Below are 72,089 nucleotides of genomic sequence, written 5' to 3'. Positions count from 1 at the left end.
CTGACCTCTGTGCCTGCTCAGGGCCCGGTGAGGAACCCCTGTGGGTTCAGCGGCTGATATGGCATGCGTTCTGCAATCTGGAAGCTCCTATATCTGGTGCTGAAAGATCGTGTCCTGAGTCATGTCAACTCCACATCTACTTTCCTTACAGACTTTGGGACACAATTCTATGACCACCTACTGACTTTGAGGTTTCTCAGCCACAAGTGGGATAAAAAAAGGCATGTAAGACATGAATTAGCGTGGTGTGAAAAGAAAAGTCAGTACAAGAGTCCAGGGTGTGAGGAAGTAGGAAAACGTGTTCTGCAGGGAAAGGGATCTTGATATGCTGAGAGACAAGTGCTGGGCAAATGGACATTCCCGTCTTTTTCCAAACAGCTACCACCATTTTCATTGCACTTGGCTGTTTACAGAATCCCACAGGCCTCTCTCATTTCACTCTGGCAATCTTTAGCCGAGATGAGGTGAACTTGCAGCAGTTAGCAGCAACGAATTATGTTTTCAAGTACAAACGTTAATATTAAAATTTTCAGGAAAGTGCTTCCAATCGTGCTGACATTCCAATCCGTCTTCCCTTCGGCCCTGGATGCTGCCAGCAATGATCACTCATCCCTAGTGCAGGACAAGGAAAGATTCTACCCAGTCTCCATTGGGAAGCTTTTCTTTGGGTCCAGCTTTACAATATCCAGCTGCAAACATTCTTCTGGAGATGCCCTCCTGAGCCAGGAGGCCCCTGGCAGCATTGCCCGGCCAGTGCCTGTCTCTGCTCTGACCACCTGGCCCGAGAACCGCCAACCTTCCCCCACAACTGCAGAATGTGGTGAGGGGGAAAGGGACCCTCCCACTTCACACTACACTTGGACTTGCAAATGACACACTTACAAAGGGAAGTGGGATGGCTTCTGTGTAATTTAAACCAGAGACACAAATGTGTGAAATGGCTTGTCCACACGTGCAGTAAAATAACACACAAAAATCTGCTTGCAGGAAGCTGGGAAGCGGAACTGTGTTGAGATTTGTATTTACATGAGCACATTGTTTATTTTTTTCTTACTAGAAAAATGAGATAATATATGTTAGATTTTGAAAGTATAACAATTAGTAAAAAAGAAATAGAAAATTGCCTATAACACTTCCTTTCAGATAATTATTATGATTTTTTGGATATATTTACTTCTACATACAGGTAAAGAAGCAAAAATTACAATCATATTTAATATGCAATTTTGAATTTAGCTTTGTTTTTATTTTTTTCTCCTTTTCTAATTATAAATGTGGTTTGTTTTCATGATACAAAAGTAAAATCTTGCAGGAATCAAAAGCATAAAAGTAAGAATCTCTTGTTATCCCACCCCCTCCCATCACCATCTTTGGAGGTTTAGTTCATAATCTGACAATTATTTTTCCCTTTTCCAGACATACATATGCTCTTAAACTTTGGTGTTGAGAGCCTCGCATGTCATTAAATGTTATTTGAAAATACTGTGCTGATGGTGACACATAACTCATACAGATGCACCAGAATTAGTTAATCCCTTCTCCTATTGAGTTTATTCCTCCAGCTAGATTATTTCATGCCTTTGGCTATTACAAAGTTTGCTGCGGGAAAGACCTTTTCATCTTTGGCCTCATTGCTGATGGTTGTCTTAGGAGTAAAGTCTGTCAACAAGAATTAGGGAAACATAGGACAAGAAATTTTGATCATCTGAAATCTGTTAATAGGCTCCCTTCACAAAATATGAGCACTTTCTATGTTAAGCATATACATTTTATTGCAAGTTTAACTAATTTATGATGTTTTAATTTGGTTAAAATCTTTTTGACATTTTGGAAAATTAAATCTTCCCATTGCTTTTCCCTTGTGATTTCTTTCATGTGTAGAAAGCCGCCCTCCCACATGAGAGCAGCTAGACCTTCACATATTTTTCTGTATTGTAAATTTTTTTATTTTAGTTTTCACTTTTTTCATATAGCTTCCTAATCCAGGTGAAATTTACTTTAGATCACATAATGTGAGGATGTTTTGTTTTATTTTTCCAAAATAGATAATTGTTCTGCAGAATCTTTGAAGAATCTTGTATTCCATGATAGGTAGTGTTTCCTTCAGCACACACTCAATCCAGGGTGCTCATTTCTGGTCCATTGGCCCATCACTGATATTGCACCCATGGGACCTGGTTTGGCTTTTTGTAGCTCATGGCATAGTGGTTAAGCAGGTGGACACTCAAATTAGATGGTGCTGTGCAAAACCTGCCAGTAATTGTGTGACTCTGTGAAGAGATACTCAGACTCTCTAGCCTCTGCCAACAGGGAGTAGTTGTGGTCCCTTCTGCATAAGGTTGTTGGAAGAAGGGAAATGGGGCAGCTCAGGAAAGACAGGCATAGTGTCCACCACAGGTCGATTACGAAGAGTAGCTACTGTTGCTGCTTCCACTCCTGGTGCACTTTGTAGCTGCCAGGACAGCCACTCCCAGTGTTCTTCTTATTGTTCTAAAAAAAAAAAAAAAAAAAGAATAAAAAGAATCCTGGCTGTTTTTGCTGGCCGTCTTTCCAGAAAAATTTCTTTGACACTTTCAAAAGAAATTCCATCCAGATTTTGACAAAAGGTGTTAAGCTGACACATTTGTTAGAGAAAAACTGACCTTGTGCCATAATCCGCTACCCTCTGTACCACGTGATATGTCTTTCCAACTACTAAGATTGTACGATCTGCAGGTAAATATTGTGGTGTTTATGTTTTGCCTTTGCTCATTTATTCTTTTTTTTATTGCAGTCACATTGGTTTGTAATATTGTATAAATTTCAGGTGTACATCATTTTACTTCTATTTCTGCATAGATTACATCATGTTCACCACCCAAAGACTAATCACAATCCATCACCACACGCATTGAACATTTATTCTTAAAGTCATTCCTTTGTGGGTTTTTTGGTCTTTTTTTTTTATCTTTGCTCATGTGATTCTTTTATTTTCTCATTATGTTTTTGAATAAATTATTGCTTATACTTGGAAAGATACTTACTTTTAGTATATTTATTTTATATTTAGCAACATTATCCTATTTTGGTGTTAGTTCTAAAATTTTAACTGATTTTTCAGGCTTTCTAAAAATTCAGTTACATCACCTTCAAATAACAATAACTGTGCCATCCCTTCTCTAAATTCTATAGCTCTCCTCTAGGTTATGGATCTTGTGGAATTGACTACAATGTGCAGAACGATGCTGAAAACAGCAGTGTAAGAACTCATCCTGGATAGCAGGGTATCAAGGTAGCACTTTTTTTACCTTCTGTCTCTGCCACATGCTGAGTAGTCTTGCCTCTATGCTCCCCTGTGCCTCAGTTTCTTCATCGGTTTAAGGCAAATATTACAGCACTTACCTGAGAGGTAGCTCATTGCTGAGTCACTTATTAATCATCCTGTAATTCCCCGCTGCATCTGCCTGCACCTGCTCTCCTGCCTGCTCACATTTACCGACTTGACATTTTCCTTCCACCCAGAATTCTTCCATCTGTTTTATAGCTGGTCTCTCAGGTGGCCTTATTCTTGGGGCCAGTTTTTACTATCTCCCTGAAGCTGCTCGCTTTTTCCTCTCTCATCAAAGGACAGATGTAGCCTCCTTAAGCAGGGAACTGCCCCCTGAGATTTAGTTTGAGGTTGGCAGTTGAGAGAAAGATTTGAAATCTCTTTGTGGCCTGAGAAATTCAGAATTGCAGCATCTTGTAAAGGTCTTCAATACAGGAAATTCTCGAAGGGCTTGGCCTGGCTTTGGACCCAGTGATTTTAGGCAACTCAGGTATATGCTGTGATGAATTAGCAGAGGAATTTCACTCATAATACTGCCACATATTAATATTCTAGACCCCGAACAAAGGCTATGATCACTGTATTATTCATAAATGTTTCTCCTCTTTACCCCTTTCGATTAATTTCTCTCTAGAAACAAGAGAAATCAGAATGTATTAGAACACTTTGGTCTTGGTCTGTGGCCATATACGGACATAGTCATGGTTTATCTTCGTGATTCTCATCTCATGGGAAACAAGAGTTATGTAGCATCGGCTGCAAGATTAATTCAACCCTGATCTCGCTTCACTTCAATTTAGCAATTCCTCAATGATATGTCAGTCCATCCATTAAGAATATGAGAAAGAGAGATGACAGCAAATTGGATGAAGCTGAGAGATGGATATAATGATATCCGTATTACCAGATTTTATGCTTGAGTCTTAAACTGCATTCTTAGATAAAAAGACTCAAAACTTGCAAGAATTCCTCCAGATGACATGGTTTGAAGAGGGGAGTGAGTGGCAGGTGTTGAGGCTGGGAGGGAGAGGGACTTGGACGTGGAGCCCTTGAGACCAAGCAAATCTCAAGGGCAGCCTGAGGCAGTGGTTAAGTGGGAGCTGGACTCCCTGGCTCCCCCCACTTACTGGCTGTGTGACCCCAGGCAATTGGCTTATCTTCTCTGTGCCTCAGTTTCCACATTTGTAAAATGGTGCTGATAATAGGGTACATAGGGTTTACAAGAATTAAGTATTAAGTAAGTATACACATACTTAAAGCACATACCCTGACACAGGGTAAGTGCTATATAAGTGTTTGTTTAAAACTTCAAAGAGGTTATTGGATACTGTAGGGAGTGCATAGGCTGGGCAGAGCCAGGGCAGGCTTCTGTTTTGCAGAGGTGGTGGTGAGGGTGGAACTGAGGAGGATCCAGGAGGTCTAGGCATTTGCAGTAGCTGCAGGGTGAGGCCTCGCGGCATCTGTACACAGCCCTGGGAGGGGATGTCAGATACAGCTTTGCACCTGAGGAGAGGAGTCTCTGAGAGGTGAGGAGACTTGGCCAAGGCACACACAAGCAAGTGGTCAGCTGAGGGCATGGTGACAGAATTCAATGGGGCAAAGAGGAGCCTGTAGGGTCCTCCATCACACCCAAGGCAGGCTGGGAGGTGTGTTTCCAAAACAAACAGAAAAAATCCTGTTGCCAGTAACACTGCTATTTCACAGCAAGAAGAAATGAGCAAACAGAAGGTAGGAAAGAGGTGGGAGGAGAAATACCACAGGAAAACACATTTCTTGACTTTGTTCTCTAATTGTGGAAGTCCAAAAGAAATACCTGTGAAAAGGGAGAATTCCACTGAATGTGGAAGTACATGATTGGTATAGAGTGAGTTACATGAAAAATAAATCTCCCTTCGCTGACTAAAAATGTCTTATATTTATTCAACAATGAAGTAAAATATGACCCATTACAATATTTGTCTGTGTTTTTTTTTACCATTTTTGAGGTGACAATTAAATTCATCATTATTAAGCTATGAATCTAAATTTTGCTAACTCAATGACAACAACAAAATCCAAAAAACCCAATTTAAAAATGAGTGAAGGACTTGAATAGACATTTCTCCAAAGAAGATAGACAAATGGTCAATAAGCACATAAAAAGATGCTCAGATCACTAATCATTAGGAAAATGTTGATGGAAACCACAATGAGATACCACTTCACAGCTATTAGGATGGCTATTATTTAAAAAAAAAACAAAATAATAAGTGTTGGTGAGGATGTGGAGAAAATGGAACACTTGTGCATTGCTGGTGGGAATGCAAAATGGTGCAGCTGCTGTGGAAAACAGTATGGCATTCCTTAAAAAATTAAACATAGAATTATCATATAATCCAGCAATTCCACTTCTTGGTATATACACAAAAGAACTGAAAGCAGGGACTCAGACATATTTTTGTACACCAGTATTCATAGCGACAATATTCCCAGTAGCCAAAATGTGGAAGCAACCCACTGTCTATTGACCTATGAATAGATAAACAAAATGTGGTATATTCATACAATGGAATACAGCCTTCAAAAGGAAGAAAATTTTGTTATATGCTGCAACATGGACGAAACTTGAAAACATTATGCTAAGTGAGATAAGCCAAATACAAAAAGACAAATATTGTATGATATTTGTACCTACTTATTTGACATACCTAGAATGGTCAAATTCATAGAAACAGAAGTGGAATGGTGATTTTCAGGGGCTGGGGGAAGAAGGGAATGGGAGTTGATGTTTAATGGATGTAGAGTTTCATTTTGGGAAGATGAATAAGTTCTGGAGATGGATGGTGGTGATGGCAGCACAGCAATGTGAATGTACTTGATACCACTAAACTGTACACTTAAAAATGGTCAAAATGGTCAATTTTACGTTGTGTATATTTTACCACACAAACAAAATTCTCATCCCAGCTGTCACCTGCCAACTGACTTTCTTGTAAAAGTTCACTGTCTTCTTGGGGACCTTGATATTATGGATTTTCCTCCAGTGAGAAAAGTATCAAGGAAACATCAACTGAGGCTATTGAGAAATGTGTTAACAGATCAGCTTTTCATAAGAGTCGGCATTATCCTCATATTGCTACTCATTCCCTTAATAATTTGGCTGATTAATATACCCGCCTTCAAAATTGTCTGCTTTTTAAACTTCTGATTGCTATGTGTAAAATTTATAAAATATACAATGCTATTTGCTCACATTTTGCCTTTAGTGGTTTTTTTTCGGGGGTTGAGATTAGCATTATGCCAAAATATGAGAAGGAATAACTGGAAATTATGGAGAATTTCAGGGTGTGGTAAGCAGAGTTTAAACATATCTAAAATGAATAGATTCACTTAGCTTACTCACCCTGACTCAAAACATCTACATTTAAAAATATAAGCCTCCTTTAACCCATTTTGAAAGTTGTCAAAGCATGTTTATGGATCTCTATATAAGAAAAGCAGCATTTTTACAGGCAAATCTTTCTTCTTAAAAATAAATTAAAATGTTGTGCTTAAATTGAGCTTGAAATCTAGCCTTGACTTAAATATTACCCCAATGAGCAATTGTAGGTACATTTCCTTCTCCAGCACAATGAACAAATCTTGGAAAGTTAGAGCGCTAACAGGGCTCTTTGGGGAAATGCCTTAAAAATCCCCAGCAAAGGCCAGAAGAGACCGTTTGCCCCTTTCGCTTATTCTGCCTTTTAAAAGGTCATTTCCTTCCCAACACTTAAAGCAGAGTAGTCACTGCAGGGGTTAGAGAAGTTCAGCTCCAGACTTTGAACTGCTGGAACTTCCCACGTGATTCTAGAGTCTGACTGTCTTGGATTTTAGTAGGAACAGAAATCGCTCATTTGGGCTGAGCAGGTGTTTGTGGAAATGTGAAGTCCTGAGAACCAGCTGGGGTAGCAGGGACAGGGCAGCTTCTTCCATCCATGTAAATAAATCATACAGAACATCAACGCTCCCTGTCCTTCCCTGCTTCTACTTTGGGGTGAAAGAGTAGAGGGCTGTTGGTGGAGAAAGGTGGAGATCAGGAAAATTTGAATTCAGTAATATGAAAAAGTTATTGGGAAACTGGACAGATGGATTCAGCCAAAAATTACAACAAAAATGATACAGAAGGTATCTTCTCCCAAATAATCTGTTCTTTGATTAAAATCAACTTGTTTTGTGTTCCTTAGCCCTACTATTTTCCTACTTCCAATTTCTCTAAACAGAATTTTATAGAAGTGGACCTTTAAAAAATAATGATATTGGCTACTATTTATTGAGCTCATGCTCTGGGTCAGGCACTGTGCTAAACCTGTTATATATTTCAATTAATTCTCACAACAATTCTGTGATGTGGCTACTATTATGATCCGAAGTTTACCAACGAGGACATTAAGTCTCAGAGAATGTCCATGAACTTCACAGAGTTCCTTAGCTCCTAAGTGGAGGGCTAGGATTTAAATTCAAGGTTCACCTTATTTCAAAGCCGCTGCTCTTGAGCACTAAACTACGTCACTAGTCTGTATTAATGGATGTTCCCACACAGTAAAGCCAGAATTATTATTTAGTGGTGTGAGGATGTGATGTTTGTGACCTTAATCCCTTCTGCTTTTGAAAAGACAACATGGTGTAAAAAAAAAAAAAGAAAACAGCCAGGCTAAAAATTGTATTTTAAGATAGTATTTCCTCAGAACACATAAGTCTATGGCCAATTAATTTTGGAGTCCAGAATGGTCGTTAGCATAATAAATGCCCTGAGAATCTTGTAGTTAAAAGGTGTTTAATGTATGAATTAATCCGCTTTTGCTATGAAGACGTTGAACAACAAAAACCCCCAAATCTCAGTGCTTTACAGGTATCACGTGTTTTGTACAAGTTTGCAGGTCAGCCTTGTTGGTTCAGCTGGTAAATGCGTGTCATATATAGATCTGATGCATATGTTCATCCTGCTGGGACCCAGGCTGAAAGAGCAGTGCCGACCTGGAGAAAGCTCTTCTCATGACAGTGGGCAGAAGTGCAAGAGGCCAAGCCAAACCACACTTGAATTTAAAGTCTCTGCTTGGATGTGGCAAATACCATGTCCTTTCACATCCCATTGGTCAAAGCAAGTCATGAGACAAAGACTGGCAACAGTAGGGTGGGGAAATATCTCCTCTCACAGAGTGAGGAGAGAAGTGAACAGATATTTACTCAATATTAATACATTCTACGTCGATGCTTTATGTGCAGGCACTTCACAGCCTTGTCTGACCACACAATACCCTTCTTTTGTTTTAACTTTGTTTCCTCCAAATCTCAAGATAGTATTGTTCCCTGAGCATAATTTGAAATGATTTTAGGAAACTCATGTAACAAAATCTCCTGTTCGTAAAGTAGTGACTATGCTTTAATTAATAGAAATGTAAAATAACCCCTGATGTGATGCTTTTTTCAGAGAAACTAATTAAAACATCAATAACACTTTGAATTTATAAAGGCTCTTCACTTCTCAAAACAGCCTGTGGATCAGCTATTACAATCCATTTTTGCAAGTAGAAAATCTGAGTCCCATAGATGTTGGGAATTTCTGGCTTAGAGCAGAGTCCAGAACAGCTTAGAACCAAGTCCAGAATGCTGGGTTCCCATCTCCCAGGCAGTTCAGTAAACCACGCCCCGTGGTCATGGGAATGCAATTGTACCATAATGATATAAGCTGCGCTTAGTAGGCTTAGAAGTTACAGGATCAGCCTTTGTGTGGATTTTATTTAAAATGTGTTTCAGACCTATACTAACCAGGAATAGGACTCACTAAGGAAGAACCAAAGAGATATCTAGATAGTTGTTAAGAAAACTAAAACCATTACTCTGAGAACCAATCTATCACACTATATTTGAAGTATAAAAGGTTTTCTTGATCCAGTTTAGTTTGTCCCAAGGGTATTATTGTTGTCCAAAAAATCATGGTAGTCTTTTCTTTTCTTTTTCTTGTTTTGTAATCACTTAGGTAACAGTAGTGGTTCTCACCATCTTTCCTCATTTTCTTCCAAAGGTGACAGAAAAACACAACCTCTTCCTGTATCTTCCATCTACAGCCGAATAGATATACAGACACAGACTTCCAAATATTGAATCTGCAAGTCTCCTCTTGGTTATACTTCTGTAGCAAAGAGGATCTGTGTCCATGATAATTGGCTATAAAGAATAAATAAGAAAAAGAAACCACAAAATGACAATCCTAAAGGTGTGAATAAAACTTGTTGCAGTGTGAATTGGCTGGGAATGTGTGCCAATCTAGCTTGGTCTGTATTGGTTATGTGTGTCTCCTATACCACAACTCACACTCCACTGTAACCCATTGCAAATCCCCTGGGTTAAAGAATCATCGCTGTCTTCCTTGGTTTAATCATTTTATTTTTGGAACCCAAGAGAAAGAATGAAGCTGGAGGTGAGAGGTGTGGGTGAAATGAAGCATAGGAAAAAGAAAACAGCACCAACAGGATAGAACAGTGAGAGAAACTTTGGGACTATTTCTAAATAAGGCAGAAATATGAAGATTAAATGAAGCAGGAAATAATCTGTCGTCTATATTAAGCTTAAAAATGTTGTAAGGGGGGGGCTGGTCTGGTAGCTTAGTGGTTAGGCTCAGTTGTTCCACTTCGGCAGCCCAGGGTTCGACAGTTCGGATTCTGGGCACCAACCTACTCACTGCTCATCAAGCCATGCGGAGGCAGCATCCCACATAGAAGAGCTACAACTCTGCAACTATGATATACAACTATGTACTGGGGCTTTGGGGAAAGAAAAGAAAAGGAGGAAGATTGGCAACAGATGTTAGCTCAGGGTCACTCTTCCTCAAAAAAAAAAAAAATGTGGTATGGTGTAGAGAAAAGCAGATAGATTTTGCTGAGTTCATGTCATGACTGTACTTCTTACTAGCTGTGTCATTTTGGTTTATTCAGTGGTTTGTTCACTGATTCTTGGCTTATCTGGGAAATGAATGTAATAGCAACTACATGGCAGCATTATCATTATGGTGACAATTAATTGAGATACTGTGTAAACTGTGGCCAAAAGGCTGAAAATAACATAAAGATGTTTTAGGTGACTCGCAGAAAGTATTTTAAAATTTGGAATTAGTTGCTAACATTTAAAAGTCAGGAATTTCACTGGAAAATTTAGATTTGAGCTTTTCTTAAAAATTTGGAAGACCTGGTGTTTTGGTTTTCTATTGCTATCTAGCAAACCACTACAAAACCCTTCAACAAATAGTGTTGGGAAGACTGGGCAGCCACATGCAAAAGACTGAAACTAGACTACTATCTTAACCCATACACAAAGATTAATTCAAAATAAATTAAAGACTTGAATGTAAGACCTAAAACAATAAAACTCCAAGAAGAAAACATAGGTGGTAAGCTTCTTGACACGGATCTTGGCGATGATTTTTGGATCTGACTCCAACAGCAAAGGCAATACGAGACAAAACAAACAAGTGGGACTACATCAAACTAGAAAGTTTCTTCATAGCAAAGGAAATCATCAACAAAATGAAAAGGCAACCCACTGAATGGGAGAAAATATTTGCAAATCGTATATCTGAGAAAGGGTTAATATTGAAAATATATGAAAAACTCATACAACTCAATAGCAAAAAAAAACAAACAATCTGATTAAAAAATGGACAGAAGATTGGGGCCAGCCCAGTGGCACAGTGGTTAAGTGCACGTGCTCCACTTTGGTGGCCCAGGGTTCGCAAGTTCAGATCCTGGGCGCACACCAACACACTGCTTGTCAAGCCATGCTGTGGTGGTGTCCCATATAAAGTAGAGGAAGGTGGGCAAGGATGTTAGCCCAGGGCCAGTCTTCCTCAGCAAAAAAGAGGAGGATTGGCATCAGGTGTTAGCTCAAGGCTGATCTTCCTCACACACACACACAAAAATGGACAGAAGATCTGAATAAACATTTTTCCAAAGAAGACATACAGATAGCCAACTGGCACATGAAAAGATGCTTGACATCACTAATCATCAGGGAACTGAAAATCAAAACCACAAAGAGATATTATCTCACACCTGTTAGAATGGCTATTATCCAAAGGACAAGAAAGAATAAGTGTTGGAGAGGATGTGGAGAAAAGGGAACACTTGTGCACTATTGGTGGGAATGTGCACTATTGGTGGGCACAGTCACTATGGAAAACAATATGGAGGTTCCTCAAAAATAAATATAGTACTACCATATGATTCATCAATTCCATTTCTGGGTATTTATCTGAAGAAAATGAAAACACAAACTAGAAAAGATATATGCACCACCATGTTCATTGAAGCATTATTTATGGCAGCCAAGATATGGAAATACCTTAGTGTCTATTGATGGATGAATGGATAAAGAAGATGTGATATATATACAATGGAATACTATTCAGCCATAAAAAAGAAGGAAATCTTGCCATTTGCAACATAGATGGACCTTGAGGGCATTATGCTAAGTGAAATAAGTCAGACAAAGACAGACAAATACCATATGATCTCACTTATATGTGGACTCTAAAAAACAACAACAAAAACCCTAAGGTCATAGATACAGAAAACAGTTGTGTAGTTGCCAGAGGTGGGGGATTGAGGGTGGGCAAAATGGGTGAAGGGGGTTAAAAGGTACAAACTTCCAGTTATAAAATAAACAAACCTTGGGGATGTAATGTACAGCATGGTTACTATAGTCAATAATACTGTATTGCATGTTTGAAATTTGCTAACAGAGTAGATCTTGAAAGTTCTCATCATGAGAAAAAAAATTTTGTAACTATGTATGGATGTTGATTTATTGTGGTGACCATTTCACAATGTATACAAATATCAAACAATTTTGTTGTACGCCCAAAACTAATATAATGTTATATGTCAATTATACCCCAATAAAAAACAAACAAAAAACCTAATGGTTTAAAAAACACAAGCATTTATTTTGCTCACAAATCACAATTTGGGCAGAGCTTGGTGTGGAAGGCTCATCTGCTCAAATGATATCATATTAGCTGGAATAGCTCACTTCAGGCTGGAAGATCCACTTCTAAGATGGCTCTCTCACATGGCTGGCAAGTTGGTGCTGGCTTTGGGCTGGGAGTTCACCCATGACTGAGGGCCTGGGGCCTCAGTCTCTCTCAACATGGGCCCCTCCATGTGTCCTGGGCTTACTTATACCAGGTTTACTCTCTCAAGGGTCAATGTCCCAAGAGAGAGCCAAGCAGAAGTCATATTGCCATTTATGACCTAACCATGGATATCATATAGCATCACTTCTACCACACTCTATTTGTAGAATCCCTCCCCAAGGCTTCAAGAGGAAGGGTCATAGACTCCCCTTCTTAATGGGAAGAGGCAAGATTCTTGAAGAGCATATAGATGGGAAATATTGCTGTGATCATTTCTAGAAAGTATAGCCTATCATACCTGGTACATTTGGGTCTGCTTCTACATGACCATAGTATGTGGGAGCTGAGTAGAGGCTGTGCCTTTAACATCACATCACTCCCTCTTTCTGGCTACTTGACACCGAGTCTGATGACTAGTTTCATTTACTAGGCTAGGCATTCATGCTGTTGTTTCCATATACCAGAGTTCAGAGGAAAATGAAGTATCAGCCTGCTGCACTTATTAGAGTAGATTTGCTTTGCCAAACTGTGAGGAACACCTCGCTAAATAAGTAGGGAGTGGAAGTATGGGAAAGGTTGCTGTGATTCCCGGATATACTTTCAAAACTGTATTTTTGACTCCTGACAAAGCAAAAAGCTAGCCAGCACAATATTCAAGAAGAACAAAATTCTTCAAAGTTGGAGAACTCATATTGTGGACTAGTGGGCTTTGCAAAATCAGATGCTGAAGGTAGAGTTGTAGATGACCTGGCTTAGTGGTAAAGGAATGCCCTGCAAAAACCAGGAGAGAAGTATTTTTTTCTTCTTCTTTTTGGCTGAAGATATTTAAGGAAATTTCTGTCAGGTCACTGGCTAACCACAGAGATAATAAAACAGAGACATCAGGGACAACATACAACCAGAAATACAGTCTTCACAAAAATAGTTTTGAAAAGTTGTTAAACAAATAAATGCAGTCCTCGACAATCAATAACAACAAACTCTGGAGTAAGGGGGAAATCTGACTTCTAGGGTTACCACATTATAATATTCAAAATGCCTAGTTTTCAACAAAAGGTTACGAGGCTTTCAAACAAACAGGAGAGTATGGCCCATTCACAGGAAAAAACATATTAGCAGAAACCATGCCTGAGGAAGCCGAGCTATTGGCCTCACTAAGCAAAGATTTTATATCAACTGTCTTAAATGTAATCAAAGATCTGAAGAAAACCAGAGAAACAATGTAAGAACAAAATGAAAAGATCAATAAAGAGAGGGAAATTATAAAAAGGAGCCAAACGGAAATTCTGGAGTTAAAAAGTACAACAGTTAAAATGAAAAGTTCACTAGAGGAATTCAATAGCAGATTTGAGTAGGCAGAAGAAAGAATTAGAAAACTTGAATATTGCACAATTGAAGCCATCCAGTCTGAGGAGCAGAAAGAAAAAAGAATAAAAAACAATGAACAGAACCTAATGGACATGTGGACCACCATCAAGAGTACCAACATATATATTATGGGAATCCCATAAGGAGAAGAGAGAAAGAGAAAGGAAGAAAGAATATTTGAGAAATAGTGGCCAAAATTGTCCCAGATTTGATGAATCCGAGAACCTCAAAACTCTCAGTAGGATCAACTCTTAGAGATCCACACTGAAACACAACATAATTGAACTACTGAAAGACAAACAAAAAGAATCTTGAGGGAGGAGAAGTCAAAATGGCAGCATAAGCAGATTCTGAACTCACCTCCTCCCGTGGACACAGCCAATTTACAACTACTTGTGGAAAAGTTACCCTTGAGACAGAACTGAAAACTGGATAAGAGGAACTCCTGCAACAAAGGACAATCCTAATTGAGGTGGAAGAGGCAGAGACTCCCTTCTGGAGAGGAAAAACGCTGCCTGCACAAGCGGCCAGCTTCACAGCCGCTGGGAACAGCCCAAAGGTACGCAGCCTTCCCTGGAGGCGCAAGGCCCTGAGCCAGGGAGCGCCCCCACTGTGGGCATTTTGTGGACCCAGCACAATCGAGACGAGTGGCATAATATCTGACTCTGCCTGCTACTAAAACATTGGGGACAACCCCCAGAAAAGCTGGTTCACAAAGAAATTAAAACCGGCTCTTAAAAGGCCCATGCGCAAACTCAACCATTTCAGAAAGCAACCTAGAATCACTAAAAAGAAAGGTGCACAGTGCTTTGGTGAAAAGAGACTCACCTGATAGGCCTTGAGTGCATCTCGGTGAGAGGTGAGACCTCTCCAAGGACTGGGACATTGGTGGCAACCATTGTTGTGGCCTGGTGTGGGCGTACTGACACAGACGCCATTGGAGTTCTCCCTGTGGCCTGCTAGCCCAGGTCTGCCCCACCCACTAGAGCATCGATTTAATCCAGCTTAGCCAGGGCAGGCAGCCCACCCTAGAGACTGGCCCCACCCAACAACAAGCCCTCAGGCAACTTGTGGGCCTGCATAGATTGGTGACTGGATTCTCTGCAGCCTGGCAACTGAGCCGACTCCAGTGGGGCAGGGCACACACAAGGAGGGGGTGGAGAGTGTGGGGCGGTAGTGGAGTGTGTGGGGCTCCCACTGCGGAGAGACTGGGTCCACTTCAGGAGGTCGGGGTGCGCACACGGGGCAGGACTGTGTTGACTGTGTGTGTGGACCTGTGGGCGGCAGGGCTTGTCAGCTGCAGAAGACTTGTGCTTCTCAAAGACCCACATAGGGGGTTTGACCCACCTTCCAAAGCCTGAAACAATTGGGTTCTCCCGTGCCTGAGGCCAGCCCCACCCAGCTGCAATCCTCAGAGAGCTGACAAGAGACCTAAAGGCTGGAGGCTTATAGCAATTGTAAGCCCCTGAGCGTAACAACCTGCCACACTGGGGGCCCACTCACTTAAAAGAAATACTGCAACACAAATGTGGTATTAGAACTTGCAGCCAACTGTGCTAGGGCTCCCCACACCTGATAAAGAGACTGAAGGGCCCACAACAACTACAAGCAGCTGAGCATTACAACAGCTGGCCAGGAGCATAACTCGGCCTCCCTGGGCACCTACAGGGAGAGCAAACAGGCCACAACAGAAGGACACACGTAGCCCACATAGGGGTCACTCCTGGAATGTTGAGAACTGAGGGAAGCACACTGCAGGCCTCCTAAGGCATCACTTATATAAGGTCACCTATCCAAGAGCAGGAGACGTAGCTGACCTACTTAACACATAGACACAAGCACAGGGAAAGAGGCAGAATGAAGAGAGAAAGGAATACATTCCAAGTAAGAGAACAGGACAAAACCCCCAAAAAGGAACTAAGTGAAACAGAAATGAGCAACCTACCCAACAGAGAGTTCAAACTAAGAGTGTTAAAGTTGCTCACTGATCTGGGGAGAAGAATAGATGAACTCAGTGAGAATGTTAACAAAGAAACGGAGATATAAAAAAGAACAAATCGAAATGATGAATACAATACTGGAAATGAAAAATTCACTAGAGGGACTCAAAAGCAGAGTAGAGGATACAGAAGAACGGATCTGTGAGCTGGAAGAAAGACTAGAAGAAATTACCCAAGCTGAACAGGTGAAAGAGAAAAGAATTAAAAAGAGGGAGGACAGTCTAAGGTACCACTGGGACAACATCAAGCACACTAACATCCATGTTACAGGTGTCCTGGAAGGAGAAGAGCAAGACGAAGGGGCAGAGAATCTATTTCAAGAAATAATACATGAAAATTTCCCTAACCAAAGAAGGAAACAGACATCCAGGTACAGGAAGCACAGAGAGCACCAAACAAGATAAACCCAAACAGGCCCAGACCAAGACACATCATAATCAAAATTAAAGATAAAGAGAGAATCCTAAAAGCTGCAAGAGAAAAACAAGTTACATACAAAGGAAACCCCATAAGGCTATCAGCTGACTTCTCAGCAGAAACCTTATTGGCTAGAAGAGAGTGGCATGATATATTAAATGTGCTAAAAGGAAAAAACTTACAGACAATAATACTCTACTCAGCAAGGTTATCATTCAAAATGGAGGGAGAGATCAAAAATTTCCCAGACAAGCAAAAATTAAAGGAGTTTGTCACCACGAAACCAGTGCTACAAGAAATGTTAAAGGGACTAATTTAAGGGGAAAAGAGAAGACCACAAATACAAATAATTATCTATTTCCATGATAAGAGGGTAATGGATACAAATGCACAAAAAAGAAGTTAGATATGATATCAAAAACATAAAATGAGGGAGGAGGGAAGTTAAAGAGTAGAGCTTTCAGACAGAGGCCAAACTAAAGTGACCATCAATTCTGTACAGAAGGAGAAAGGAACAGAGAAGGACTACTAAAACACTGAGAAAAAAAAGTTTAAAAAAGGCAGTAAGTACATACTTATCAATAGCTACTTTAAAAGTCAATGGACTAAATGCTCCAAGTAAAAGGCATAGGGTGGCTGATTGGATAAAACAACAAGACCCATATATATGCTGCATACAAGAGACACACTTGAGATCTAAAGACACTCACAAACTGAAAGTGAAGGGATGGAAAAAGATACTCCAAGCAAATGGCAATGAAAAGAAGGCTGGGGTAGCAGTACTCATATCAGACAAAATACACTTTGAAACAAAAACTGTAAAAAGAGACAAAGAAGGGCATTACATAATGATCAAGGGAACAATCCAACAAGAGGATATAACACTTGTAAATATCTATGCACCCAATGTAGGTGCACCTAAATATATAAAGCAATTATTAACAGACATAAAAACAGAAATAGACTGTAACACAATAATAGTAGGGGACTTTAATACTCCACTTACACCAACGGATAGATCATCCAAACAGAAGATCAATAAGGAAACATTGGCCTTAAATGACACACTAGAACAGATGGACCTAGTAGATATATACAGAGCATTCCATCCAAAAACCAAAGAATGAACATTCTTTTCAAATGCACATGGAACATTCTCCAGGATTGATCGCATATTAGGCCACAAAACAAGTCTCCATAAATTTAAGAAGATTGAAATAATACCAAGCATCTTTTCTGACCACAACAGTATGAAACTAGAAATCAACTATAGAAAGAAAATCAGAAAAGCCACAAATATGTGGAGATTAAACAAAATGCTACTGAACAATGACTGGGTCAACAAAGAAATCAAAGAAGATATCAAAAAATACCTGGAGACAAATGAAAATGAAAATACAACATGCCAGAATTTATGGGATACAGCAAAAGTGGTTCTAAGAGGGAAGTTTATAGTGATACAGGCCTATCTCAACAAACAAGAAAAATCTCAAATAAACAATCTAACAATGCACCTAAAGGAACTGGAAAAAGAAGAACAAACCAAGCCCAAAATCAGTAGAAGAAGGGAAATAATAAAAATCAGAGCAGAAATAAATGAAATAGAGACTAAAAAAACAATAGAAAACATTAAGAAAACCAAGAGCTGGTTCCTTGAAAAGATAAACAAAATTGACAAACCTTTAGCTAGACTCATCAAGAAAAAAAGAGAGAAAGCACAAATAAGTAAAATCAGAAATGAAAGAGGAGAAATTACAACAGACACCTCAGAAATACGAAAGATTATAAGAGAATACTATGAAAAGTTATGTCAACCAATTTGACAATCTGGAAGAAATGGATAAATTCTTAGAATCATACAATCTTTCAAAACTGGATCCAGAAGAAGTAGAGAATTTGAATAGACCAATCACCAGTAAAGAGATCGAAACTGTAATCAAAAACCTCCACAAAAATAAAAGTCCAGGACCAGACGGCTTCCCTGGTGAAATCTACCAAACATTCAAAGAAGACTTAATACCTATCCTTCTCAAACTCTTCCAAAAATTTGAGGAGGGGGGGAAGCTCCCTAACTCATTCTACGAAGCCAACATTACCCTGATACCAAAGCCACAGAAGGACAACACAAAAAAAGAAAATTACAGGCCAATATCACTAATGAACATTGATGCAAAAATCCTCAACAAAATACTAGCAAATTGCATACAACAATACATTAAAAAGATTATACACCATGATCAAGTGGGATTTATTCCAGGTATGCAGGGATGGTTCAACACTCGCAAATCAATCAACGTAATACACCACATTAATAAAATGAAGAATAAAAATCACATGATTATCTCAATAGATGCAGAGAAAGCATTTGACAAGATACCGCATACATTTATGATAAAAACTCTGAATAAAATGGGTATAGAAGGAAAGTACCTCAACATAATAAAGGCCATATATGACAAACCCACAGCGAATATCATCCTCAATGGTGAAAAATTGGAAGCTATCCCTCTAAGAACAGGAACCAGACAAGGATGCCCACTGTCACCACTCCTACGTAACATAGTACTGGAAGTCCTAGCCAGAGCAATCAGGCAAGAAAAAGAAATAAAAGGGATCCAAATTGGAAAGGAAGAAGTGAAACTGTCACTATTTGCAGATGACATGATTTTATATGTAGAAAACCTTAAAGAATGCACCAGAAAACTTTTAGAGTAATAAACGAATATGGTAAAGTTGCAGGATACAAAATCAACATACAAAAACCAGTTGCATTTCTATACACTAACAACGAAGTAGCAGAAAGAGAAATTAAGAATACCATCCCATTTACAATTGCAACTAAAAGAATAAAATACCTAGGAATAAACTTAACCAAAGAGGTGAAAGATCTGTACACAGAAAACTATAAAACATTGCTGAAAGAAATTGAAGGAAACACAAAAAAATGGAAAAATATTCCATGCTCTTGGATTGGAAGAATTAACATAGTTAAGATGAGCATACTTCCTAAAGCCATCTATAGATTCAGTGCAATCCCTATCAAAGTTCCAACAACATTTTTCACAGAAATAGAACAAAGAATCCTAAAATTTATATGGAAAAACAAAAGACCCCAAATAGGTAAAGGAATCCTGAGAAAAAAGAACAAAGCTGGAGGTATCACACTCCCTGATTTCAAAATATACTACAAAGCTATAGTAACCAAAACAGCATGGTACTGGCACAAAAACCGACACACAGGTCAATGGAATGGAATCAAAAGCCCAGAAATAAACCCACACATCTATGGACAGCTAATCTTTGACAAAGGAGTCAAGAACATACAATGGAGAAAAGAAAGTCTCTTCAACAAATGGTGTTGGGAAAACTGGACAGCCACATGCAAAAAAATGAAAGTAGACCCTTACCTTACACCATACACAAAAATTAACTCCAAATGGATTAAAGACTTGAATGTAAGACCTGAAACCATGAAAATTCTAGAAGAAAACATAGGCAGTACGCTCTTCGACATCAGTCTTAGCAACATATTTTCAAGCACCATGTCTGACCAGGCAAGAGAAACAATAGAAAAAATAAACAAATGGGACTATATCAAACTAAAAATCTTCTGCACAGCAAAGGAAACCATCAACAAAACGAAAAGACAACCTAACAATTGGGAGAAGATATTTGCAAACCATATATCTGATAAGGGCTTAATCTCCAAAATATATAAAGAACTCATGCATCTCAACAACAAAAAATCTAACAACCCAATGAAAAAATGGACAAAAGACCTGAACAGACATTTCTCCAAAGAAGATATACAGACGGCCAACAGACACATGAAAAGATGTTCAAAATCATTAACTATCAGGAAAATGCAAATCAAAACTACAATGAGATATCACCTCACGCCCGTCAGAATGGCTATAATTAACAAGACAAGAAACAACAAGTGTTGGAGAGGATGTGGAGAGAAGGGAACTCTCATACACTGCTGGTGGGAGTGCAAACTGGTGCAGCCACTAGGGAAAACAGTATGGAGATTCCTCAGAAAATCAAGGATAGAACTACCATATGATCCAGCTATTCCACTGCTGGGTATTTATCCAAAGAACTTGAAAATAGCAATGCGTAAAGGTACATGCACCCCTTTGTTCATTGCAGCATTATTCAGAATAGCCAAGACTTGGAAGCAACCTAAGTACCCATCAAGGGATGAATGGATAAAGAAGATGTGGTATATATACACAATGGAATACTACTGAGCCAAAAGAAACGATGAAATCCAGCCATTTGTGACAACATGGATGGACATTGAGGGTATAATGCAAAGTGAAATAAGTCAGAGGGAGAAGGTCAAATACCATATGATTTCCTTCATTAAGTAGTAGATAATAACAACAATAAACAAACACATAGAGACAGAGATTGGATTGGTGGTTACCAGAGGGGAAGGGGGCAGGGAGGAGGGTGAAACATTCGGCACATGTGTGTGGTGATGGGTAGTAATTAGTATTTTGGTGGTGAACATGATGTAATCTATGCAGAAATAGAAGTATAATGATGTACACCTGAAATTTATACAATGTTATAAACCAATGTTACTGCAATAAACATAAAATTAAAAAAAAAGGATCTTGAAAGCAACGAGAGAAGCAACTCATTACATGCAAGGAATAAGATCAATAAAATTATTGATTTTTTTATCAATAAGATCAATAAAGTAAACAGCCAATTTCTCTTCAGAAACCATGAAAGACAGAAGAGAATGAGGTGGCATTTTTAAAGGGATGAAAGAAATAAACTGTCAGAAGAGTCACTATCCAGTGGAGAGATCTGGCAAATACTACCTCAGCCAGGGGTTCAAGGTCCAGCTCAACAGTGATGTCATGTTAACAGTACACACCCTTGATATGATGTGGGGAACGTGGCGCTTTACCTCTGTGGTCGTTCTGAAAAAAAAAAAAACAACATATACATATATATATATATATATATATATACCAGATTATATATTTATATATATATATAATCCTAGCCTAATCATGAGAAAAAGATCATATAGATTCCAATTGAGGGACATTCTATAATGCCTGACTCCTCAAATTTGTCAAGGTAATCAGAAACAAAAAAAACAAACTGTCACAGCCAAGAGGAGCTTAAGGAAACATGATTACTAAATATAATGTTGTAACCCGGATGCAATCCTGGAACAGCAAAAGGGCAATAGATAAAAACTAAGGAAATCTGAATAAAGCATGGACTCATGTTAATAATGATAATATCATCATCATCATCATCATCAATGTATCAATACTGGTTCATGAGTTACCATGAACAGAGTCTGGTAACAGAGTACCAGACTAATGTAAGATGTTAGTATTGGTTCCTGAGTTACTATGAACAGAGTCTGGTAACAGAGTATCAGACTAATGTAAGATGTTAGTAATAGGGGAAACCGTACAAAGTATATGAGAATTCTCTATACTGTCTTCATAATTTTTCTGTAAATCCAAAACTGTTCTAAAAAAAAAAGGTTATTTTACAACAGCAAGAGGCAAGAGTAGTGATTGTCAAATTTTATTTTACTTAAAGATTAGCTGAGGAAATTTTGAAAAATGCCCATTCCAAGATCTTACCTCCTAAAGGTCCTGAATCAGCAAGTCTGGGATAGAGTGCATGAATCCCCCTTTTTAACATGCCCCCAAAATGATTCATGTTTTGAAATGGTGTGCCCCAGAGAAAAACCCCCAGTATTACATCTCAGCTTTGGCTTCTCGCATAATCTGTGAAGATGACTGTGACCTTGCCCCCCATGCAGATAGGAGAGCAGAGTTGTGTTTGTGTGAAATTGATGTCTCCAAATAATTTTGGAAAGAGGCTTCCAATTCTCTGGATCCCCATGCTGTGAAAATCAAAGGTGGCTCCCCAAAATGGGGGCTGGGGTGTTGTCCCAGCAGGGCTGTGGGTTGCTGTGGGTGGAAACAGCAGTCATCTGCCTGCATCTCCCCACATGCTGAGATAAGGCCATAGCATTAGTGTGGGGCTCAAGGCCTGTCGTGACCTGGCTCCTATCTATCTTTTCACTCCTGTTTCCCCTTCCCTTGTGCAAACAATACTCAAGCCAGGTGAAATTACTTCCTAAATGCCCAATGCTGTTTCTCACCTCTGCAGCAAAAACATAGCCTTTCCTGTGGATGTTTTTCCTGATCTTTCCAAAAACTGAAGGTGTTCTTGTGGCCAGTTAAACCGTGCTTCTGGTAGCACTCATACCGTTGCCGTGTGGCTGACTTCCCCACTCCCTGTCTATGTTGGAGAGCAGGGCTGATGCTGAATTGACTGAATTCATCTTTAGAATTATAATCCTTGGCATGTCACTTCGTCAACCCAATGTTTAATGAATGCTTATAAATAGATGAATAGAATGCTGAATTCTTGACTCCACTCATTGCTCCTCAGAGGGAAGAGAGGAAATGCTGAAAAAATGCAACCAATAATAATGATGCCAGCCAATGCAACTGGCTTGTGTGTGATATTGTACTTAATTGAGCAAGGGATCTGTGACAAATAAGAGAAGGATAAATAGCCAAGGAGGCCTAAGGAAAAAAATGACCATATGTATATCTCCAGGAGGAATTTGGCACAATAATATCAAAAAAGATGCATCTTGTTATTAGGAAGTATTCACTGGGTGTCCTATGGATATAGAAATAAGTCATAATAGGGTTTAAAAACTCAGAACTCAAGAAAAACTAGAAGCTACTACTGAGGGTTCAACCAATTACACATTTTCTCTATAAGTAAATTAGAAGCTTGTCAGGGGAAAATAACATTATTACAACCTTGTGCCAAATCATGCAGGTACTTTGCACACTTCAAATGATGCAATCATGCCCAGAAACTTGTACAGAAAGTCTCAGTATCCCCCATTTTATGGTTATGAAGCCTGAAGCTCTGCAAGTTTAAGCGATGCCCAAATTCACTGGCTGGTTAGAGGCAGAGCCAAGACTCACACCCTGGCCCTCTGTGCTTCTCACTGTGATTTCCACCCCCATTAGAACTGGCAGGATACGCCAGGTTATGCTTTGATTACTCATAGATTGATTGACCAATTACTACTATCACTATGAGTATGATGTTAGCTGTGTTTTGTAGATGACTTTTATCAGATTGAGGACATTTCATCCATTCCTTGTTTGTTGAGTGTTTTTATTATGAAAGAGTATTAGTTTTTTTCAATGCCTTTTTGCACCTCTTGAAATGATCTTTGGTTTTCGTATTACTCTATTAATATTGTGTATTATTGATTGATTTTCACATGTTGAATTTACCTTGTATTCTTGGATAGATCCCACTTGGTCATGCTGGATAATCTTTTTTTATGTGGTGTTGGATTTGGTTTCCTAGTATTTGTTAAGGATTCTTGTGTCCGTATGCATTGTGATTTCTTTTTTGACCTCTTAATTATTTAAGAGTGTGTTGTTTAATTTCCACATATCCGTGCATTTCTCAAATTTCCTTTTGTTATGGATTTCTTTTTTTCTTTCAGTTTTATTGAGATATAATTGACATACAGCACTGTATAAGTTTAAGGTGTATAGCATAATGATTTGCCTTACATATATAGTGAAATAATTACCACAAAAAGCTTAGTTAACATCCATCATCTCATATAGATACAAAAAAAAAAAATGTTTTTTTAAATTTATATTTTATTTTATTTATTGGGGTAACATTGGTTTATAACAATATATAAATTTCAGGTGTACATCGTTATACCTCTGTTTCTGCACAGATTACGTCATGTTAACCACCCGAATACTAATTACAATCCATCACCACACACGTGTGCCTAATCATCCTTTTTGCCCTCCTCCCTCCCCTCTTCCCCTCTGGTAACCATGAATCCAGTCTCTGTCTCTATGTGTTTGTTTGTTGTTGTTTTTATCTTATACTTATGAGTGAGATCATCCTGTATTTGACCTTCTCCCTCTGACTTATTTCACTTAACATGATACCCTCAAGGTCCATCCATGTTCTCACAAATGGCTGGATTTCATCGTTTCTTATGACTCCGAAGTATTCCATTGTGTATATATACCACATCTTCTTCATCCATTCATCCTTTGATGGGCACTTAGGTTGCTTCCAAGTCTTGGCTATTGTGAATAATGCTGCGATGAACACAGGGTTGCATGTACCTTTACACATGCATGTTTTCATGTTCTTTGGATAAACACCCAGCAATGAAATAGCTGGATCATATGGTAGTTCTATTCTTAATTTTTTGAGGAATCTCCACACTGTTTTCCATAGTGGCTACACCGGTTGCACTCCCACCAGCAGAGTATGAGTTCCCTTCTCTCCACATCCTCTCCAACAATTTTTGTTTTCTGTCTTGTTAATTATAGCCATTCTGACAGGAGTGACGTGATATGTCATTGTAGTTTTGATTTACATTTTCCTGATAGTTAATGATGTTGAACATCTTTTCATGTGTCTGTTGGCCATCTGTGTGTCTTCTTTGGAAAAATGTCTGTTCAGTTCTTTTGTCCATTTTTTAATTGGGTTGTTAGTTTTTATGTTGTTGAGATGTACGTGTTCTTTATATATTTTGGATATTAACCCCTTATCAGATATATGGTTTGCAATATCTTCCCCCAATTGTTAGGTTGTCTTTTCGTTTTGTTGATGGTTTCCTTTGCTGTGCAGAAGATTTTTAGTTTGATATAGTCTCATTTGTTTATCTTTTCTATTGTTTCCCTTGCCCGGTCAGACATGATACTTGAAAATATGTTGCTAAGACTAATGTCGAAGAGCATACTGCCTATGTTTTCTTCTAGAAGTTTCAAGATTTCAGGTCTTACATTCAAGTCTTTAACCTATTTTGAGTTAATTTTTTGTATGGTGTAAGATAAGGGTCTACTTTCATTTTTTTGCATGTGGCTGTCCAGTTTTCCCAACACCATTTATTGAAGAGACTTTCCTTTCTCCATTGTATGTTCTTGGCTCCCTTGTTGAAGATTAACTGTCCACAGATGTGTGGGTTTATTTCTGGGGTCTTGATTCTGCTCCATTGATCTGTGTGTCTGTTTTTGTGCCAGTACCATGCTGTTTTGATTACTATAGCTTTGTAGTATATTTTGAAGTAAGGGATTGTGATACCTCCAGCTTTGTTCTTTTTTCCTCAGGATTCCTTTGGCTATTTGGGGTCTTTTGTTTTTCCATGTAAATTTTAGGATTCTTTGTTCTATTTCTGTGAAAAATGTTGTTGGAACTTTGATAGGGATTGCATTGAATCTATAGATGGCTTTTGGAAGTATGGACATCTTAACTATGTTAATTCTTCCAATCCAAGAGCACAGAATATCTTTCCATTTCTTTGTGTCTTCTTCAATTTCTTTCAGCAATGTTTTATAGTTTTCTGTGTACAGATCTTTCACCTCTTTGGTTAAGTTTATTCCTAGGTATTTTATTCTTTTTGTTGCAATTGTAAATGAGATTGTATTCTTAATTTCTCTTTCTGCTACTTCATTTTTAGTGTATAGAAACGCAATTGATTTTTTAAATTTTTTTATTCATGTCATAATAGTTTATAACATTATGAGATTCCAGTCGTACATTATTATTTGTCAGTCACCATATAAATGTGCCCCTTCACCCCTTATGCCCACCCTCCAACTCTCTTCCTCCTGGTAATGACCAAACTGTTCTCTCTGTATATGTGTTAGTTTATATTCCACATATGATGAAGTCATACAGTGTTTCTCTTTCTCTGTGTGGCTTATTTCACTTAACATAATACCCTCCAGATCCATCCATGTTGTTGCAAATGGGATCATTTTATCTTCTTTTATGGCTGAGTAGTAGTCCATTGTATATATATACCACATCTTCTTTATCCAATCATCTGTTAATGGACACTTGGGTTGCTTCCATGTCTTGGCTATAGTGAATAATGCTGCAATGAACATAGAGGTGCATAAGCCTCTTTGGATTGTTGATTTCAAGTTCTTTGGATAAATACCCAGAAGTGAGATAGCTGGATCATAACGTATTTCTATTTTTAATTTTTTGAGGAGCCTCTATACTGTTTTCCATAGAGGCTGCACCAGTTTGCATTCCCACCAGCAGTGGATTAGGGTTCCCATTTCTCCACAGCCTCTCCAGCATTTGTTGTTTTTTGTTTTGCTGATTATAGCCATTCTCACGGGTGTAAGGTGATATCTTAGTGTAGTTTTGATTTGCATTTCCCTGATGATTAGTGATGTTGAGCATCTTTTCATATGCCAATTGGCCATCTGTATATCTTCCTTGGAAAAATGTCTGTTCATATCATCTGCCCATTTTTTGATTAGGTTATTTTTGTTGTTGTTGTTCAGTTGTGTGAGTTCTTTATATATTATGGAGATTAACCCCTTGTCAGATACATGATTTGCAAATATCTTCTCCCAGCTGGTGGGTTGTCATTTCATTTTGATCCTGGTTTCATTTGCCTTGCAGAAGCTCTTTAGTCTGATGAAGTCCCACTTATTTATTTTTTCTTTTGTTGCCCTTGTCCAAGTAGACATGGAATTCGAAAAGATCCCTCTAAGACTGATGTCAAAGAGTGTTCTGCCTATATTTTCTTCTAGGAGTTTTATAGTTTCAGGTCTCACTTTTAAGTCTTTGATCCATTTTGAGTTAATTTTTGTATATGCGAAAGATAATGGTTTGCTTTTATTCTTTTGCGTGTGGCTGTCCAGTTTTCCCAGAACCATTTATTGAAGAGACTTTCCTTTCTCCCTTCTATGTTCTTAGCTCCTTTGTCAAAGATTAGCTGTCCATATGTGTGTGGTTTTACTTCTGGACTTTCAATGCTGTTCCATTGATCTGCATGTCTGTTTTTGTACCAGTATCATGTTGTTTTGATTATTATAGCTTTGTAGTATATTTTGAAGTCAGGAGTTGTGATGCCTCCAGCTTTGTTCTTTTTTCTCAGTATTGCTTTAGCTATTCAGGGTCTTTTGTTGCCCTATATGAATTTTAAGATTCTTTGTTCTATTTCTGTGAAGAATGTCATTGGGATTCTGATTGGATTGCATTGAATCTGTAGATTGCTTTAGGTAGTATGGACATTTTAACTATGTTTACTCTTCCAATCCATGTGCATGGGATATCTTTCCATTTCTTTATGTCATCATCGTTTTCTTTCAATAATGTCTTATAGTTTTCATTGTATGGGTCTTTCACCTCCTTGTTTAAATTTATTCCTAGATATTTTATTCTTTATGTTGTGATTGTAAATGGGATTGTATCCTTGAGTTCTTTTTGTGTTAATTCATTACTAGAGTATAGAAATGCAACTGCTTTTTGTAAGTTAATTTTGTACCCTGCAACTTTGCTGTAGTTGTTGATTATTTCTAATAGCTTTCTGATGAATTCTTTAGGGTTTCTATATATAAAATCATTCATCTGCAAACCGTGAGAGTTTCACTTCTTCATTGCCTGTTTGGATTCCTTTTCTTCCTTTTTCTTCCCTAATTACTTTGGCCAGAACCTCCAGTACTATGTTGAATAAGAGTGGTGAGAGTGGGCATCCTTGTCTTGTTCTTGTTCTCAGAGGGATGGTTTTCAGTTTTTCCCCCTTTAGTATGATGTTGGCTGTGGGTTTGTCACATATGGTCTTTATTATGTTGAGGTACTTTCCTTCTATACCCTTTTTGTTGAGAGTTTTTATCATAAATGGATGTTGGATCTTGTCAAATGCTTTCTCTGCATCTATTGATATGATCATGTAGTTTTTATCCTTCATTTTGTTAATGTGGTGTATCACATTGATTGATTTGCAGATGTTGAACCATCCCTGTGTCCGTGGTATAAATCCCATTTGATCGTGGTGTATGATCTTTCTAATGTATTGCTGTATTCAGTTTGCCAATATTTTGTTGAGGATTTTTGCATCTATGTTTATCAGCTATATTGGCCTGTAATTTTCCTTCTCTGTATTGTCCTTGTCTAGCTTTGGTATCAGAGTCATGTAGAATGATTTAGGAAGTGTTCCATCTTCCTCTATTTTTTGGAATAGTTTGAGAAGGATAGGTATTAAATCTTCTTTGAGTGTTTGGTAAAATTCTCCAGAGAAGCCATTTGGTCCTGGACTTTTATTTTTGGGGAGGTTTTTGATTAGTGTTTCAATCTCTTTACTTGTGATTGGTCTATTCAGATTCTCTATTTCTTCTTGATTCAGTTTTGGGAAGTTGTATGAGTCTAAGAATTTATCCATTTCTTCTAGATTGTCCAATTTGTTGGCATATAGTTTTTTCATAATATTCTCTTATAATCCTTTGTATTTCTGTAGTATCCATTGTGATTTCTCCTCTTTCATTTCTAATTTTATTTATGTGAGCCTTCTCTCTTTTTTTCTTTGTGAGTCTGGCTAAGGGTTTGTCAATTTTGTTTATCTCCTCAAAGAACCAGCTCTTTGTTTCATTGATCCTTTCTACTGGTTTTTGCTTTCAATTTCATTTAGTTCTGTTCTGATTTTTATTATTTCTCTGCTTCTGCTGACTTCAGGCTTTGTTTGTTCTTCTTTTTCTAATTCTGTTAGGTGTAGTTTAAGATTGCTTATTTGGGATTTTTCTTGTTTGTTAAGGTGGGCCTGTATTACAATGAATTTCCCTCTCAGGACTGCTTTTGCTGCATTCCATATGAATTGGTATGGTCTATTTTCATTGTCATTTGTTGCCAGGTATTCTTTGAATTCTCCTGTAATTTCTTCAATGATCCATTTGTTGTTCACTAGCATGTTGCTTAGTCTCCACATCTTTGTCACTTTCCCAGCTTTTTTGTTGTAGTTGATTTCTAGTTTCACAGCATTATGGTTGGAAAAGATGTTTGTTATGATTTCAATCTTCTTAAATTTATAGAGGTTTGCCTTGTTTCCCAACCTATGATCTCTCCTTGAGAATGTCCCATGCATGCTTGAGAAGAATGTGTAATCTGCTGGTTTGGGATGGAGTGTTCTGTATATATCTATTAAGTTCATCTAATCAAGTTTTTCATTTAAGTCCACTGTTTCTTGATTGACTTTCTGTCTGGATGATCTATCCATTGATGTAAGTGGCGTGTTAAGGTCCCCTACCATTATTGTGTTGTTGTCGATATCTCCTTTTAGGTTTGTTAATAGTTGCTTTATGTACTTTGGTGCTCCTGTGTTGGGTGCATATATATTTATAAGTGATACGTCTTCTTGTGGCGTGTCCCTTTTATCATTGTATATTGCCCCTTTTTGTCTCTCATTGCCTGTTTTATCTTGAAATCTGCTTTGTCTGATGTAAGTATGGCAACACCTGCTTTCTTTTGTTTGCCATTAGCTTGGAGTATTGTCTTCCATCCCTTTACTCTAAGCCTGTGTTTGTCTTTAGGGCTGAAATGTGTTTTCTTGAGGCAGCAAATTGTTGGGTCTTGTTTTTTAATCCATCCTGCCACTCTGTGTCTTTTGATTGGGGAATTCAATCCATTTACATTTACGGTGATTATTGATATATGAGGGCTTAATGCTGCCATTTTATGGCTTGTTTTTCACTTATTATGTACTTCCCTTGAGAAACACAACTGATTTTTTGTAGGTTGATTTTGTATCCCGCAACTTTACTGTATTCATTTATTATTTATAAAAGTTTTTTGGTGGATTCCTGAGGGTTTTCTATATACAAAATCAGGACATCTGAAAATAGTGACAGTTTTACTTCTTCCTTTCTAATTTGGATCCCTTTTATTTCTTTTACTTGCCTGATTGCTCTGGCTAGGACTTCCAATACTATGTTAAACAGGAGTGGTGAACATGGACATCCTTGTCTGGTTCCTGTTCTTAGAGGGATAGCTTTCAGTTTTTCACCATAAAGAATGATATTAGCTGTGGGTTTGTCATATATGGCCTTTATTATGTTAGGATACTTTCCTTCTATAGCCATTTTGTTCAGAGTTTTTATCAGAAATGGATGCTCTATCTTGTCAAATGCTTTCTCTGCATCTGTGGAGATGATCATGTGATTTTATTCTTCATTTTGTTAATGTGGTGTATCAAGTTGATTGATTTGTAGATGTTGAACCATCCCTGCATCCCTGGAATAAATCCCACTTGATCATGGTGTATGATCTTTTTAATGTATTGTATTCGATTTGCTAGTATTTTGTTGAGGATTTTTGCTTCAATGTTTATCAGTGATATTGGCCTGTAATTTTCTTTTTTTGTGTTGTCTTTCTCTGGTTTTGGTATCAGGGTAATGTTGGCTTCATAGAATGAGTTAGGAAGCTTCCTCTCCTCTTAAATTTTTTGGAAGAGTTTGAAAAGGAAAGGTATTAAGTCTTCTTTGAATGTTTGGTAGAATTCACCAGGGAAGCTGTTTGGTTCTGGGCTTCTATTTGGGGGGAAGTTTTTGATTACTGTTCTAATCTCCTTGCTGGTGAATGATCTATTCAAATTCTCTACTTCTTCTTGATTCAGTTTTGGAAGGTTGTATGATTCTAAAAATTTATCCATTTCTTCTAAATTGTCCAATTTGTTGGCATATAGCTTTTCATAGTATTCTCTTATAATCTTTTATACTTCTCAGGTGTGCACTGTAATTTCTCCTCTTTCATTTCTGATTTTATTTACTTGAGCCTTCTCTCTTTTTTTCTTGGTGAGTCTAGCTAGAAATTTGTCAATTTTATTTATCTTTTCAAAGAACCAGCTCTTAGTTTCATTGATTTTTTCTATTGTTTTTTAGTCTCTATTTCATTTATTTCTGCTTTGATTTTTATTATTTCTCTTCTTCTACTTATTTTGTGTTTTTTATGTTCTTCTTTTTCCAATTCCTTTAGGTTCACTGTTTGATTGTTTATTCTATATTTTTCTTGTTTGTTGAGTTTGGGCCAGTACTGCTAGAAAATTCCCTCTTAGAAAAGCTTTTGCTGCATCCCATAAATTCTGGTGTGTCATATTTTAATTTTCATTTGTCTCCAGGTATTTTTTTGATTTCTTCATTGACCCAATTGTTGTTCAGTTGCATTTTGTTTAATCTCCACATATTTGTGGCTTTTCTGATTTTCTCCCTATAGTTGATTTCTAGTTTCATACTGTTGTGGTAAGAAAAGATGCTTGGTATTACTTCAGTCTTCTTAAATTTATGGAGACTTGTTTTGTGGCCTAATATGTGATCAATCCTGGAAATGTTCCATGCGCATTTGAAAAGAATGTGTATTCTTTTGTTTTGGATGGAATTGTCTGTATATATCTACTAAGTCCATCTGGTCTAGTGTGTCATTTAAGGCCAATGTTTCCTTATTGATCTCCTGTTTAGATAAAGTATCCATTGGTGTAAGTGGAGTGTTAAAGTCCCCTACTATTATTGCATTACCGTCTATTTCTCCTTTTATGTGTGTTAATAATTGCTTTATATATTTAGGTGCTCCTATGTTGGGTGCATAGATATTTACAAGTGTTATATCCTCTTGTTGGATTGTTCCCTTGATGATTAAGTAGTGCCCTTCTTTGTCTATTGTTACAGTTTTTGTTTTAAAGTCTATTTTGTCTGATGGAAGTATTGCTACCCCAGCTTTCTTTTCATTGCCATTTGCATGGAGTATCTTTTTCCATCCTTTCACTTTCAGTTTGTAAGTGTTTTTAGGTCTGAAATGTGTCTCTTGTATGCAGCATATATATGGGTCTTGGTTTTTTATCCAATCAGCCACCCTATGCCTTTTAATTGGAACATTTAGTCCACTGACATTTAAAGTAGCTATTGATAAGTATGTACTTACTGCCATTTTTTAACTTTTTTTCTGGGTGTTTTAATAGTTCTTCTCTGTTCCTTTCTTCTTCTCTTGCTCTTTTCCCTTGTGGTTTGATGGCTTTCTTTAATAATATGTTTGGGTTACTTTCTCTTAGTTTTTTGTGTATTTATTATAGGTTTCTGGTTTGTAATTACCATAAGGTTCAAATATAAGAACCTATGTATATAGCAATCTATATTAAGTTGATGATCTCTTTAGTTTGTCCTCTTTCTGAAAGCTCTGCTCTTTTACTCTCCTCCTCCCACCTTTTATGTTTTTGATATTATATCTAACCTCTTTTTTGTGCACTTGTACCCATTACCCTCTTATCATGGAAATAGATAATTTTTTCCTTTTTGTGGTCTTCTCTTTACCCCTTAAATGAGTCCCTTTAGCTTTTCTTGTAGCATTTCTTGTTTCTTGGTGATAAACTCCTTTAATTTTTGCTTGTCTGGGAAAGTCCTTATCTCTTCTTCCATTCTGAATGATAACTTTGCTGGGTAGAGTATTCTCTGCTGTAGGTTTTTTCCCATTTTGGCACTGTAAATATATCGTGCCACTCTCTTCTAGCCTATGAGGTTTCTGCTGAGAAGTCAGCTGATAGCCTTATGGTGTTTCCTTTGGTTTTTTTTCTTGACGAGAACTTTTAGGATCTATTCTCTTAACAACTTTCAAATACATCAGATGCAGTGTTAACTTTAGTCATCACGTTGTACATTACACCCCCCATACTTATTTATCTTATAACTGGAAATTTGTACATTTTGATCACGTTCATCCAATCCCCTCACCCTGTTATTGATTTCTAATATCATCCCATTGTAGTCTGAGAAAATAATTTGTATGATTTCAATTCTTTTAAATTTATCATGACTTGTTTTATGGCCTAACATATGGTCTATTGTGGAGATTGTTCCATGTGTATTTCAGAATGTCTACTCTGCTGTTGTTGCTTGGAATGTTCTTTAGATGTCTCTTACGTCTCATCGGTTTATGATGTCGTTCAAGTTTTCTAGTTCCTTGTTAATCTTCTGTCTCATTGTTCTATCCATTATTGAAATCTTCAACCATTATTGTTGAATTATTTCTCCCCTTGAGTCTATCAATTTTTGCCTCAGGTATTTTGGGATGATGTTTTTAGGTGCATATGTATTTACAATTGTTATATCTTCTTGATGGATTGACCCTTTTATAATATACAATGCCCTTCTTTGTCTCTTGTAAAAATTTTTAAGTTTAAGTTTATTTTATCTGATATTAGTATGGCCACTCCAGGTCTCTTTTGGTTATTGTTTGCATGGTATATATTTCCATCCTTTTACTTTCAACATGGGAAGATGAACACTCTAATTGTTTCCATAATATGATGAGATATGGACAAAGAATCCACAAACACATAATATATACTGCCAGCAGAAAGGGTCAAAAACCTTAGTGGATGCTGAACTTATACAAGTGTTAGGAACTATGAATCCAACAGATAATGGAGCAAAGATCATGAAAGGACAACTTGCCAAAAATTAAATAAAAATTAAATATAAGAATAAACTAGCAACTTAACTAAAATTAAAAAAACACAAATCAGAGCTACTTGTGTGATCCACAGCTGCTGTTGATCCAGAAATTAAGTGCAAATACTTAAAACTTTTGTACTAGTTTGGCATTGCTTTGGTATCCAAAGGTGTCTTCAGTGGACTTGTCTCGTTGATGTGAAGATTAGGTCAAGTGACATCAGACTCACAGGACTGATGCAGAAGTGGTTCCACATAGGTCCTAGTCATGTGCAGCAGGCCCACATAGTAGTCCACAGTAGATTGGAAATAAAATACAATATTAGTGCTTCACAATGGACAGTTTAGGACATGCTGATTTAAGAAAAGAAGATTTTCCTTGTCTGATTATAAAGTTTAAAAAAGAAAAAAAATCCCTCAATACTGTCATTTTTGTGGATGAGCACTCCTACTGATAACAGTGTAATTGATACAACCATTAATGAAAGGAATTTAATAGCATTTATATAGACAAAATTATCTATAACCATTGAGTAATTAATTCTACTGTTAATCCTATGGTAATAATTGAATTGCTGGTTAAGAATCACACATGATGACAATCACTATCTTATGAAAATAGTGGAAAACCATAACTTGAATTCATAACAATAAGAAGAGGCTAAATTTATTTTTATATTCATATGTTGAAACATTACATAATAATTTTAAAGTATGCTTACAAGAATTTAGAAAGTAGCCTTTATAATAATAAAAAATTATGCACTTGTTTTAGAAAATACAGAAAAAATATAAGAAAATAAAACTCAATAATCCCAATGTCCAAAGGTAAAAACTTAATATTTTGGTGGGGTTTTTTTCCTTCAATGTTTGTTACATTATTTTCTACACACACACACACACAATTGACTTCATATACAGAAATTGAAATATAGTAATGTACATTTGAAATTTACACAATGTTAAAAGCCAATATGACCTCAATAAAATTTTAAAAATTGACTTCATATATATATAACACGTTTTTACCCTTTTTTCCAGCTCATATTATTTTGTGAGCCTTTTCTCATCTATATTAATCAATGGCTGATAGCTAGTGTTTAGTGGCTTAAAACAACACGTGTCTGTTTCTCTCTAATCTATATTTCCATTTCTGGTTAGCAGAAGAACTCTACTTATTATCACTCAGGCATGTCATTTCAAACATTGTTGGTTTCTTGCTAAACCTGCAGTGTTTCCCTTTAGCAATTAAATGATCCAGCCTGGAAATGATGCGTGTCACTTCTGCTCATGACTCATTGTCAGACCGACCCAGGGCCCCACCCAGATGCAAGGTGTCCAGGAAGTTTGAGCCTCCCACATGCCCGGGAGGTGAGGAGCCAAAAACATTTGGCAAAGAGCACCAATGACTGCCATACCAGGTCCACAAAGCACCATTGCACTAAGTCAATAGCATTCCATCCCAGGAATATACCCTAATTTATTCAACCATTCTCGTTGTTGGACATTTTAGTGTTTCCATGCTTTTTAGTCTTATAAAATATACCTGCAACATATTATATATTAATCTTTGATTCCACCTCTGATTATTCCCTTTAGATACATATCTTTAAAAGAAACTACTAGATCAAAGCATATAAACATTGTAATACTCATCAATTATCTTATCATTTTTTTCATAGCATTTGCACAAAAAAATTTGCTACCAGCAGCAATGTAAAGTCCAATCAAACTCCAACTTCACCACTCCTGTGTATTGTCATTTTAGAAATCTATGTCAATTTGATACTAGACAGAGTATCTCTTTGTTGTTTTAATTACTAAGACAATAATATATTAAAGTGCTTATTATATGGTGAAAAGTGACTGGGTAAAATATCTGCCATACAGAGCAACACTATGGATGGAGAGAAACCATTCATATATTACACCAGAGTTTAACGTGCTGTGAGTCCTGATACTTTTTGTCTTATCTGTATGGTTTTTCAATTGCTAATTTTACTACAATTGTCAGAATAACGTAACGTTTATTAAATTTATGGTAACGTAGTATTTCAGATCAGTAAGGGGCAGAAGAATTATTCAATGAATAGTACTGGGAAAATTGAGTAGGAAAAAAAATCCCTAGCCACACTATACATGTTAATAAATTCCAGAATAATATCTATATGTAAACATACATATAAACAACAAATAAACAAATAAATAAATAAACAAACAAATAAAATAAATCTCAATGTAATGGTGTTATAATAAAATGTTGAATTAAAACTGGTAGAAAAGAATTTCTTAAGCAGTGTAAAAAGCACGGAAAAGATTTGTTCCCATAAATCCTTAAAACAACAGAACAATAGGAGTCAACAAAGTTTAAGGAAAAGTAACAGAATGGGGAAATATATTAACAACATGTTACGTGTATAGAATTAGTATCCAGAATATATAAAGAACCTCTATAAATCAATAAGAAAATGGTAAAAATAAATCCTGATATAATAAGAGCAATGCAAATTAAAACTATCAACTATCTCTTTTGGATCCCTCATATTCATTTCAAAAAAAGATAATAAATAATATTTTGGTGGAAGTGATGGCAAAGTCTTTTTGGATCAAAATTTAGCAACATCTATTAAAACGTAATGTTGTACATGCCCCTTGGCCCAGTATTTCACTTTGAGGTATATCTGTTGTAAACTGATAATAATAAAAGAAGGAATCAACCTCAACAGCTATGGATGTGGAATGGCAAAATAAATTAGGACACATCCATGCTATGGAATACTCGTCAGTAAATTAAAAACTGAGTTATGTCTATACGGAAAGATATGGAGAAATATCCAAGACATATCACTAAGTGAAAAAAAAAATTGCAAAATGGTCCATTGGGCATGGTCTCATTTTTGGCGTAGCAGAGCACGGAGGTTAGAGTGTGGCTCTGGGGCCAGATTGCCTGCTTTCCTGTCCTCAGCACATCACTCGCTGCCTTAGGCAGGTCACTTAACTCCTTGACATTGGTTCTCTCATTTGTAAGATTTGTACAATGACAGGACCTATCATGTGGATTGTTCTGATCATCAAATGAGGAAACCACGTTAAGTGCTTAGAAAAATCCCAGGCATAATGCAAGTGTTAGATATCTAGTTAGTTAAAAACATACAAACCAAGATAGAATGATTTACCTACATGTACACTATACGCTTTTATAAATAGAAAGAAGAAAATATGGGAGGTTATTCACAAACTGTGAACCTTGGTACCTTCAAAGCCAGAAAGTGGGAAGAGGAGGAAGACGGAGAAACTGACTTTTACTTCGTGTGAATTGTTAAAAATGCTGCCAATAAGAATACATGTGTATATTATTTGAGCAACTAAAAAATGCAAGTGATAGTTAAAATTTTTTTTTAAAATTCATACAATTGATCTCTTCACATATAGTTATTACTTCTCTGAAATCAATTTACAACTATGTATATGCTATGGATTTACTTTTAATTTACTTTATGATTTACTGCATCCTGACTGATTTCTATCATTATATAGTTGACCTAAGGATCAATTTTCTTTCACATATTTAACTTTCAATTAATTTTCATTGAACAACTGCTATATTCTAGGAACCGAAGTAATGAAAATAAAAGGTAATGGAATTTTAAAAGTTAATATAATCAAGTCAGTTCCTAGTAAAAGATAAAGGTATGAATAACCAGCCACTGGACTGTGTAAGTCCTTGGGAAAGCTAGGCACTAGGGAGCTTGAGGAATGCCAGAGAGAGTTCATTCTGCCAGGGAGCCCATGCACTCCACAAAAGCAGGGGTCCTGAGCTCTGGATCACCATCCAACCCTAGCACCTGATGCTGCTGAGTAGATGAAGAATTTGGGGAGGAGGCAGAGTTCTGGAAAAGGAACGAAAGTGAGATGCAGGCAGGGAAAGGGATGGGGTTACGACGGCTTGAAAGGAAGCAGGGAGCAGGGATGGACGATGTCTCAGTAAGGTGGCCCAGTGGCTGCCTCCTTACGTTTCCCACTGCTCTTGGGGTTGAAATACAGCCCTTTCCATGTAACTGACATGAATAGATAAATGAAATTCACCACAACCATTCCAAAAAGCACATAATAAAAGGAAGTCCCTGGTACCTGTTTTGATGTCATGTAACATCATGAATAAGACTGTTGTTATATGGACAGTCTAAACCCTCAACAAAAATTAAAATTTGGGCCAAGAGAAAGTCTTTAAGGGGGCTGGCCCTGTGGAGTAGTGGCTAAGTGCGCGCACTCCGCGGCTGGCGGCCCAGGTTCAGATCTCGGGTGCACACTGACGCACCGCTTGTCAGGCCATGCTGTGGCATCGTCCCACATAAAGTGGAAGAAGATCGGCATGGATGTTAGCTCAGGGCCACTCTTCCTCAGCAAAAAGAGGATTGGCATGGATGTTAGCTCAGGGCTGATATTTCTCACACACAAAAAAAAGAAAGTCTTTAAGGTCAGATATTGGCCTTTCTCATTTACTGGCTTTCACACGACTCTTCTTGGTATTTTCTGACGAAGCCACCTCCATTTGACCCAGCAATGAGATGGCGGCAGCTATTATCTAAAAAGAAAATGGCATTCCCAGCCTACAACTTCTTCAGGAAGTGAAACATGAAAAAATACATGCACATGATTTTCTTTCAGTAGTTAAAGAGGAGCTTATGGTTAAGTAGACCATAGCTATAAGAAAACACTCATTTGGTATGCTTGGTTTATTTTTTCTAGAGGCCAATTAAAATTAGTTATCAGTTACTTAAATTTTTCCCTTTCCAGGGTAAATGTACAAAGATCAGTGTCAGATGAGGTTAAACACTGCTGTCCTCATAGCACCGTATGAAGTTGCAAATATCCTGTTAATTGGACCAACACAGACAGTTTTGTGTGGTTAAGCCTCAGGAGTAGCCATTAGATTGGTTAAAATGCAAATTTAAAACAGAATACAAAATAAAGCAATATTTTAACCTTTTAAAACACTATGTCTTCGGACTTATTGTCAAAATGCTGATTTGGTCAAGACTAAAACAGCCCTTAATATATCTGAATGTTGTACTCTTAGTTTAGGGAATAGCAATCTACATTTCCAATTTTCAAAAAGAAGTGGAATTAAACACAACTTTACTCCATCTTCAGAACTAAAATTAATGACCTATTTAGTTTTAATGTTGAAATTTATAAAATTTTAATATTGAAATTTATAAAATTTATAAAAAGAAGTTAATAATAATGTTAGAATAATTGAACATGATAATAAAATATTTCTTACATTACATTTTTAAATGGATTACAAGTACCAATTCAACTAAAATTAACTATGGATTTACCTTGTCACTATAGGTCTAAAATTTATTTCTTTCTTCAAAAAGAGATGTGATCATTGCTGTTTCCTCTTTGATGAAGTAATTTAACAATCAAAAATGTATTAAATACTTTTATCGTCAACTAAGTAATTTTACTTGATAATCCATTTATTTTCTAAAAACGCAAAATGATTTGCAAAGTAGAAATTAATTTATGTAAGCACAAACGCATTTCTCACGAAAATACATGCCCGTCCCCACCTCAAGGTATTTCCTTTGAAACTCCCCAACTGCTGATTTTCAATCAATCATTCTATTAAAATAAATTTGTCAATTGAAATGAAAACATCCAACAATGCCTTTATATGGTATTACTTGTTTGGATAATAATGAAGATATTACGGACAGCTTAGAAAACTGCTTTTTAATTTAAAAAGAAAGAAAAGAAAAGAAAAAGAAGAATCCCACACATTCAGAAGGCAGAGAATGACTCTTGAAATAACGAGACGTAGAAACCTTCCCCAAATTTCACTTTCACTGACTTACTCAGGAAAGAAAGAAGCAGTGCAGCACACTGCACAGAGTCTGGCTGTCCCAGCGAAGACCTCACCCAGAGAGGTTGGGCGCATATGGACGCCATTCGTAACCAGGGGAGAGAACCCACGGGTCAGCCTAACCTTTGGTGTCTGCCTATCCATCTGTTTTCACATTAGTTGCAAATTATAGAATCCTCCAGACCCAAATGACCATAAATCAGGACTATGAGCATGTACACTTTTCCCATCTGTCATAAAACAATGAATTAAATTCATGCCTGTCAAAATACGCAGCAGCAAAATGGCCTTCTTCTGCAGCCGAAGGAATACAAAGCTTCACCTCATGGCTGTAATTTATGGCCTCCATGGGGCTTGGGGTGATTAGGCCTTGGCCCACCAACACGCAGAAAAACAGTAGGAACTCCAATAACTCCAAATGGAAATCTTGGGTCAAATTTATCAAACAAATCAGAGAGAAATCTATTTCTGTTTGGAAAAGGAGGAGATATATTACATGTTTAGTGTTCGTGCATCGCTTTGGAACTTTTGGCTATTCGGTATTTGTGAGTTTTGGAATTTCTTGCTTAAATAGTATCACCAAAGGACGTGTAATGTATTAGACATGAGCCATTTTTAGCCAAATAAAATATACAATGGCAAGCAAAGAGGTTTTTCAATGTTAACATCAACATATTTGTGCAAATGATGTAACTGAAAATTTTCTAGGTAGACCTAAAAAAAGTATAGCTTTAGTACTGGAAAAATACACTGGGAGAAAATGAAACATGTTAGCAATAGGAACCAAAAAAAGGTAATAAAAAGAGGAGGGAAACCAAAGCGATAAGGTGTATGCATAGACTTGAACTATTCTCTGCCAGCCAGTTTATATCAATCCTGCCACACAGTCAATGTTTTTTTAAAACTTTCCTTCTATAAAACTGCCTAAAAGTCAAATATAGCTTGGCATCTGAAAGCAAAGAGACAGAGAAAAAACAGCACGATGCAAGGCAGGCAAAAACACTGATGTTCGCCATACAAAAATTATTGGTCACAGTCAGATGTGATGAAAAATAGACGGAGGTAATTTGGTTGGGTGGCTGGGAGGAGAGGGGGGTTGCAAACAAAAGCATGTTTGCTACACACTCTTCTGGAGGTTTTGGCACTTGTCCCTCATTATAAGCCACAGTGTGCTTGAACTGGTGTTTATCACGGAGACCCGCAGGCATTCATTCAATCAGAAAGTCGTATTTCACCAAACACCCCTGCTGTATTAGAAACGTTCTGCAGGGTTAGAGCCAGCAAAATGAGAAGATGATGTGGCAGTACTGTATGTCACAGATCTGGTTAATATCCAGCCGTGAATTATTGCGTCTTGAAGAGAAATTCCCTGGGTGTTCAATATCACTTCCAGGGGACTAGAACCCGCGTCCAACAACAGTTCTCAGGTCGTCGGCAAAATATTGTTCCTGCCAAGAGTAATGATGTTCGGTCTTCATCTCTGGTACCTGGGCTGTGTCACCCCGTGGGCTCCCGTCAATGCGAACCCACAGAGATGGGGCACGTCCCCAACATCCAGCACTCAGCAGCCCTTTATGGTTGAAATACCTTTGCTTTCATTTATTGCCTCTGCATACTGGGGGCCTGCCGGAGAATATTGTGTTTCATGCTGGCAGCAAGGTGCAGCAGAGGGAGTTAAGAAACAGGCTTTGGAAACACTTTACTAGTGCTGTGGTTTACTTGCCTTAGAAAAACAAACAAAGTTAGAAATACCAATTTGATACAGACATTGTGGAGAGTAAACTTCATGAGCTTCACAGAGTCTCAGGATGGTAGTTTCCTGATAAATAAGAGCCTTCTTGTCTCTCTTTTTCTTTTCTTTCCTACTTTCTTTTCTTCCTTGTCTTTCTTTCTTTGTCTTTCCTTTCTTTCATTCTTTCCCAGTTGTTTTTCTCTCTTTATCTTTTCTTTCTTTCCTTCTGCTTTCTGTCTTCCTCCTGTACACGGATGCCAATCACTCATTCATGCATACAATAGTCCAACTGCCGAAACCAAATAGTGGTTGCCTGTATGTAGAGTTTTATGGCAAACTGAGATATTAAACAAGAACACGCACTTAATGATTAATTATGGCTGGGATAATTGCCGAGAGTGAAATCTTCCGGTTGTTGAGCAGCACGGTGGAATCCGATCACGTACTGGTTTTCTGTACCCCTAAGCTAAGAAGTCCCACCTCAAACCAAACAAAACAATCAAGGTTGTTTTCCTCTATGGCACATCATCGCAGTTATCATTGTAACCACTGGTTTATTACTTCATACCCAATAAAGTGCTTCACGTTTGTTTTATTGCAGCCATGTATGTTTTTAATGGGAAACTGTAGTAGCTCCTATTATGTGAAACTGACCACCAATAACTCCAGGCTTATTTTATTTGAGAGAGAATTTATTAAATAAGAACATATGTTTGAAAGAGAAGAGAATGTGCCACTGAGTTTCTGTTCTTCTCCTATTTACTTCCCAAACCAAAGGTTACAAAAGCCACTTGCAGTTGATTAAACCTGTCCCCTGCCATCCGAATCCATTGCCAACAGCAGTCATCAAAATCAAGTGGTGAAATTAAAAAATAATTACAACTTCTAAAGATAAAGTTGCAGATGGGAATTGTTTCAGGAGAGCTAACGCAAAAAAAATATTGAATGGAGAAAAATCATTTCATTCTGTTCACTTTAAATTTATTTTTTTCAGCTCTAACAATGCAGACACACACACACACACACTTGCCAAATATTAGATCACAGACATCAAACAAATATATATCAACAGGTTTTTAGAATTTGAAGGAAATTATCTAATAATGCATCTAGATAAAATTTATATTTGATTTATCATAAGCCTATTTTCCTTTTTAATCTCTATCTTCATGTATGTATGTGTTTTAAAACATATTCTTTTCTTCAAATTAAAAAACTATTTTTAAAAATTTCCATTTGCACGTGTTTTTTTCACCATTTGTATTTGGTTTTCTCTGACACAACAATTGAAAATCTGGCTGAATTACTGGTAGATTCTTGAAACCAGGACAGGGGAGGAGGAAGAACTAATTTATTATTTCATTCTAGATGGTGATCGGTGACCACACATGAACAGAGGTTTCATGAGCATGCGGAGTTCCTGCACTCTCGCTTCACCTCTGGCAAAGGGAATAATCTTGGGAGGGCGATACAACTTGTCAGCTTCAGGTTTCTGACCAAAATTCTCTCCAAGATTCTCCTTCACCCTGAGACTCGAAAGAGGTAGGAGAGTCGCACACAAGCCTTCCCGAAGTAAAACCACCCCGCTCTTCAGGTTCCACTGCAGCATCCGAGACGCCTTCAAGGAGTCTGCAGTCACAGACAGACATGGCCACGAGGTCTTAGTAGCCCATTATTGGAAATTATTTATCTTCCTCTTTTTGCATCCGGAAAACTTTAAATATGAGGTTTGGCCCTTAAATTGTGGGAAGTAAGAGCGAACACTATGCAGCAGCATGGAGAAGTGGGCCCTGCGGGAAAGCTGTATAAATCCACGCTGACCTGGGGAAAAACAAGAACCCAGCTCAGAGCCACTCCCTTGGGAATGGCACACTGAGGAGCCATCTTGAGCATGTGGCTTGGGGGATGGTGGGCCTCTGGGGCAGGAGTTGGATTGAGACCCAGGAAGGTTAGTAAAAGGGAAAAGTGACTCCTCGGTGAGGGCTAAAGTATACTCAAGCAGAATAAAATCATCTCGGGATATCTATGTGCCATTATCTGTGAAGATCTCAACTATCCTCTATACGGATGTCTTCTTACCCTTACATGTTGCTCAAGGCTGCAACTATGTGACAATCTTATGATATTTTTTTCCCTTTTAGCCTGTTCTAGCTACTCAGGTAAACCTGAATAAAAATGACCACGCAACAGAGAGTATTATTCCCTCAACTCCTCAAGGGATTAATTTGGTTTAGATGTTTATTTCTGGAATTAAACGAGTTGTAATAATAAAAATGTGTGGCTTTTATCCATGGTCTATTATAGGTGAACTCGAAACATCAGATATTTCTACAGTCAATCAAAAGAAAAATAAACATGAACCTTCCAGCCATTTACAAAGAACTTCTCACATTTGACCTTCACAACAACTGTGAGATCGGAATTCTTGTGAAGCTGGTTTTACAAATGACGCAACAGGCCTACCAGAGTGATCTGCCCAAACTCGTGGACACTTATCTCAAGTCACACACTGTCCTCTACACCATCCTGCAAGAGAGGGAGTGAAACTGCTGGAAAGTATTATTTCTGTTTCACCGGCAGACTTTGGTAATCTATTGTAAAGTTACTTATTTCTTTCACTGTATTGCTGCACCTCTGCTATTTTCTCTCCATCAAAGGGCATTTCTTCTTAGAGTTTCCAAGCCAAAAATGTCTGAGACTACTTGATCATTTTAAAAGCCCTTTTGTGTACCTTATCTATGATTTTCCACCTAGCCCCTTCTGCAATTCCAAAATACCCTGTCCACTACAGCAGAACTTCCCACCCCACCTGTGATGGGAGTGGGTTGTATTTCAATCCCATCAGCAGGAGTTGTGGCTGGTTGAATCTGCCCCCAAGGTACCTGGCGAGGGCTCCTAGGACAGTAGCCCAGGGAAAGCAGGAATTTGGTATGCCCTGCTGTCCCCACAGAACAAGGCCATCCTTACCAGAGCCAAGCCTATGCTTACCCACCAGCCACCTACTCGTACAGGGCGAGCCTGTGCCCATCAGAGCAAGACGGGGGTACTGTGGGAGAGGCTGTGTTACAGGTGCCCTCAGGGGCCTTGGGGCTGGAAGTGCAGCCCCAGAAGCTGCCAGTGGGAAGGCCTGTAGGGTCTCCTGTCTACTGTGACTCCAGGCCACAGCCCGAAAGCTCTGTCCTCTAGTACATCAGAAACTAATGTCTTTGTAGCTGAAACGACCCTTTTGTCTAAATTAGCTCCAGGATGCCTGCCGTAATTAGGCATGTGCATCCTGCAAAAGAAAGCTTCATCATTCTTTGAGTCCTTGTTTGACACAGAAATGGAGTGGACTGCAAATCCATGCTCATTATCATTAGAAACTGTAATAGTTCATTTTTCATTAAGGAAAAGCAGAGCTTTTAAGTCTTCAATATTTCAACTGTTGTACATTTTTGAATGGAAGTACAAAGGCGATTTTTTACTATCTACTTGAGTGAATAAACTTTCTTATTTAAGACTCAAGACAGTGGACTCATTGTGGAGCTAACCAGGGTTAAGGACCAGAGTGCCTCACTTGACCAGTCCCGCTGAGCGCCGGCAGAGTTGCTCAGAGTTACAGAGGAGTCTAGGCTGGGAGGGGAAGTCAGATCTTAAACAGGAAGCTTTCTAAGTGACCAGTTTTGATAACGTCCTAAAGATACTGCAGAGGAAAGGGACTTATCCAAGTCTCCAGTAATTGAATATGACTTCTGTTCTCTTTCTAAATAAATATTAACTTTTGTACCTGGTTTTATATTTGCAATTTTCTATTTTCTTAAAGTCTCTCCCCCAGCTCCAAATTGTATAGGCTTCGCATCCAAGAAACCTGAGTGTGCTGCCGCTGATGAGGAATTTCATAAGGTCCTATCAAGCATAAAACCGGACAAAGTTACAGTTAGATTACACAGGGGCAAGTTCAAATTTCTCATTAAAAAGGGGAGTGGGGAGAAAAGAAGAAAAAATTGGAAAATATTTTATGTGGAAAATTTATACAAATTCGGTGTTTAATATTTTTCTAAAAGGATCATGTTTTATTTTTCTTATCATAATTATATAATATAAAGAACAGGTAATGCAAGTCTCACCGAGTGCTCTACAAATGCCCCTAAATCTCCTCCTGGTTGCTGCGCTCTGCAAATACGATGGTTCTCAGCGTGCTGTGATGGGAAAAGGGGGAAGGAAACTCTGGCCCCTGTGCTGTACGCTGTCGCTGGGACGTTTTTGCTCGAACTCTGGGACTGGACGCCCCGCGAACGCCGGGCGCCCCGCGCAGCCCGGGTCCCGCGGGCGGAGACGCGCTGTCTCCCGGGCGGCGCGCGCTGGGGGCGGCACAGCCAGGCGCGGGGCCGCGAGGCTCGGCCGGTGCGTCAGACCAGCAGCAGGGTAGCAGCTTACGTTTTCTGGTTGAAATGCTCGTCAGAGCTGTCTGCGCTCTCACACGTGGAGCCAAGTGTGGACGTGTTTGTGTAAGTGCCATTACGATTCTTAAGAATGAGTGAGGATTTGCTCTGCTGGGACCCCATCCGGTTGTTAAAGCATTTAGTTAATCTTCGTCTACACGCACGATCCCGCCTGACAGCGGCCGCGGCGGTGCGTTTGGAGCAGTTCCTCCCTTTGGTTTCTGTGGAGGTCGTTACTTTGCTCTGTCTGGGTGACTCGGGCGCTTCTGAAGACACTGTCCGGTTCCGTTATAGGGTGCCCCTCGCTCTGGGTTTGTCTGCTGCTTCCTCATGATTAGATGCATCTTGTGCATTTTTAGCAGAAACATCGCACACCTGATGCTGTGTCTTTCTCAGGACATCACATTAAAGACTCAGGGGGTGATTTGTCCCATTACTGGAATTAAAATAAGGACTATAGATAACAGTATTGTATTAATGTTAACTTCCTGATTTTCATATTGTACCTTAGTCATCTAAAAGAACATCCTTATTTTTAGAAAGCACACACTGAAGAGAGAGAGAAAGAGAACAATAGAGGAAATGTATTAAAATGCTAACATTTAGAGAATGTGGGTGAAAATATACGGACATTCTTTGCACTAATTTCACAACTTTTCTTTAAGTCTGAGTTCTTTATATTTATTTCAAAATAAAAAGTTAAGTAAGAATGCAGAGGAAGTCCCCTTGACACCAGTGCCAGACCTGAAGGAAGGTCTCAGCTCCTGGCTGCTTGCTGTTGTGTAGGCACTTTTATAAGCCCAAGGATCTTGTATCAGAGCCACGTTTTTGACCCAGTTTTCAATGGGCCATCCATCAGTCTAGAACGATTTTACAGTGCAGTTTCTGTACAAAAACTGAGGGATGAAAAATTACAATTGCCTTCTCAGTCTGTTTTTGAACATCTGGCTTTGAATCAACTTTCAGCTTTGCAAAGATCGACTAAAATATGTCTAAAAACCACGTGCCAAAATACGCAACAGAATGGGCTGGTTGAAAGAGGGTAAAATGGACACATTAACTCTTCAGCCCTCACCTCACTGTCATTTTCCCATCCTCTGTCTGCCTTTAGGGGAGGCTGCTTTCCAAGTTTTGAAAGGAAAACTATGACTAGGTTAGTGTAAAATTCCAGAACGTTCTGGTGAGATGTCAAAAATAGCAGGGATCCCTAAAGGAATTGACTTATAGTTGTTCACTTTACATATTATGAATGTGAAGGTCATGTTCAAGAAGTTTGTTGTTTTTCACATTTTGGCCAGTTGAATTGGCTGAGGGGACATTTTCCGAGAATCCCAAAGACCACAGTTAGTTTTTCTTTTTAAATCACAGTCTATAACTTCAGATTTTTTACATCACAAAGTTCGAGTAAATTAGAAAGCCAGACAATACATGCAATTGCCTGAATGGAATGTTGAGATAATCCTGTGGTGACTGTTTTTTCAAAAACGAAATGCACTATGATCACTGCCATGCCATGAATATCATGTATAAAGAACTGCAGAAACCCCAGCCTGCTGGTCTCTTAACCTGATCAGGAAGGCGTTTTGAGGTAGCTAAGGAGCAGTAGATTGGGAGTTGACCAGATTTGGATCTGCCAACAAACTCTGTCATTTACTAGCTCTGTGACTTCTGGTAAAAAGTCCCATGTGAAACAACAGCTGTGTAAGGTTGAACAGGTTGTCTACTGCAACAAAAGAACATGGCCAAGAAGGTGGGCCCACAAATTTAGCCTACACTCTGCTCACCCAGCTATGTGCCTGGCAAGGCTGTGCCAGCCCTAAGAAAGAGGCACAAAAGAAGCAGAAATATCTGTTCACAAAATCATATGGGATTATAGATGTCACAGTACTGACAGGAGTTTTCTCTGGGTTACAGAATATTGATGATTTATGTTTTATGTGTTTTTTGTATTTTTCAAATTTTAAAATGACAATATATCGTTTTATGAGAAAAAGGTTGTAATTAAAATTTAAATTAAAATGTTCATGTTCTTTGTCCTAGGTCTTTGACTTCAAACTCTTTATCCTAAGGGAAAAAATCAGAAATATAGTCAGAAAGTAATTAGAGAGTTACAAAACACTGTGAAAAATAGGAAACACTGTAGAGAGAAAGACAGTTAAGAAAGTCATAGTTCCTCCACCACAAAACAAGGTGTATATTCTTGTTTGTTCTCAGTCTTACTCTCTCCTTGTGGAGCTTCTGGCGAGCGCCGTGTGCCGGCTGAGGGAAGAGAGGGGCCTGCTTGTCTGGTTCTTTGTATAAACTGACAGGTTGACACCCTCATTTTATTTTTAGGCATTTTTCCTGAGAATGAAACATGACAATTTGAGAATATTGAAAGAAAAACAGAACACACACTTGAACATACTCTAATACCTCAGCTATGTAAATGCAGAAATACATAGAACACAGAGCCAGCATTTAGAGACAAAAACTGGAAGGAAAACATCAAAATATCACAGAGAGTACCCCTGTGATGGGATATAGGCAATATTAACTTTATTGTTTATAGTACTTTCAAGTTGTCCTACAATTAGCACATATTAATTTAATTACCACGAGGGAAAAAAGCATATTTTAAAAACAAAACATCACACATGGTTTATCCAACTTAGCAACATCATTTCAATCTTTTTCCAAAATGTCTCACTGGGTGACGGTTTGGAGACATAAATTTGATTGTGTTTTGAAGATTGCATGCTATCACTTTGAGCAAATGGAGAAACCCCTGGAATATTGCAAAACCAGGTTCAAAATCATGCTTATTCTGTATAGTTTTCCTTCCTCAAAACTTTTCCTCTCCTTCCTTTTGCATCTTAATCTTACTGAACATTTTGTGTTTTATATTTTGAGAACTTATCAGTGAGCAGATATTTGTAGGATGTTTTTGTTGTTTGTTTGTCTGGTCTGCTTAGTCTGGAAGAGTGTGCTTTATGAAAAGCTTGCTGGTATCTTGTGTTTATGTTGCTGCTATAGACTCACTGGAGCCTATCACTTACCCTCAAGGAAGGAGAATATTGGGGCACTGTCGAGGGAGGGGGTGTGGAGGGAAGCTGGGGGCTTTAATGGTCAAAGATTGGAGGAGCCCATCCCAGGAAAGATGAACGCCACCTTGCAGAGAAGGGTGGTGTTCCACACATGCGGAAGGCCAGAGACAACTCCAACTCCTACCCAGGCTGGCAAATCCCATGGGGTCGGGGGCTACTTGGAGGTGTAGCACCAAATGCCAGGCCCTTGGCAGCAAAGATCTCTGTGGGTGGACATGGCTTAGGGAGAGCTGACCACCTCAAATGGGGGCCTGAGCCAGGAGCAATGCCAGCGATGGCCAGTCACCAACACCTGAAGACAGGGCCCCTGCCCATGTCCCTCCGCTGAGTTATCCCTGAGGCTGTCTGAAATCAGGGGAGAGGACAGAGGAAGAGTACCCCCAAAACTAAAGGATCCTGGATTTTTTACCCAGATTGGTGAGTGGGACCTCAAGCTACATTTAATTTGATTTAAAAAAAAAAAAAGAGAGAACTACGGCAATTTTATACCCTGAGTATCATGGAAAAATTTATGCCTGTATTAATAAATAAAAAGCATTTAATAAAATAAAATGATTTCTAAGCCATAATTAATAGCCATGTATCATAAAACCAATCCCTGAAAATTCTGGTCAAAAGGCTGGGCCGAACCATTAAAATCAGGATAGTGGAATCTGAAGGCAGCTTCCCCCTGTCAAATTAGAGTTTAGGCACCGAGGTTAACTGACTTGTCCCCAGGGCTGGGTGGTGCCCTGTAGAGAGGTCCCAGGCAAAGCCCAAGTCCTCCTACCAATTAATTCTTCAGCGCACACTGGCGTTTTCAAGAGGCCAGGGCTTTCTTGCTGAAAATTCCATTAAAACTTCAGAGAGTGATCATGACTTTCCCAAATCCATCCCTTTTCCTTTTCCCTTGAGAGTCCAGGTCTAAATATACATCTCCACGGTTGTCCTTTCTACTGACTTTCAGACTTCTACAAAAATCCGCAGATCCTTATGCAAAACCCAGGGGCAGAGCAGGAGGGGTGCAAATGTGTTTCAACCTTGGGGATTTTAGAAAATTAATCTGGTGCACATGGTACTTTGTACCCTCAAGTGAAGTCTGGGGAATCACCCTGTAATCAGACACATCAATAGCTCTGTTTCGAATGTATGAACATTCCCAGAGGGATAAACCAGGACTGTCAAGAGCCTCATGTTGGTTCAGGTCAGATTTTGCTGTCAAAAGAGTTATGAAAAATTTTCATTTCTTAGAGATTTATGGATTCTTGAATTGTGGATAAAGCATCATAGACCTGTACCTAATCTGCCTGCTTAAAATCTCAGACTGGATGTCCAAATGATTTCTCAAAATTAATATATCTAAAATAAATCTTCTGAATTTCATCCCCCAAACCCTTTCCTCACCCAAATTTCCCATTTCGCTCATTGGTCTCTTCACAGCCAGGTTGCTAAGGCCAAAACCCTTCCTTCCCTCATCCCTTATGTTGACGTCACCAGCCAGTCATGTTGGTCCAACTTCCAAACCCTTCATTGCCCTTCATCTCCACTGCTGCCCCATGGTTCATGCCACCGTCATCATCAGCTGGGCTACAGGAGCTTCCTAATTGGAAGCTCACTCACTATCGCCACTCCCTCCCCTTCTATCCATCTGGGATTACAGATGGAGGAATCTTTTAAAATCATAAATCAACTCATGTTACCACCCACCTTTCAGTCCTTCAGTGTTTCCCATGAGTTCTCTTCGGAGAACATAGAAAGTCCCGAGCATGGCCTCCTAGGCCCCGTCACACCCAGCCCCCAACCCCCACTTGGTTACGCCGTCTCTCTTATGCACTACCCTCCAGCCACACTGGCCTCATTTCTCTTGCTCATATCCACCAAACTCTATTCCACTTCACAGAGTGGCACTTACTGCTCCCCAGGGTCCTTCCAGCCTTAGCTCAGCTGGCATCTCCTTAGAAAAGCCTTTCCTGACCATTCTATCTAAGGTGGACCCACCGCTCCACCTTCACTTCTCCCTGTTCTGTGACCTTGTTCAGTTCTGCCACAGCACTGAACACAGCATCTCTCGGTGTGCAATTACTGCTTATTGCTGCAGAAGCTATGTCAATTTCCCCACTCCACCGCAGTGTCAGTTCTGTGACACACTCATTCATTGCTGTGAACTCGGCCAGGGTCTGGCTTGTAGTTTTGCAATAAAAACTCATTAAAAGAATGAATGAATAATTGAATGAATGATGTGTAAACTAGACATAATTCATTTTAAATATCTCACATGGTGCCTAGGGTATACAAACACTCATTAATTGGAAGTTAATGTTATTACTTTATTCTATTATTGTTATTATTATTGTGGTCAGGAGGCCAGGCACCTTGGGTTTGTGGGATCTACAACGGGCACCAATAAATGGAGTGGGGGTGAGTTCTCTGATCTGAGGTCACCCACTCCAAAATTCCAGATAGGGCTGACCCTGAAGGTACTGGCCTTGCCTTCCAATGCGTAGCTACCATCAAGTAGCATGATCTATGGGTCTCGGGGCTTCCTTCAAGAACTCTAGGGACTTTTAAGTGGGTAATTAAATCTTGAGAGATTGGTCTTGGGCATTTCATTCAGCTCAAAAAATATTATATTCATTGATATTCACCATACGGACCTCAGAAAAGGAATTCATTGCTTAATGATTAAACTTCACATATGTTACAGATTAAAGTCAGTATATCCCATGACATATTTAGATAACACATTTCTCAATTCTTCTGCTACGCAAGCCCACATTTCTTTTTTTAAAATCAGATTAGTTATCATCCTGACTACTATATGTTACCTATTCATCAATTTTGAAAAATTCCATCCAGTAGAAAAAGCTTAAAATATCTTGTGCACCTGAAATCATAACTGTTTCTTTGTTTTATTTAAGGTAGAAAAGAATGATTTCAGATTTTAAACATTTTATCTGAAGGAGAATTAAACGAATCAACTGTGCTTATTAAAAAAAACCTTAGCATTAGCTTAAACAAAGAAAAGATACATTTCTAGAGAAGAATGTTATTATATGCAGTAATTTAAAACATCAAAACTACTTTCCTCTAATGTAAAAGATATAGCCGTTTTAAAAATGAGAAGGACATGAAATATATGTTTCTCATGCCATTTGATGAAATGTTTGACAGAATATAAAACCCCCGAGATTATTGGGATTTGATGTTCTTGGAGGCCATTCACCATGATTTCTGCTTTTGTGGTTGCTTCAGGATAAAGTAAATTATGAGCATTCACCTAACGCGAAAAGTCATATCTGACCATCTGGCTCTATTTCAATGTGATCTTCAAAATTTCTTCTCAGAATCAAAAACAAAACAAAGAACTGAGTAGATTTATTAATGCACTTGAGATTTGGGGGGATGGAGCTGTGTTTACTTCAGAAACATTTGAGAAACGTATCTTTAATCACAATTTTGTAGTAAATGTGACAGTAAAAAAGTCAAATAAATTTAATGATCATCTTAAATGTTCTCAGTATACCCCATTTACCTTATTAAATGAATCTCACTGATTCAGAATTTATAATAACAATTATTACTTGACATATTTTCAGCTTTCAAAAATAGTTTCAATAAACAAAATAAGTACTGTAAATAAGGCTTCAAGTAATTTTTCAACTTTTATATACGTTTTTGTATTCTATTCACCACCATCATCACCACCATTTGTGTCTGGAATCATTTGTTCAAAGTTCACGCCAAGCATGTATTTCTTCCCAACATTCTCACAGCAGTTCCATTAGCTGGGTACCAGGGTTACCATTTTTGCACATGAAAAGCAGAGGTTCAGAGAGGTTAATTGACTTGTCCAGGATCGCAAAGCTAGAAAGACACAAGATTTTTATTCCAGAGCTTTTATTTCCACCTAGTGTTAGTAAAACATGCTAGCTATGAGCTTGTGTTATTACACACAAATTTTAGAAATTAAACCACATTTTAACATCTGCAATATAGACTGTTCATCAGTTTGAAATAATTTCCCCAACAATCTACCTGAACGAGTGAGGATTCATAGGGTCAAGTGTTTCTCCTGTCAGTTTAGGCCCATGTTTTCTTAACTGTACTTTTAGAAATATTCTATCATATATGCCTAACTATTTTTCTTTTTCAACCTGTTTTATCAGATGGTATGATTTTCTGGGTGCTAAAAAGACTATCAAGACACAGATCAACCCTTTCATAATAATCAAAACTTGGCTAACTGCAGAGTATAACACATCTGCAGTCTTCCTCTTGGATTGAATGGCCAACCCCACATAACAGATCGATATGTTGCCTTTGAATTCCCAGGAGATGCTGTCGCTATTATTTAAAGCAATTGTTACTGATGATCATGTTTAAAGCGGGACTTTTGTGACCCTCGAGGCCACTTTTTTTTTCCTTAGAGAGAGAGGCTGCATGATAGAGCATAGGTACAAACCAGCCACGCCCTTTTTTCCGTGGTAGCCAGGGCGGCTGCTAGATGTCTCCCACATCAGAGTCTGCCACTCAGTTCTAAAGACAGCCAAAAATGTTCACAAATGATGCTTTGCTTTAGACAAGGGTCTAAAAACAGCAATATCGTGATTAATAAATCCTTCGTGGTGAAACTCCGTTATAATGAAGTTTCTGGTTAAAATATTGCCACGTGAAGCCGAATTGGAGCTTGGGTTCTTCGGCTCAGGGCTGCGCAGATTGCTCTTGCATAGCTCTTTGGTTCTACAACTACGAAAACCCCAGCAGATAATCATGACAGCACGTCAGGGGCAAAATAAATTTAGGATGACCAAGTAGCTTTAAAGATTAGGGAGTGAAAATGAGTCAGATAAAAAAAGAAGTCGGGGCCGGCCCAGTGGCGCAAGCGGTTGCGTGCGCGTGCTCGGCTGCGGCGGCCCGGGGTTCGCTGGTTCGGATCCCGGGCGCGCACTGACGCACTGCTTTGGCAAGCCATGCTGTGGCCACGTCCCATTAAAGTGGAGGAGGATGGGCACGGATGTTAGCCCAGGGCCGTCTTTGTCGGCAAAAAAAGAGGAGGATTGGCGGATGTTAGCACAGGGCTGATCTCCTCACAAAAAAAAAAAAAAAAAGTCTATTTTCTGGCTCTCAAATGCAATAACAAGAGCCCCAACCAAATTTCTTGCTTGCTCCATGGTTCTCCTGGCACTTCAGCTGGCAACCCTGAGATAGCGGATAAAGTAAAAAGCCAAAGGTGAAATATGCATTGTTTTACTTTATTTGGTGTCTGTCTGTTGGGTCCTGCAGGAAGCAGATGCCAAGGCAGAGTATTGTTGGGGGTAATACCTGTGAATGATAAAGAGGGAGAGCGGGAGGAGGGAGAGAAGGTCTTCAGATCATGGTGCAGGTCCCACACCTGTGAAAGGAGTAGGGGAAGGAAAGAAGATTGGGTAGGAAAAGCCTCAGCCTGCAGGGTAGTCCTGAGTAAATAAAAGGAAGCTCCAGTGTTGGGTAGAAAGAACCAGACCCTAGAATGTTCCATCATTGACCAGGGGCTGCCTGGAAAGTCTGAGGTCTCAGTGCAAAAACTGTGACAGATTCCAAAAGTGCTGCAGCTGGGGGCTGTCTGCTATCTGCTCTCTCCCTGCTGGTCAGCAAGTTCTTTCTTAAAGGGATCCAAGTGCTACACCCCATGCTTACTCTACAGTGTTTTAAATAAAATTACGTGTTAATATTTACAGTTTAGTGAGATCGTTGCACTATTTAAACAATTAGAATTCAGTCTTATATTTTAATTCTACCTCTAGTTACACAGTCCTGGAAAATCAGTTGAGTAAGTAGGACCATCCTCTTCACTAACAAAGATGTTGCTGTTTAATGGCCTCAGATATCATGAATTTCACACTCATCTGTCTGCTGGTAGCAGCAAATATTCAGCTGACATCCACTGGTTTCCATAGCACCACGGCAATTTACTAGTTTTTCAGCTTCTTGATGCCACTCCTGACACACAGAACCATCTCCCCATGAAGCAAACCACACCATGGGTTCCAAACATTTACTTCCTTGATTCAAACCACTGTGTTTGGTATCCTGGCTGATCATTTGTTCTGGCCCCAGTGCATGTCAAAAACAGCCAATGTGGGGAGGTAACATAACAGGGCATTTTGATCTCTTTACCCTCCTGCCATAGACTCTGCATGTGCACAATTCACTGAAATGAAGGCCCTATCAGGAGGAAAAGGATGATTCATCAAATATCTACAAGTCCCCAACCATATCAGAAACCAGCTCCACAGTGAGGAATGAGTGTGTTGACAGCACGTGCCTGTTCATAGCTCAACCAAAGGAAAGGTCTTCAGATCATTAGGGATCCCAAATGACTTCAAGTTGAAAGGCACCCCTACTCCACCAAACGCATATTTTGCAAGATTCTACCCAAATTATTTTTTTTCTAAAAGATATAAATTTTGATCCCAAGTGTCATGAAAAGTCATGAAAAAATGTTTTCAGAGCAGGTTCCAAAATAGCAGAAGAGACAAAACTGAATTTGTATACACCTCACCCCTTACCCTCCAAGAGGATAGAATCTGATAAAAAATCAGAATGGAGGTGTATTAGTTTGCGAGGGCTGCCATAACAAAATGCCACACGCTGGATGGCTTGAACGACAGAAATTTATTTTTTCACAGTTCCGGAGGCTAGAGGTTGAAAATCAAGGTGCTGTCAATATTGGTGTCTGGTGAAGCCTCTCTTCCTGGCTTATAGAAGGCCGCCTTCTCTCTGTGTCCTCACCTGGCAAAAAAAAGAGATCTCTGGTGTCTTTTCCTCTTCTTATAAGGACATCAGTTCTATTGGATTAGTGCCCTACTCTTACGACCTCAATTAACCTTAAATACCTCCCTAAAGGCCCCATCTCCAAACGCAATCCCATTAGGCATTAAGGTTTCAATATGAATGTTGAAGGGGGCTCGATTCAATCCATCACATGGGGTGCAGACCAGCTGAGTACTGTTGAATGTGGAAAGCTAAAAAGTCCGAAGTCTGTCCACAATATGCCCAGCCACATTGCTGAATCACAAATAAGATCGGGAATTAAAACAAATAATCTTCCTCAATTTTATAGCTGTGTTATGTCCTCGTTGTCATGGTGAAGCCTTGAGAAGGACGTAAATCAAAATTAGTCCTTGGCTCACTTATCAAGGCCGTGAATGCCCTCTCCTTTCCGTCCGCTGCTGAGGACAACAATGAGCCACGCTTTCAGTAGAAAGATGGCACCGAGTCTCCATGACCCATTCAGCAAGCTTATAGAATTCTACCAGGACACAGAAATAAGACGCAGATCTCATATGCCTTCTCTAAGGAAGAAAAGGATTAAGCATCAGGAGAACATGAGTTTCAAGTTGCTTCTGTAGCTTTTGGTGTCTGACACACGGGGTGGCAAGGACAGAAGTTCTTTCCTCTGCAGCTGCTAAAAGTATTTCTTTGAGTGACAGATAATTTATTTAAACCATTTATCTGATGCTCTTCTGTGGTGCTGCAGTGGCATCTAGTGAACATAAAGAAGGGGCCTGGACCCTCTCTCAGCTCCAACAGTGAGAAGAACCACCTGGATTTACAGGCAGGAGACAGGGTTGTGGATGGGGATACAAGATGCATCAATTTCCCTCACTAGTGCCCCAGCCATCCAAGCCAGCCATGGCTGGGTCATTCCATGTTAAATAAAGAGACCAGTGTGCTGAGCTAGGGGTGGGAAGGGGTGATAATGGATAAAGGTGAGGCCACACCTTTACAGATTCACATAAGGGTACTCTAGGACCTTCTTTGGTTTTGCTCAAAATTGTCCCTGAACACATAGGATATATGTGCCAGTACTTTATTGCTATGTAACAAACAGCATCTGAACTTAGTGCCTGAAAATAACCATTTTACTTTTCTCATGATTTTGTGGGTTGGGCAGTTTGTCTCTGATCCACCAGGGTGGCTGGGCCTGGAGGACCCACTTCCAGGATAGTTTCCTCACTCACACTCTGATGCCCTTCCCCATGCTTGGGCTTCTCACAGCATGGTGGTCTCAGGGTCATTCAACTTTGTTTGTGGTGGCTAGCTTGCCCTAGGCTGAACTTTCCTAGAGAGAGTGTTCCAGAGCCCAGAAGGAGGCTGCAAGGCTTCTTACAATCAGCCACAGAAGTTGCAGAGTATTACTTGCACTGTATTCTATCCGTCAAGTCCAGGTCCAAGGGGAGGAAAATGAGATTCCACCTCTCAGTGGATGGGAGAGCAAAGACTCAACAGCCACCTTTAACATAGCAAGCACAATGTATGTGTCAGAAAGGAAATCCTGTAGAATCTCACTGTGTATGCAAAGAACCTGTCTGCTATGCTCACTTTGGTGTTCAGGTATAAAATTGGGAAAGCAATGTAAACAAATTTTCATTCTCCATAGTGTAGAATTTGGAGCTGGTGATTCCCTCTCTCCCTGTGCTTACGCATCCCTTATCTCACATACCTCAGGTTCCTTATTTGTGAAACAGGGAAAATAATACATAACACTGCAGTTCGTTACTACGAGAAAGAGTATCATGTGCGAAAGCACTTTTTAGATGGTTAAGAGCAAAACACGTAAGGGAAATGTCTTGTCCTAAAGAACACTGGAACACTGGAAAACATATGGGCTTTGGAATGAGATGAACCTGGGTTCCAAACTCTGCAAGGGGTGTGACATGGGGCAAAACCTTTTTGAACCTCAGATCCTTCATCTGCAACATAAAGATGAAGATGAGGATGTCGAGGAGGAGGTGTCAGGACTGAGTGCAATCTTATATGAGAAGCACTGGGCATGAGGCAGGGCTGCTTACCTGGCAGTTCACTGTCTCTCCCCTTGGCAGTTAGATAATGGGCTTTTTCCAGCACTTAAAGTAAGAGATAGTCATGTAAGAAATGTTCCTCAAAGGTGATGATGCCTCGGCCCTTGGCTTTATGCTAGGAAGAGTTATAGCACATCGTCCAGGTAAGAATTGCAGAATCTCATTTAAATTTACACACAGGAACTTGTGGAAAAGGCAGACCAATGGGTCCTCTGGAACCTCCCCTCCTGCTGATTCTGCTTCCCACGTCTGTTGTTCAAGTGAAAATGGAGAGACCATCCGAAGGCAGCTCTAAAGGGAGAGCGGTCTGTTGACAAGCTCACGTAGACTACCGAGATGGCACTCACTACTTCTTGCTGTTTTAATCTTTCATAATTGTAAGCTTCTTGGATTATGAACCCATCCTCAGCTTTCACCAAGGGAGTCTCAGAATCTTTTATTAATATATTTAGAAACACCAGTGTGTTAGAAGGAGACACTAATGTGTTTGGAGGTGATGGAAATGCCAGTTAATCTGAAAGAGTAAAGTGATTCTCTCCATTTCTTCCAGACACCGGGGACATTTTCCAAACCTAAGAAGCTATGATATTATGCAGAGCTTTTTTTTGTTGGGATCATACCATTATTTTCTGCTCAGAGTCACATTGACATATGTTTGGATCTCAGTTGTCTGTTGGTGACAAGAAGTTCACAAACCTTTAAAGATAGAGAGGGAGGGAACACAGGCTGAATCCAGGGATGCCAAAGGCACTCTAACTTACGCTGATGTACTTACCAGCCATTCTTTTTTCCTAGTAAGGAAGCATGGGGAAAGTACATTGTAAAGAATTGTTTGAGGTGATAAGACAATAAAAATGAGTTGTCTTTGAACAAAGCTGATGTCCAATTCACCACTAGTAAGGCATGTGTCATACGTGATGTAATTGTTTGAAACCTATTTTACTAGATAGTTAATGTTTTTACACACTTGTTCTATGCTCTTGCCTGGCATCTCTCAAGAACAACAAATAACACAGGACTACAAGACAAAGAGGTCAGGTGTGGGGTATAGCAGTCTGTTCCTATAGGATGGAAAGGTCACGACAGAGTTACATGAAGATTCAAATTGTGTCTTGCCTCACGCTCCTGTGGTCAAACCAAGCCGAGCAGCCAGAACCGGCCATGGGCATTTCACTCACAGGGGCAGGGCTCTCGCCCACTCAAAGGAGTCACTTCATGTTGCCCTCCGCCAACACTTATTTAGCCAAGGAGGTAGCAGGTGGAGAGACCTGCAAGACATGACCCTTGTTCCCCTGACCTAGGTCTCCTTTGGGTGGGACGACTCTGAGGCGTGTTCAACACAGGTTCTCAGGGATGCCCCACAGATAGAATGCTCTGTTGGCTTCCTCCCCGTCCCTGTCTCTCCTCCTTGCTCCCTCACAGAGCTTCCTAGGATCATCTCCCAATAAACTGCTTATACCCCAGTCCTTGTCTGAGAGTCGGTTTCTGGGGGATTCCAACCTAAGATAGAACTCAATTCATCTCTCTCTATATCTTCCTCTTCATCTTGTCTCAACCTTCAGAAATTTTCTCTATTTTTCAGACCGGTCTTAGTAAATTTAGACGCCATTCAGTGAGATGAACATTCATAATCATCTGATTGCAGGGATGTTAGGATGTAATTTCAGAGAGATCAACTGCCTGGTGCCAGAAAGCCAGGCGATTTCGAAGAGCGTGTCCGTATTCCTCCTTCATGTCCGGCTCGGAGCCAGATGCTGTGGGTTGTTATTGAGGAAGATACTTTTTCATCCTGTCACTGACTTCTTATGGGGATTATCTTATGGGGATAAAATGTTTTGTGCCCTTCGTGCTTTATTTTTCGATTCATTGCCTTTACTTATCACTTTGCGTCAATCCTTTCTAGAAATAATATTTCTTCGCAATTTGAAAAATCACGCAATAAATGAGAATACATCCTGACCCCTTGGGTTGCCCCCTCAGAGTTTGTATCTCCAAACATTTTGAGAGTGACTTTCATGTTTCTTCCCTTTATAGTTAACCATGACCAAAAGCACACTTGTAACTCTGCGTAAGACACTTTTTCCTTTTTAAGCTTCAGTCATGCAACCCAGTTATACAAACAAGCTCCAAGATTTATAATCAACTTAGTCTTTGTATCTCATTTCTGGCTTTGTTTTTGCCAGCTGAGTCTCCATCAAAATGATGTCCAAATTCATTCTGAAAAATGGGCCTTTACCTTTCCTCTACCAATGACTTCATTCATTCTGCTGCGGATATGTATCTAAGGTACTTACAACACACACACACACACACACACACACACACGCACACGCACACACACAGTTGTGGTTTTGTGTTTTTTTTTTTTTGCAGTTGAGTCTGTATTTTTCTTTTTTAGTAATTATTTTTGGAACTTCATTTTGAAATTACACTTATTCATCATATTCTAAAAACGTACCCTAATGGAATCACACAATGGTTTTAAACCAATCTCTAGTTTGAAACTTATCCTCAATAATATGCTAGCTCTGTCAGTGAAGGGAGAAACTGGAGGAAAATAATGTCAAGAAACCACATGATGAACCTGACCTCCTCCATGCCATCCCCTCATATTCGGGAGAACTCTAAGTTTCTGCTCCAGCGAGTCTGTATCCCATGCCTCTCAAAGCTGCCTGCTCCCAAATAAGGAACAGAGGCAGTTAAAATGTGGAAAATTAAGAAAATGCAGAACACAACATTAACTCATATACTCAGGAAGCTGTGGCAGTCTTTACTTCTCCTCACATAAGGCCCACTATAAATGAAATATATATTTTAATTATTTCCAGTTTAAATATTCCCAGTGCACAATACACAATCTCAACTGTTTGCTGTGCAATAAAGGAAAATCAGGCGGTGGAAAAGCAAGAAGAAAGTCGCAGTTAATACAGAACAGTTGCAAGTCATCGTCACGTTGCCCTGAGCAAAACCCTTCCTTTTATTTTGTAGAAAAAGCAATTGATTTCCCCTACATGCAGCGTCTGTATTCAGATTCTGTTTACTCATGAGCTCTGACAGCTTTACCCAAAGCAGCTTTGCAAGCCAGCTGCTCCTTCACAATCTCTGTGGTTATAATTCTTTTAAGTTGCAGGGATAACTTAAAATGTACGCGGCTTTCAAGGATGCAAGGCAGGCAGCGGGAACTGCTGACATATTTTATTTTTTACATAGCCTTTTCAATTACAGACAATGGCATAGAAATGAACTTTCAGTAAGTGTCCCCCCTCACTAGACATTCATCAGGCAACATAAAGCATGAAAAGTCTCTTCAACTCAGCCTCTCTCTAGAAAACTCTGCAAATTGGCCAATGTCATTCCTGATTCAATGAAAACCAAGCCAGAGTCCTTTCAGTGCACTGAGTAGATGGCCTTTCCAGTTAAACTCCTGGGAGAACCACCGCCCCCCTACCCCCCGCCGCCCCCAGGGAAGGGAATCAGTGGAAATCGCAATGTATTGGGCAATACCACATTCAAACTCTTTTGGCTACTCAGCCAGTCTCCCCTTATCCTTAAAACAAACAAACAAACAAACAAAAAACTAATTTATTCAAAAGTTCTTGTAACTTGTTATTGTTTTACAAGCTTTAATAACTCTCTAAAATTTTATCACAGCAATTGCTTATGTTAAAGAGTTTTGACATCTGCTTTAGCAGTGGAGTAGCTGGGGTGAGTTTAAAATTGGTCTTGTGCAAAACAGATTTAGCACTTTGAAGAATCCAGGAGGTTCTCCTTATTTTATAGAAGTGTTTATAAGCCCTGCTTTGGCCTGCAGCCAAAACATGATTATTAAATAAACTAATACTGGTATTATACCTAAATAGGCACTAGGGTGAAAAATATCCTAGAAAATTAAGCTGTCAGTGAGTAGAAAAGAAACAGTCATAAAGCATCACAAAATGCTTGGAAAGAAATGATTTTTAAGACTGACCAAGGTTTAGTGTAGCTCCCTCCCCTCAGGAGCGGTACTTTCTGGCTGCAGGAATCCTCTCTTGGTTCCCCAAATTCCCATTTCCCTTTGTGCATCTGAGTCTTTGCACATGCTGTTCCAGGTGCCCAGGGTGTTCATTGTCTCTTCCCAGCATGAGAACTTATTCACCAAGACCCAGATCAGAAAGTACCATCTGCTCAGCCTCTCCCAGTTCCTCCAGGGAGAGGCAGCATCCTCCACAGCTGCTGTACAGCTGAAGAATTGTATGATGCTCATCCCATGGCTTTGCACCTCTCTATTCATACATCCTTTCCCCCAGCAGCCGAGTCCTTGAGGAAATGTGCTTGCCTGCAGCTTATTCTCCTTCGTATCACAAGTTCTCTGCGAGGTGCCAGGTGAAGAAACATTCATTAAATGAATAAAGATAAAGTAACAGTAGAAATACATACATACTTATTTAAGCATATTTATATATTATTTTTATCATGTAAAAGATTTCAAGTTGGCCTCAAGAGGAGACTCTTTTGGCATACAGTCTTTAATTCACTACGAGAAGCAGCTCACATTTTTCATTTTTCTATATGGAAGACCAACGTTTTTCAGAAAAAAATTTGCTTCAGAAATAACTCTTACAGTATCAAAGTTATCTTACATACATCTCATACATCGATGAGATACATGTGTTTTCTCATCGAATTTCAAGCTCCATTTGGTTGTTTACAGATACCTTTTTTACTTGGCCCACAGCCTCTCTGTTGGAAAAAATGTCCATTCAAATGTGTGTGTGTGTGTTTATAAAATCATCAGCACTTCCCAAATAACCTGGTCTGGTACAAGATGGGTCAGATTTTCTGGAATAATTAAAAACACAACATATGCAGGCTATGGAGCCTAATGTTCAAGTATCTTATTAAAATAGAAAAAGTACCTGAAGGAGAAGGAGGAAGGGAAGAGGAAGAAGAAGTAGCACAGTGCCGGGAGAGGCTCGGAGAGGAAGGAACAGGAGAAGGAGGGAGAGGCAGGAGAAGGGGAAGGGGTAGGAAGGAAAGGAAAGATGTAGAAACTTCCTCTAACATGTAACTTGCACTAACAGCTAAGATTTATTGAACGCTTGTAAGCCAGACATTGCTTCAAGTACTTTCCGTGTACTATTGTCTTAGGTAATCCTCACCCACACTCTATGAGGCAAGTCCAACATTATCCCATTATTACTCATGAGACAGTGGAGTCACAGACGGTGATCTGCCCAAGGTCACCCAGCTAACAAATGGTAGTGTGATGGTTTGAACTTGGGCTCCCTGCTCCAGAGGACAGGTCACCCCCTACTCCCTTGAAAGAGGCCTCCATACTTGCTCTCTCAATTTCCTCACCTCCCATTCACCCTCCACCAACTCCAAACTATCCTTTCACCCGTTATTCCAATGAAACAGCCCTTGGGGGTCAGTGGCAACTTCCATCTCACGGGGGATATTACTCAGGCCTCATTGGACGTGACTTCTTGGCCACATTCAATACTGCTGACCTCTGTATCCTGCTTCCCTTTACTCTGGTCACAACTCTTTTTTGTTTTCCTCCTACTTCTCTGCCAGCTCTTTCTCTAGCTCCTATCCTGGTGTATTCTTCTTAACCCAACCATTTAACAGTTGATGTTCCTCAGGTGTAGTCCCAGGGACTCCTTTATTTTTCCCCTCTTACTCAATGATCTCACCTTAGAATTTTTTTTGTGTGTGTGAGGAAGATCAGCCCTGAGCTAACATCCGTGCTAATCCTCCTCTTTTTGCTGAGGAAGACTGGCTCTGAGCTGACATCTATTGCCAATCCTCCTCCTTTTTTTTTTTTCCCCTAAAGCCCCAGTAGATAGTTGTATGTCATAGTTGCACATCCTTCTAGTTGCTGTATGTGGGACGCGGCCTCAGCATGGCTGGAGAAGAGGTGTGTCGGTGCACGCCCGGGATCCGAACCCCGGGCCCGCCAGTAGCGGAGCACGTGCACTTAACCGCTAAGCCACGGGGTCGGCCCTACACCTTAGAATTTAAGACTCAGATCATCTCACCTTTGTTCCAGCTTCAGTTATCACCTGCATGCAAAGATGGATATGTGTATAGTTTCAACCAAGACCTCGGACCTACATCCTGAGTTCCAGACTACATATGTCCAGCTGCCTACCTGATAGCTCCTCTTGGATGTCGTGAAGATGCCTCAAATGTGCTCATCAAACTATGTATTGCTGAATCCCCAGAACCTGTAACAACACTTGACACATAACAGACAATCAGTACATTTTGGTTGAATGACTTAAGAAATAAATAGATGGAACTCAACATGTTCAAAATCAAACTCATAATCTCCTAGCCCCCAAAACCGATCCTCTTCTAGTGTCCCTATCTCCCTGAATAGCACCACCTTTGAGAACTCTGTTTTCTTCTGTCATCTCAGCACTGACTTCTTTCAATTTTGTTCCCTAACTATGTTTCAAATAGATCCACTTTCTCTACCTACATAGCCATCTATCTATGCTACCTCCATATATACCTGAGATACTGTACAGATACTTCTAACAGGTACACCCACATCCACTCATACCCTGTCCAACCTGTTTTCCACAATTCAGTCAGAGTGGTCTTCTCAAAAGATAAATGTGATCACTTGCCAACAGGCTTAGCACTCTTCAGGAGTGTTTCACTGCTCTTCTAACTAGGACCCAAATCACTAACATGACCAATAGGACAGGAGCTTACTGACTTCACCTGGGTCTCCTAGTGCTCTTATTATAGCAAAGTTTTTCATTCCCCATAGAGATCAAGCTCCCTCCTGCCTGGGGCCTTTACATATGCTGTTGCTGTGCCTAAAGCCCTGCACATCCTCCTACCCCACTTCACTGAGTTGATTCCCACTCATTCTCTGGTTTTCCAGACTGGTTCCATCCTCTTGTTAAAGCTCTAAGTTGTCGTATTACATTTATTTGTGTGATAATTTAATGAATATCTGTCTTTCCCACTTGACTGTAAACTCCATGATGGTAGAGAATGTCTTTTATTCTGCTCAATTTTTTTTTTTTTTTTTTTTTGGTGAGGAAGATTAGCCCTGAGCTAACATCTGTTGCCAATCCTCCTCTTTTTGCTGAGGAAAACTGGCCCTGGGCTAACATCCATGCCCATCTTCCTCTGCTTTATATGTGGGATGCCTGCCACAGCATGGCTTGATAAGCAGTGTGTAGGTCCACACCTGAGATCCGAATCTGTGAACCCCGGGCCGCCAAAGCAGAGCGTGCAAACTTAACCACTACACCACTGGGCCAGCCCTGTAGTCTGCTTAATTTTATCCTTATTTCTCATCACAACGCCTGCTCAATAAATAATTATATAACTGTTGAAGGAATGTATTGATGAGAAATTTATAAAGGAAGATCAACACCAAGACATGGGTTGAAACATTACCTGAGCTTGAGAAATAGAGAATACAACAGTCATACAAACAAAGAAGATTATCTGTAAAGGAAAAGATCTTCCAGGCTGGGCTCATTAATCTCTGGAAACAGTTTATGCCAGAAGATATTGTAATATGTTAAGCTTTGAGGAGAAAAAAATTCAGCCAAAGAAATCTAGTAAATATTTCACTCTATTGTTCAAATAGCAGGGCAACAGAAAGCCTTCCTCAAATATATGGAGCAAAATTATAATGTTTATCATTGTTCTTTTCCGACGATTTATTATGCACCTTAACTGTACAAGAAGTGGTAAAAAGGCAGAATGATCAAGAAAGCAGAAATGTGCAAAAAATAAATGAAGTAACATAAATAAGACATGTCTTTTAAGTGAGTAAATTTCAAAAACAAATATGTTGAAATAAACACACAGTTAAACAATCACCCTCAAGTTGATTCCAAAAGCAAATCCAAGTACACCTGAATCTAAGTGATTAGAAAAGTTTGTAAGCAAAAAGAAGGGAAAAAAGACCAAAGACTTAAACATAAGAACTAAAACTATAAAACTCTTATGAGAAAACATAGGAGAAAAACTTCATAACATTGGATTTGGCGATGATTTCTAGGAAATGACGTGAAAAGCATGGGCACCAAAAGAAAAAAATAGATAAATTAGACTACCGCCAAATGTAAAACTGTGCATTGAAGGGCACAATGAACAGAGTGAAAAGGCAACCACGGAATGGGAAAAAATATATGCAAGTCATATATCTGATAAGGGTTCAATAATCAGAATACGTAAAGAACTACAGCTCAACAACAACAACAAAACCAAACAGCTCTATTAAAAAAGGGCAAAGGACTTGAATAGACACTTCTTTAAAGAAGATGTGCAAATGGCCAATAAGCACATGAAAAGATGCTCAACATCACTAGTCATCAGGAAAATGCAAATCAAAACCACAATGAGATACCATCTCATACCCATTAGGATGGCTACTATCACAGAAACAGAAAATAACAAGTATTTGTGAGGATGTGAAGAAATTGGAACCCTTGTGCATTGTTGGTGAGAATGTAAAATGGTACAGCCACTATGAAAAACTGTATAGCAGTTCCTCAAAAATTTAAAAACAATTACCAGGGCCGGCCTGGTGGCGTAGTGGTTAAGTTCCCATGCTCTGCTTCGGTGGCCCAGGGTTTGCAGGTTTGGATCCCGGGTGTGGACCTTCACACTGTGCATCAAGCGGTGCTGTGGCAGTGTCCCACATGCAAAATAGAGGAAGATTGGCATAGATGTTAGCTCAGGGCCAATCTTCCTCACCACAAAAAAGAAAGAAAAAAAATTTTTTTAATAAAATAAAAAAAATAAAAACATGTACCAGTATTTCCATTTGGGTATAAACACAAAAAAATTGAAAGTAGAGACTCACAAGAGATATTTGTGCACCCATGTTCATAGCAGCATTATTCAAAATAGCCAAAAAAGTGGAAGCAACCCAAGTGTCCATCGATTGACGCATGAATGGATAAGCAAAATGTGGTATATACATACAATGAAATATTATTCGGTCTTAAAAAGGAGGAAATTCTGACGCATGCTACAACATGGATGAACCTCAAGGACAGTATGCTAAGTGATATAAGCCAGTCATAAAAAGGACAAATACTGTATGATTCCACTTAGATGAAGTATCTAGTATAGTCAAATTCACAGAGACAGAAAGCAGAATCAGGTTGGGAGAAAGGGGGAATGGGGACCTATTGTTAAATAGATACATAGTTTCAATTTTTCAAGATGAAAAGTATTCCGGAGATGGATGGTGGTGATGGTAGCACAATGTGAATTTACTTAATGCCACTGAACTGTACACTGAAAAGTGGTTAAGATGATAAATTTTATATGTGTTTTACCACTTTTTTTAAAAAAAAAGAAAAGGTACACCATGTAAATTGGAAGTAAAAAGAAAGCAAAGGCCAATAAATTATCAGACAAACTCAAGGAAAGATAATTTAAATTGGAGAGAGAGGCCTTTATAATCATGATGGTGGTGGTTCTCTATAGTGAAGAGAAAACAATTAGAAATTTCTATGTACCAAGTAACCTGACATCAAAATATAAAAGTAAAAGCTGCAGAATCACAAGGAGAAATGGAAAGAAACAGAACTTGAAACCAACGATGAGAATCTTAAACACACCTTTCTTAGTTCTTAGCAGATGAAGTAGATAAAACATAAGGACAGAAGACCTAAGTTTTTTAAAAAATTAATTTAGGTATCATTTATATACAGTAAGATGCATAATGAATTTTTACTTATGTATATATTCATGTAACCTCCACTCAGGTCAAGAAACACACAGACAGTTCCACCTCCCAGAACTTTTCCTCATGTCCTTGATGGTGTTCAGGGCAGGCCGCCCCAAGATACGCCACTCTGGATTATTTCAAGCTGAAGACACTAGAGGCTCAGAAGACTCAGGAAGAACATTTGAGCTTCCCCTCCCAAACTACCTAAAGAATTTAACATAGAAGGTCTATTCCAGGAAGGAGCCACTACCATAGGATGACTGTGGTATAATGTAAAATAGATGCTGTGATAAGAAAGGCACCAAGCCCATCTTATCAAAAATTCTGTCTCCCCCCAGGTCGCATTCTCTAGGTGGCCCTGAAAAGAGTTGTCAGACAAACATTTGCATTTCCATCTCCATGTGAATCATCTTCTTCCCCTCTGAAATCCCAAACCACCACCCCCTCAACACGCTTCTCGCCTTTAGCTAAAATACTTAAGCGAGCAGCTTAGTCAGAATGACGAGTTGCTCAGTTCTCGAATTTCTCCCATGTATATATGTTATTAAATTTTGTTTGATTTTCTCCTGCTAACCTGCCTTTTTAATTATTTGGCCAGCCATAAGAACTTTAAGGGAAAGGGCGGGAAAGGATTCTCCCTCTTCCCCAATATCCTTTTCCAGTCAATCTCTAAGATAACTATATTCTGATCTCTCTCACCATAGAATAGTTTTGACTGCTATTCAATTTCATATAAATAGAATTACACAGGTTGTAGTCTTCTGTGTCTTACTTCTTTTACTCATCATATTTTTTAGATCCATCCATATTGTTGTATATAAAAAGTTGGTTCATTTTTATTGTTATATAGTATCAATTGTATGAATATAACACAGATGGTTTTGTACAAGTTTTTTTTGTGAACATGTATTTTTTTAATTTCTCTTGGGTGTATAGACAGGAATGGCTGGGTGTTAGGGTAAGTATATGTTTATCTTTGTTATGAATTGCCAAACAGTCTTCTAAAGCATTTGCTCCATTTTAAACTCCCAGACATCAATCCATGAGATTTCCAGTTGCTCCCTATCCTTGCAAACACATGGTATTGTCTGTCTTTTTCAGTACATGTGCATACTATTTCAATGTGTTTTAATTTGCATTTCCCTGATGAGTAATGATATTTGAACACCTTTTCGTGGGTTTATTGACCGTTTGGCTATTTTCCTGTGATGTGTCTGTTGTAGTTTTTGCCCTTTTCTCAAAAATTGGGTTGTGTGTCTTTTCCCTATTGATTTATGTTTGTACTATTTATATTTATTTTGTATTCTATATATTCTAGAAAAAAGTTCTTTGTCAAATATACATATTGGCAATGCTTTCCCCACTCTGTGGCTTGCTTTTCACTTTCTTAAAGGTGTCTTTTGATGACTAAGAATTTTTAATTTTTATAAAGTCAAATTTACCAATTTGTGTTCTTTTATGGTGTGTGCATTTACATCCATCCCAAGAAATCTCTGCACACCCTAAGATCTTAAAGACAATCTTTAGTATTTTTCTCCAGAAGCTTTATAGTTTTAGCTTCATATTTAGAACTATAATCCATTAATATTTTACTTATTATAAGCAATTGAGCCAAAAGGCTTAAACATATCAAACTCTACTTGAGAAAAAGGGAAATAAGGGTTGTTATACATGAATAAAAACTTACAAAATGATGATAATTTAGGTCACCAAAAATCCCTCAATGAATGCTAAAAGCATGAATAACAAAACCACATTCTGTGTCCACAATTAAATAAAATGAAAAATAAATAAAAAATTTTAAATCTACTTGGAAATCTAAAAAACTGTCTCTTATACGCATTTGGTGAAAGGGAAAATCAGTATTTCAAAGAGAAATTTCTAGAAAATAATGACACAATTTTTAAAAAATCTCTGGGACAAAGTCAATTTTTACTCAGATAAAAAGTTCACTTTTACTCCAAAAAAGAAAAAAGAAAAGAAATGAAGGGAGAAATGAAGGAATTACTATTGATAACAAAGGGTATGTGAATTTGAAACTAGAAAAGCCATCCCTACACCTTTCTCTCAGTTTATGAAATATAGAAAGCTACCATAAAATACAAAGAGTTACCTGAGTGTCCCTTGAAATTAGAGGCAGCCAGGAGATCCTGTTTTGGCTCCTGTGATGGGGTCAGAGCCTGCTGATGCTGCCCCGCTCTCTTTCTTTCCTCTTCTTGCCTTGAATAAGGACACAATGGCCATCTTGTCACCATGTTGAAAAGGCCAAAAGAATCGCAGAGAATTCAGCCCTGACAGAAATGAACTAAAAGAAAGGGCATCAGCAACCATCTACCTCTTGACTCCTTGTTTTGTGAGGAAAAAAAAATCATCGCTGCAGTAGGTTAAAAGCATTCTTAATTGACAAGAGTGAGTAATGAGATAAGAACAGGGATCATATCCGTCGAACTGAATTGAGTTAACAAATAGATGCTAGTACAAATGGGGATTTATTTAAGGATAAAGAAGTTGTGTCAGATCGGTGGTAGTAAACTGGGACAACTTGATACCCAGGTGAAGTAAAGAAAATAATAAACATGAAGTCTTATCTTGCTTCTCACAACAAAATATAATCTAAAGGGTCAACCTAGAATTCCACCAAGTGAATTTTGCCAAGCAAAAATTAGTAAATGTTATTTTCTCCTGAAACACTCCTCCCAACATTTAGAAGGAAATCCTTGCCTTAATGTCCACTTTTTAAACAGTTATAACTGCAGGCCAAGTATAGAAGAAGAAAATGGGGAATATTATATTGGCTTCCTGTGCCTTTAAAATTAGAGCCCCCTTAAACATTATTAATGGCAAAGATGAATTTGTATTAACCGCAGAGATGGGTCTGTATTACCTTTAAGTGAAACTAGCAAGGAAATAATTTTTGTTGTTGGATTTATAGTTTTGAAACAAAGGCATGCATCTTTGTATTTTTCTTTTCTAGTTTTCTTAAGAGTTTTCTTCAATCCTTGTAAAGTGACTCCTGCAGTTTTACTTAAAATTTTTTTTTTTCAGAATCAGTTGAGATATAGTGGGAAATATATTTTTCTTGAACTTCTACTGACAGGTTCTAGTAGAACCATCTGGACCTGATGTCTTTGGGGATGAGATATCACGGGCCACCATTTCAATTTTTATTATTACTTTTCTTTATGGTCATGAGCCTTCTTGGTAGTCTCTCTCTAAGACCAATCTTGGCCTTTACACTTTCCTAGAAAATTGTCCATTTCATGGGTTTTTAATTTATTCATATAAAGTTGTTCATGTCGACCTTTAAAGTTTTTAAAAATACTTCTGCATATGTTTGTGTTCCGTTATTTGTTCCTAATATTATTTATACCCTTCCTCTCTCTCTTTCTTTCTCTCTCTCCCTCTGTCTGTTTTATGCTCTTTAAAGCAGTATTTGGTCTCATTAATCAACTCTACTTTTTTTTTTATTTGCTATTTAATTAATTTCTTCTTTTATTTTTATTTCCTTCCCTCTATTTGATTTAGATATTTGTGTTGTTCATTTTTCCACCTTTTGGATTTGAAACATTAAACAGTTCATTTATTATAAATTTGTCCTTTAAGTATAGCTTGGGGGTGTATACCACTGGTTTTTATATAGGGTGCTTTTAATTGTTTTATAATGTTTCCATAGATTTACTCTTTAATGATATTTTTAAGAAATACACCTTATAATTTTTCAAGAGTGTTTTTGCTGTTATTTGTTGTATTCTAATTTTATATATTTTGTAGCCAATGTTCCCTCCCCAAAACCCCAGTCTAACCATGAGGAATGACCTCAGTCTAATAATGAAAAACCATCAGACAAACCCAAATTGAAAGATATTATACAAAATTCTGACCAGTATACCTCAGAACTGTCAAGATCATCAAAAATAAGGAAAGTCTAAGAAAATGTCACAGTCCAGTGGAGACTAAGGATACATGACAACTAAATATAATGTGGTCTCCTGGATGGAATCCTGGGACAGAAAAAGGACATCAGAGAAGAAGTGGTGAGATTGGAAGTCCGGAGTCTGGTCAGTAGTGATATACCAGCGTTGGTCCCTCAGTTGTGACAGGTGTACAATGGTAATGTGAGACGCGAACAGTGGGGGAAACTGGGTGAACGTTATACGGGAACTCTGTACTATTTTTAGAACACTTCTGTAAATCTAAAACTATTCTAAAAGTAAAGAGTTTATTTTAATTTTAAGAAAACTAAACAAAACAATACAAAAAAAAAAACCTCTTGTGTCTTGTCTCCTCACTCAGTCTATAATACATTGTGTCCTCATCGCTGCATTCGAGGCCCTGCTGGTCTGTCCCTCTGTCCCTGACTATCTTGACCTCCTGACAGACTACTCACCACTCTGCTCATTCTAGTCTCCCCCACCCGAGTGGACCTTCTTGTTCCTCCAGCGTGCCAACCATGATCGCTCCGTGTTTGCACATACTGTCTGCAGGTCCCACATGTGTCACTCCCTCACCTACCTTATATTTTTATAAAAATATTTTCTTTGAAGTGATGTCTTTCTGACCACTTTATTTAAAAATACAACTTCCTCAAGCTTCTTCCTTATCTCCTTTCCTTTATTTTTCTCCACAGCACTTATCCCCTCGGTCTCACTCACACACACAAACACTATTTTGTTTATTGTCTGTCTCCATTTAGCAGAATATAAGCTTCCTCAGGGCAGAGATCTTCTGGTGTGTTTTATCCACTGACGCATCCTCAACCCCTGTAAAACATCTAGCACGTAGTAAGAACTCAGCGAGTATTGACTGAGTAACATTAATCAAATAGAACACTTTAGCAGTAGCTCAACAGGAAATGGTGGTGGATTAGGCTTGTTTACGGCAAAGGAGATGGAGAGAAGTGGTCAGCTTTGGGATGTATT

The sequence above is a fragment of the Diceros bicornis genome, chromosome 19, assembly GCF_020826845.1.
Source record: "Diceros bicornis minor isolate mBicDic1 chromosome 19, mDicBic1.mat.cur, whole genome shotgun sequence".
Lineage (NCBI taxonomy): Eukaryota > Metazoa > Chordata > Mammalia > Perissodactyla > Rhinocerotidae > Diceros > Diceros bicornis.
This window is presented reverse-complemented; position numbering follows the sequence as displayed.